The 72,089-nt window shown below is 43.8% G+C and overlaps 1 protein-coding gene across 1 annotated transcript; it reads left to right on the top strand.

The window, feature by feature from the left end:
• The first annotated feature begins 4,108 nt into the window (after positions 1-4,108).
• Positions 4,109-25,085, top strand: LOC311122573 (protein SSUH2 homolog). Its single transcript, XM_084196915.1, has 12 exons — positions 4,109-4,255; positions 12,665-12,766; positions 13,113-13,188; positions 15,978-16,107; positions 16,398-16,458; positions 19,927-20,048; positions 20,472-20,534; positions 20,628-20,710; positions 20,844-20,936; positions 21,557-21,662; positions 22,158-22,265; positions 22,775-25,085. Exons 1-12 carry the CDS (start codon positions 4,231-4,233, stop codon positions 22,913-22,915), a joined length of 1,110 nt encoding a protein of 369 aa, XP_084053041.1. The 5' UTR covers positions 4,109-4,230; the 3' UTR covers positions 22,916-25,085.
• Positions 25,086-72,089: the final 47,004 nt, after the last annotated feature.

The following is a 72,089-nucleotide window of genomic DNA, read 5'->3' on the forward strand; positions in this document are numbered from 1 at the left end:
CGGCCGAAACCGTGACACGGATAAACCTCCGGTAGTAATTTGCAAACCCCAAAAACTGCTGCACCTCTTTAACAGTGGTTGGAGTCTGCCAATTACGCACGGCTGACACCCGGTCAACCTCCATCTTCACCCCAGACGCAGACAACTGATAACCCAAAAAGGAGATCGACTCCTGGAAAAACAGAAATGTCTCTGCCTTGACATACAGGTCGTGCTCCAACAGCCTCCTCAACACTCGGCGCACCAGGGCCACATGCTCGACTCGGGTAGACGAGTACACGAGAATGTCATCTATGTACACGACCACCCCCTGCCCCTGCATGTCCCTGAAGATCTCATCCACGAATGATTGGAAAACTGAAGGAGCGTTCATCAACCCGTATGGCATGACAAGATACTCGTAATGACCCGAGGTGGTACTAAACGCTGTCTTCCATTCATCGCCCTCCCTAATGCGTACCAAGTTGTAAGCGCTCCTGAGATCTAATTTTGTGAAAAAACGCGCCCCGTGTAATGACTCCGTCATGGTCGCAATCAGAGGAAGTGGATAACTGTACTTCATCGTGATCTGATTGAGACTACGGTAATCAATGCACGGGCGTAACCCTCCATCCTTCTTCTTCACAAAAAAGAAACTCGAGGACGCAGGGGAAGTGGATGGCCGTATGTATCCTTGTCTCAGAGATTCGTCTATGTAAGTCTCCATAGCTCTCTTCTCCTCTTGAGACAGAGGATACACATGGCTCCGTGGGAGCGCAGCTCCTGCCTGGAGGTCTATCGCACAATCTCCCTGCCTATGAGGTGGTAACTGCGTCGCCCTCGACTTACTGAACACAATAGCCAAATCCTCATACTCGGGGGGAATGTGCAATGCGGGCACTTGGTTTGGACTCTCCACCGAGGTAGCCCCCACGGAAACACCTAAACATCGCCCCACACACTGGGCAGACCACTCCATCAGTCGATCAGATATAGCTGGATAATCTCCTCATGACCCCCCTGCGTACACATCCTAAGTGGTGCCGTGACCTCCCTGATCAAGCCCGAACCCAACGGACGGCTATCTAGGGCATGAACGGGGAATGGGACATCAACAGGAAGAAGGGGAATCCCTAATTCTAAACAAAAATGTCTATCAACAAAATTCCCAGCCGCGCCTGAATCTACTAGCGCCTTATGCTGGGAATGAGGTGCAACCTGTGGAAGTCGCACAGGTATACAGAAGTGCGCAACAGAGAGCTCTGGGTAAGTGGGGCGCCTACTCACCTGGAAGGATTCCCCAGTGCGGAGCCTGTCGTTTTCTCCCCTAGGAGACCCCCCCCCAGCACCTAGCCACGGTGTGTCCTCCACGGCCACAGTTGGTGCAGAGGACGGCCCCCCTCGTGCTCCGACCCCTCCTCTCTCTAGCGCCAGCACCCCCGAGCTCCATAGGGCTCGGCTCGGAGGTGCTGGAGGATGGAATGGACGGACCCCCCTCGGAACGTCCGCGGGTAGCCAGCAGGATGTCCAGCCTGATGGACATGTCCACTAACTGATCGAAAGAGAGGCTGGTATCCCTGCAGGCCAGCTCCCGACGGACGTCCTCTCGTAGACTACAGCGGTAGTGATCGATGAGGGCCCGCTCATTCCACCCTGCATCCGCCGCTAGAGTTCGGAATTCTAAAGCGAACTCCTGGGCGCTCCTCCTCCCCTGCCGGAGGTAGAACAGACGCTCCCCCGCCGCTTTCCCCTCAGGTGGATGGTCAAACACAGCCCTGAAGCGGCGGGAGAACTCAGAGTAGGTGATAGTGGAGGCGTCTATTCTCCTCCACTCGGCGTTGGCCCATTCCAACGCCTTGCCGGTAAGACAGGAGATGAGGGCGGACACGCTCTCGTGTCCCGAGGGCGCCGGGTGTACGGTGGCCAGGTATAGTTCCACCTGCAGAAGGAAGCCCTGACACCCGGCAGCGGTTTCATCACAGGCCCTCGGGAGCGAGAGCCGAATTCCCCTGGGTTCCGGAGCTTGAATGGGCTGACGGGCCGATGGTGATGGCACGGGAGGTGGAGTTGTGGGTGTCCCTCTGGTCTCCCAGCGTTGAAGGGTGTTAATCACGTCCTGAAGGGCGGTCCCGATATGAAGGATCTGATCGTTCTGCTCACGGACCCTATCCTCCAGAGACTCAGGTGCTGCTGCGGCTCCTGCTGATTCCATCCTTATGGTGTGTGATTCTGTCAGCGGGTGCTGTAGGTGGGTGTGGTGCAGGAATCAGGCGCAGGACGCAGAAACTTAGTCCAAAAGACTTTAGTGAACACTCACTCATAACACGAGCCAAAAAGCCCGGAGGCGAGAAAAGACGCACACAGGCGTAAAACAAAATGCGCACTAACATGTGCGAGAACCCTCCCTAACAGAGGAGGAAAACAACGAAGCACAGACAACCAACAGTAGCGCACGAACACGACAGCAAGTACAATCACACACAACACCTGACAAACACAACGAGAACTTATAGGACACTAATGAACGCTAACTGAAAACAGGTGTACAACATCAAGACAAAACCAAACGAACATCGAAACATACAACGGTGGCAGCTAGTACTCCGGAGACGACGACCGCCGAAGCCTGCCCGAGCAAGGAAGAGAGGCAGCCTCGGCCGAAACCGTGACAATCGTGTGGTGAATGAAGAAAAAGTCTATCAGTTCTTTTGTTTTTTGATATGGAGTCTCTCCCTACTCAAGTGCAGTTGGGGTATATTAACTAGAGAGTCAGAGCATTTATCCCAAGACCAATGCAGTGTGATCACTGTAAAGCTTTTGGTCATGTTTCAAGTGTTTGCAGAAGGGAGAAGCCGAGATGTCCAAGATGTGGAAAATATCATATCATGTGTTATAAAAGTAATGAAAATGTGACATGTTGCAATTGTGGTGGGCACCATGAAGCCACGTCTTTTGAATGCCCCACAAGGGTGAAAGAGAATGAGGTGGCCAAAGTCAGGGCTGTCCAGAGCATTTCATATGCAGCGGCTGTTAAAAGGGTTGAGGGTTTGAATGGTGCACCTGAAGAGTCCATGGTTGTGGAAAGGCCTTCACTGTGAATTGTTTTGCTCTCATGAAAAGGGTGCCATTGAAAGGTGTGATTACTGGGGTGGCGGTAAATGTGAAAGCTGACCAACTGAAGGGGAAGATTCCCGGTGTTTGTGATGCTCGTCGTTTGGTGCGATGCAGACAGGGTGGCATGAGTGGAGAAACAGAAGAGTCGTTGTCTGTTCTTTTGAGTTTTGACGTTGAGTCTTTGCCCGACAAAGTGATGTTAGGATATATAAGTTATCCGGTACAAGCTTTTGTGCCGAATACATTACGTTGTTACAGGTGTCAAGCTTATGGGCATGTGGCAGCAATGTGTAGGAGGGAGGTTCCAAGGTGTGAGAAGTGTGCAGAAGGGCATGAGACAAAGGAGCGTGTAGCATTGGGGAAAGTAGTGGTATGTGTTAATTGTGGGGGTGCCGATGGGGCTGGGGATCCGAAATGTCCGGTGCGAGAGAGGCAGGTTGAGGTTTCCAGGGTTGGAGTAGTGCAGAAGTTGTCATATGCTGAAGCATTGAAGTAAGTAGAGGAAGATGGGTCATGGGGGAGGGATCCTGAGAGGAATGGTGTGAGTAGTAGATCTGTACCAGTACAGAGGGGTAAACCAACAAGTGATAAACTGTATGTTTCAGTAAGATTTGATTTTTGGCATTTATAGCAATGGTTATCAACTGTACTGCAGGGATGGAACGTAGGTCGCAGAAAATAGAGGTTGTGGTGGCAGCTGCAGAGAGGTAATTGGGTGTGCGAGACTTGACATCAGAAGAGTTACAGGGTGTGTTAAGTGGTGGTGTCCCATTCTTTCAGGCTGTTGGCCTGAAGTAGGAATAAATATATTTAAATAGTGGAGTATGGTAGTTAATATTATTATTATTATTTTTATTTTTTTGTGAGTGTAGTGTTAGATGATAGGGTTTTATTTTTTATTTTTTAAAGCGAAGGGAGTTATACTCCAGTCTAGTAGGTAAAAAAATGTAAAAATGTAGTAGGTGGCGGTAATGCAACATTTATTGGATGCCAACCGCCGTTAAACCTCATCGAAGAAGAAGAAGTTGGTGGTAATATAAGGAGGGTCGACAGTCTGGCGGGAGTGATTGAGTGAGCCGCTACAAGTCTATCATCTCGTTCATTTCTTATGATTAGTGGGGGTGTCTGCCAGAAACGATGTTTCATCCTCACGAGGGCCAAGGTAAGTTTTTAAAATGTATAGAAAATGTAGTATTTATAACAGAAAAATGCTTTGGGCGAGTAGGACGCGTGCGGGTTGACTATTATTAAAGCACACACTGCAGACCAGAGTTAGAGGAACGGCCATATTTCAAAGGCTAGGAAAAGTAACCATGTATTTATTTAACAGTGCCTAGACAACCAGTCTATTTCTATAGAAATACGTCAGCTGTTGTAGACTACTCCATAGTGCTGAGAGATTAGTGCTTTTTGAGGTCGGTTCCGTTTTAGATGATTAAAAAAAGATAAAATGGTTTTCGATTTCAGTTTCGTTTTGATTCTATTTTATGAAAAGTAGGCCTGCATTATGTGGGTTGAATGCTGCAACCCTGATGAAGACAGCTTGTCTGTCGAAACGTTGGTTATTAGGTTATGAAATGATTGCCACTGAGCTCAGAGGGTGCGGCCCTCCCTTTCTGTTTCAAGTGTTTTACTCAGTTAGCCAGCACCTCGCCTAAACAGGTGTGCGTTTCTTTCGCCTCCATATGGAATGCTGTAACAAACAGAATAAAACAACTAATACAAGTGGTAGTGACTCCATTACTGCTATAAACTAGGTGGTTCGAGCCCTGAATGCTGATTGGCTGAAAGCCGTGGTATATCAGACATTTTACCACACGTATGACAAAACATTTATTTTCACTGCTCTAATTACGTTGGTAACCAGGTTATAATAGCAATAAGGCACCTCGGGGGTTTGTGATACAGTATATGGCCAATATACCACGGCTAAGGGCTGTGTCCAGGTACTCCGCGTTTTGTCGTGCATAGGAACAGCCCTTAGCCGTGGTATATTGGCCATATATAATGTTTTATTTGATTACTTTATTTAATTCCAAGTCATCATCTCATCTCTATTGAGCTGCTGCCTATGTTGTCTGACAAAATCACTATTTTACTATCAATCACTTAGATCATGTATTTTCAGGTAGAGATACCTCATGAAGTAACTGCTCTTTATCCCTCTTGATCGTGCATTATTCTGTGTCTTCTCCATGTCTGCCCCTCACTAACCTAACCAGTGGAGGCTGGTGGGAGGAGCTATAGGAGGATGGGCTCATTGTAATGGCTGGAATGGACTAAATAGAATGATATCAAACATGGAAACCACATTTGACTCCTTTCCATTGATTCCATTCCAGCCATTAAAATTAGCCCGTCCTCCTATAGCTCCTCCCACCAGCCTCCACTGAACCTAACCTAGCAGTCAGCAGACAGCCCTGAATGTCGAGCCCTGCAAGTCTCTTTAGCTAATCAACCCCTGTACACGTGTCAAAGAAATCTCCACCTACTGGAGAAGACAGATTTTGGGCCCGGTAATCCCCCTTGCTTCACCTCTTCTTCTCTGGGTGACTCACAAATGTCAGTTAATGACTGTAGCTCTCGCCTTGGGCCAACCAGTGTAATTTTGTAAATGACATATTTCTATGGCAAGACGAATCATTCACCTACGTTTCGTCAGGTGAATGATGCGTCTCTTCTTCTCTGGTTGTGATTCACAAATGTCAGTTAATGACTGTAGCTCTCGCCTTGGGCCAACCAGTGTAATTTTGTAAATGACATATTTCTATGGCAAGACGCATCATTCACCTACGTTTCGTCAAGATCGGGCCAGTGCTGTCTGAGATATTGCGTGTGACTAACGTATGATCCACAGTCCCCTCCCTGATTTCATGGTGGGGGACAATAAGAGGAAACTAAATAATGGCTGTGTTTTCTCCCTACTGAACACACCCCTGGTATTCCTTTCCACCATAAACAGGTTTCCACAGGCCCTTTCCACGGTACAGTATTATATCACTAGCAGGGATTCTGGGGGAAAAGAACAGCTGCAGCCCTACGGCTCACGATCCCGCAAGTTGTTTTTAGATCTATGCATACCTAAACCATACAGCGCCTTCTGAAAGTATTCACACCACTTTACTTTTCCCACATTTTTGTTGTGTTACAGCCTGAATTTAAAGTTGATTAAATATCGATTATTTTCTGTAACTGGCATACACACAATACCCCATAATGCCAAAGTGGAATTATGTTTTTTTTGAAATTTTTACAAATGAAAAGCTGAAACATCTTGAGTCAATAAGTATTCAACCCCTTTGTTATGGCAAGCCTGAATAAGTTCAGGAGTAAACATTTGCTTAACAAGTCACATAATAAGTTGCGTGGACTCTGTGTGCAATAATAGTGTTTAACATTATATTTGAATGACTACCTCATCTCTGTATCCTACACATACAATTATCTGTAAGGTCCCTCAGTCGAGCAGTGAATTTCAAACATTGATTCAACCACAAAGACCAGGGAGGTTTTCTAATGCCTCACAAAGGACACCTATTGGTAGATGGGTAAAAATAAGAAAAGCAGACATTGAATATCCCTTTGAGCATATTGAAGTTATTTATTACACTTTGGATGGTGTATCAATACACCAGTCACTACAAAGATACAGGCGTCCTTCCTAACTCAGTTGCCGGAGAGGAAGGAAACTGCTCAGGGATTTCGTCATTCTTTTTATTTAACCTTTATTTAACCAGGTGGCGTCTGTGTATATTTGTAAACGACAGCTGGTGCACGAAATGTAATACTAAGGAAGTCTCTAAGTTTTGCTAGCCTGAGGTAGCGTATCTCATGATAAGCTGTAGACCACACTATTTGCCAAGAGTTTTCTTCTATATTTTTCGTAGTTGTCTATTTACCACCATAAACCGATGCTGGCACTAAGATTGCACTCAATGAGCTGTATAAGGTCATAAGCAAACAGGAAAACGATCATCCAGATGCAGCGCTCCTAGTGGCCGGGGACTTTAATGCAGGGAAACTTACATCCGTTCTTCCTAATTTCTACCAGCATGTTGAACGCGCAGCCAGAGGGAAAAAAAACTATAGACCACCTTTAATCCACACACAGAGACGCGTACAAAGCTCTCCCTCGCCCTCCATTTGGCAAATCTGATCACAATTCTATCCTCCTGATTCCTGCTTATAAGCAAACACTAAAGAAGGACGCACCAGTGACTCGGTTAATAAGGAAGTGGTCAGATGACGCAGATGCTAAGCTACAGGACTGCGTTGCTAGCACATATGTTCCGGGATTCTTCCGATGGCATTGAGGAGTACACCACATCAGTCACTGGCTTCATCAATAAGTGCATCGATGACGTCGTCCCCACAGTGGCCGTACGTACATACCCCAACCAGAAGCCATGGATTACAAGCAACATCCGCACTGAGCTAAAGGGTAGAGCTGCCGCTTTCAAGGAGCGGGACTCTAACCCGGACGCTTATAAGAAATCCTGCTATGCCCTCCGACGAACCATCAAACAGGCAGAGTCAATACAGGACTAAGATTGAATCGTGCTCCGACGCTCGTCGGATGTGGCAGGGCTTGCAAACTATTACAGACTACAAAGGGAAGCACAGCCGTGAGCTGCCCAGTGACATGAGCCTACCAGACGAGCTAAATCACTTCTATGCTCGCTTCGAAGCAAGCAACACTGAAGCATGCATGTGAGCATCAGCTGTTCCGGATGACTATGTGATCACGCTCTCCGTAGCCGATGTGAGTAAGTCTTTTAAGCAGGTCAACATTACCAGGACGTGTACTCCGAGCATGCTCTGACTAACTGGCACGTGTCTTCACTGACATTTTCAACATGTCCCTGACTGCGTCTGTAATATCAACATGTTTCAAGCAGACCACCATAGTCCCTGTGCCCAAGAACACTAAGATAACCTGCCTAAATGACTACCAACCTGTAGCACTCACGTCTGTAGCCATGAAGTGCTTTGAAAGGCTGGTCATGGCTCACATCAACATCATTATCCCAGAAACCTTAGATCCACTCCAATTTCCATATCGCCCCAACAGATCCACAGATGATGCAATCTCTATTGCACTCCACACTGCCCTTTCCCACCTGGACAAGTGGAATACCTACAAGAGAATGCTATTCATTAACTACAGCTCAGCGTTCAACACCATCGTGCCCTCAAAGCTCATCACTAAGCTAAGGACCCTGGGACTAAACGCCTCCCTCTGCAACTGGATCCTGGACTTCCTGACGGGCCACCCCTAGATGGTAAGGATAGGTAACAACACATCTGCCATGCTGATCCTCAACACGGGGGCCCCTCAGGGGTGCGTGCTCAGTCCCCTCCTCTACTCCCTGTTCACCCATGACTGCATGGCCAGGCATGACTCCAACACCATCATTAAGTTTGCCAACGGCACAACAGTGGTAGGCCTGATCACCGACAACGATGAGACAGCCTATGTGGAGGAGGTCAGAGACCTGGCCATGTGGTGCCAGGATAAGAACCTCTTCCTCAATGTGATCAAGACAAAGGAGATGATTGTGGACTACAGGGAAAAAAAAGAGGACTGAGCACGCCCCCATTCTCATCGACGGGGCTATAGTGGAACAGGTTGAGAGCTTCAAGTTCCTTGGTGTCCACATCACCAACAAACTATCATGGTCCAAACACACCAAGACAGTCGTGAAGAGGGCACGACATTGCCTATTCCCCCTCAGGAGACTGAAAAGATTTGGCATGGGTCCTCAGAACCTTAAAAAGTTCTACAGCTGCACCATCGAGAACATCCTGACTGGTTGCATCACCGCCTGGTATGGCAACTGTTCGGCCTCCGACCGCAAGGCACTACAGAGGGTAGTGTGTATGGCCCAGTACATCACTGGGGCCAAGCTTCCTGCCATCCAGGACCTCTATACCAGGCGGTGTCAGAGGAAGGCCCTAAACATTTTCAAAGACTCCAGCCACCCTAGTCGTAGACTGTTCTCTCTGCTACCGCACGGCAAGCAGTACCGGAGTGCCAAGCCTAGGTCCAAAAGGCTTCTTAACAGCTTCTACCCCCAAGCCATAAGCCATTTGCATTGCCCACCCCACCCAACCCCCTCTTTTACGCTGCTGCTACTCTGTTTATTATCTATGAATAGTCACTTTAACTCTACCCACATGTACATATTACCTTGACTAACCGGGTAAAAGAGCACATTGACTCAGTACCGGTACCCCCTGTATATAGCCTCTCTACTGTTATTTTATTTTACTGCTACTCTTAAATTATTTGTTGTTTTTAATTTTTTACTTAACACTTTTTTTCTTAACTGCATTGTTGGTTAAGGGCTTGTAAGTAAGCATTTGACTGTAAGGTCTACACCTATTTTTATTCGGTGCATGTGGCAAATAAAATTTGATTTGAATTCACCTTTCAGCATGACAATAACCTAAAACACAAGGCCTAATCTACACTGGAGTTGCTTAGGGGTGTGAATACTTATGTAAATTATTTTCTGTATTTCATTTTCAATAAATTTGCAAAAATTTCTAAAAACATGTTTTCACTTTGTCATTAAAGGGTATTGTGTGTAGATGGGTGAGAAAAAAAACTTTGATTTAATCCATTTTGAATTCAGGCTGTAACGCAACAAAATGTGAAATAAGTCAAGGGGTATGAATAATTTCTGAAGGCACTGTATACAGTATCTGTAGCATATATCTATAGCATATCATACAGATGTAGGACCCAGTAGGAGCAGTCCTCCAAAGGAATGAGTGGAATTCTACAGTAGTTCAATTGAAAGGTTTCAAGGACAAAATTACATGTATTTATTTTTTTTTTTTAAAGTATGTTGTTGTAGTGGGGACAGTAACATTAGTACTTTCTGAAAATGATACTTTAAGGATTTAAATATATATATATATATATATTTCATTTTTTATTTGTGTGTTCAGGTCACATAATATAATTTTAAAAGTATGCATTAATTGTGTCTGTAATAGAATAAACGTGTCAAAAACTAGACATCAATAAATGCATTTCTATAGCTTCCTAAATATTTTTTACAATGGTTGGAGTACCAAGATGGCTGAGCGGTGGCTTCATTACAGCGCCCCCTGTCAGTCATCCAGGGTTTATACACGTCACTGGTTGCAACCTGTGGTTATTTTTAATGCCGAACCCACAAGTCCTCCAATTTAGGTAGTGTTAAATACCTACAACCAGAAATAAGGGTTACTGTACGTTCGTATGTTAGCCACACGCGATATTTACATTTTAGTCATTTAGCAGACGCTCTTATCCAGATTAAGTGCATAATTTTTTTATTTTATTTTTATTTTCATACTGGCCCCCCATGGGAATCGAACCCACAACCCTGGCGTTGCAAACGCCATGCTCTACCAACTGAGCTACATCCCTGCCGGCCATTCCCTCCCCTACCCTGGGCCAATTGTGCGCCGCCCCATGGGTCTCCCGGTCGCGGCCGGCTACGACAGAGCCTGGATTCAAACCAGGATCTCTAGTGGCACAGCTAGCACTGTGATGCAGTGCCTTAGACCACTGTGCCACTCGGGAGGTATATCAGACACCACTGGCCCAATTTTGACGAAACTTTGGTGAAGCTGTCATCAAGGCAAAGGGTGGCTATTTGAAGAATCTCAAATATAAAATATATTTTGATTTGTTTAACACTTTTTTTGGTTACTACATGATTCCATATGTGTTATTTCATAGTTTTGATGTCTTCACTATTATTCTACAATGTAGAAAATAGTAAAATGTAAAGAAAAACCCTTGAATGAGTAGGTGTGTCCAAACTTTTGATTGATACTGTATATCACCAGTAGTACATTTACTGTTAATTCCTATAATTTCTAATCTACAATGTTTGTTACTTTAGTTAGGCTATGGTCACTTATTTTAATACATTCAATAATATTATTCCAGTCTTCCCGTTCTAATTGTCGGAGTGGACACATTAATTGCAGAGTGCACAACCTACACTTGTGAGAAACACGTTTTGGCTTATTTCATTCCATTTACGAGTTTTGTCAATTTATTCATTGTCTTTTGTTTGGAGCGCTCCAGTCAATGTTGAGTAAGGACACACACGCATAGAAGCAGGCCTATAGGCTACCTGGCCTACGCGCAAATGTAGGCATATAAATGTGCCCATTTGGGGATCTGATAGTATTTCTGATTGGCTTAACGCACCACCGCGAATTACTACTCATAGTAATGTTTTCTTCACCTCAAACAGCAAGCAAACGAAGTCTGTTCCTACATCCATTGTGAATTATATAATAGTTCCTCAATGTATTTGAAAAATCTTTCCAGCTCTCTCCCTTTCAATAACCACTCAGCGTGACAGGGAAAAATGTCATGCTCTGATCTAGTGGAAACGTCATAAAATAGGCGTACCTGATTACTTCTTATCAGTGCTTGACCTGGACTGAAATAGGTTCCGGTACTCATTTTGGGTGCTGGTACTGTTTTATTACTTAGGTGAGGAGCTCCACAATACTTTTGAGCTAATATTCTATAAGCGGAACAGGAGCTCAAGCGGTAGAACATTTTAGGTGCTGGTACTCAGCTCCGGTGAGCTCCTGCCCAAGTCGAGCACTGCTTATTATCCCTTGCGCAAATAGCCTACAGCTGTGTCTGTCCCGAGCTCACTGGCGCTGAAAACTCTCAGGGCCCAGAATATTTTATAAAATGTTTGTATTTGTTGGCTTTATGTAGGCTATTTTTACATAGTTGGCAATAAAGTTACTTTTTAGGTTTGTATAATTTTCATTTAGATAGATAGCATTTTGATTAACCACCTGACAATGTTTTGATATGAAGACGTTATTATAAATTAAATTAAACAGTTTAACGGAAATTTGCATATGAAAATCATAACTGGCACGCAGATCTGTAGAAATGGTAAGATAAATTGGCATTCCACATGAGAAAGGTTGCCGACTCCTCATGTAGCCTATTACCGGCAACTTCAAGAGAGTAATGGCAGAATCTGCGAAAGCCAGCAGGAGCGGGAGGAGAATAGTTGGGTCAGGTTTTCTTCTTCTGGTTATCTAGATCTCTGACGCCCTCTTGAGGCTTTTGTCTTATTTCATCAAACCGTAAGCTTAAAGCATCAGACAAGCTCAATGCATATCGTTTAATTTATTAAAACACATAGGGGGTGTTTTATATATATATATATATATATGGAAAAATAAACATTTAAAAATTTAGACCAATCGAAGAACAGACTAGTTTCGGTCGACCAAGATTTTTTTGGGGGTCGGGGACAGCCCTACTTATCACTCTACATACAGTTAATGAAGACTTCTGATAATGCATTGGACTGGTGGGACTGTTGTCCCAGGATTACAGTTGATGTGCTTTGTTACAGTATGTGTCTTTTTACGCTGCCTACTTAACTAAAACTAAAGCCTTCTTTCAATTAAGTACTGTTGACTCCTCACTCCTGATAAATGCACGAACTGTTGTGAATGAATTTAATGGTTGCCAAAACACAGGACAAAAAAACCAAACTAAGGCTGGTTTTCTCTCTTTCAGCCCTCTATGCCCCTGCAGTGCCCGCCCCAGGCTCCATGGCTCCCCCAGCTACCATGTTTGGCAACGTACCAGGGTACGAGGGCACTTTGGCTGGCGGAGGAGGTAGGAGTCGTCGTCATCATCAGAACCCTCTAAAGATACTCAATATCATCATCATCATCATGGCTATTTATAATGTCTTAAGATTCTTGAAAACATTTGGGGTGTAATTATGAATTTTCTTGTGATGTCCGACACGTTTTCAGTCTCGTATTATGATGTTATGTCTATTGACAGTTTAGAGATGAGCAAAATGTAAAAAAAAATCCTACCTTATGAAGTCATCAAGTAGGATCCCTGAGATCATTCATACCAGGGAGAAAACAGATCAAGAAGTATCAGTATGCTCCAGTTTCATATTCATTGATGAAGTATGTATGAACAGCCTAATGCCTTTGTGTCTCTATAGGTGGATATCTCCCCCCACCGATGCCCTTACACCCGACCCGGGATCCAGAGCCTGCACCTGTACCACAAGACTGGAAGTATGGACCCATCAATAACATTACGACATGGATATTAAGTTTAGATTGATGTTCCACACACGCGAGCACCCGCCCACCCCCACCCACACCCACACACAGAGTAATGGATTGCTATATTCATTGTTGAATGTGGAGGTAATGTATTGTAAGCTATTTAGCAGAAGCTTTTATCCAAAGCGACTTACAGTAGGGTACAGTGAGTTCATACATGTGTGATTCCTGCGGGAATCTAACCCTGGGATTTCTTGCACCACGGTGTAGAGTGATATTGGCCCTAGGTGCTTTGTGATTTCCCTACTAGTGGTAAAGGATTGTGGGGAGGGGAAGCTGATCCTGGATCTGTACCTAGGGGAAACTTCACCCCGGAGCGTGCCATATACAGTGAGGGGAAAAAAGTATTTGATCCCCTGCTGATTTTCTATGTTTGCCCACTGACAAAGACATGATCAGTCTATAATTTTAATGGTAGGTTTATTTGAACAGTGAGAGACAGAATAACAACAAAAAAATCCAGAAAAACACATGTCAAAAATGTTATAAATTGATTTGCATTTTAATGAGGGAAATAAGTATTTGACCCCTCTGCAAAACATGACTTATTACTTGGTGGCAAAACCCTTGTTGGCAATCACGGAGGTCAGACGTTTCTTGTAGTTGGCCACCAGGTTTGCACACATCTCAGGAGGGATTTTGTTCCACTCCTCTTTGCAGATCTTCTCCAAGTCATTAAGGTTTCGAGGCTGACGTTTGGCAACTCAAACCTTCAGCTCCCTTCACAGATTTTCTATGGGATTAAGGTCTGGAGACTGGCTAGGCCACTCCAGGACCTTAATGTGCTTCTTCTTGAGCCACTCCTTTGTTTCCTTGGCCGTGTGTTTTGGGTCATTGTCATGCTGGAATACCCATCCACGACCCATTTTCAATGCCCTGGCTGAGGGAAGGAGGTTCTCACCCAAGATTTGACGGTACATGGCCCCGTCCATCGTCCCTTTGATGCGGTGAAGTTGTCCTGTCCCCTTAGCAGAAAAACACCCCCAAAGCATAATGTTTCCACCTCCATGTTTGACGGTGGCGATGGTGTCTTGGGGTCATAGGCAGCATTCCTCCTCCTCCAAACACAGCGAGTTGAGTTGATGCCAAAGAGCTCGATTTTGGTCTCATCTGACCACAACACTTTCACCCAGTTCTCCTCTGAATCATTCAGATGTTCATTGGCAAACTTCAGACGGCCCTGTATATGTGCTTTCTTGAGCAGGGGGACCTTGCGGGCGCTGCAGGATTTCAGTCCTTCACGGCGTAGTGTGTTACCAATTGTTTTCTTGGTGACTATGGTCCCAGCTGCCTTGAGATCATTGACAAGATCCACCCGTGTAGTTCTGGGCTGATTCCTCACCGTTCTCATGATCATTGCAACTCCACGAGGTGAGATCTTGCATGGAGCCCCAGGCCGAGGGAGAAGACAGTTCTTTTTTGTTTCTTCCATTTGCGAATAATTGCACCAACTGTTGTCACCTTCTCACCAAGCTGCTTGGCGATGGTCTTGTAGCCCATTCCAGCCTTGTGTAGGTCTACAATCTTGTCCCTGACATCCTTGGAGAGCTCTTTGGTCTTGGCCATGGTGGAGAGTTTGGAATCTGATTGATTGATTGCTCCCTTTAAGAGTGTGCTCCTAATCTCAGCTCGTTACCTGTATAAAAGACACCTGGGAGCTAGAAATCATTCTGATTGAGAGGGGGTCAAATACTTATTTCCCTCATTAAAATGCAAATCAATTTATATTTTTGACATGCGTTTTTCTGGATTTTTTTTTGTTGTTGTTCTGTCTCTCACTGTTCAAATAAACCTACCATAAAAATTATAGACTGATCATTTCTTTGTCAGTGGGCAAACGTACAAAATCAGCAGGGGATCAAATACTTTTTACCCTCACTGTAGGACTATCCTTGTGAAACCAGACAGAATGCTATGCTCTCGCTTCGTTTGTGAGATCATTCTGGTTTAACAAGGCTAACATAATTTTGGAACAATTCTCTCAGGCCTGGCAGTGAAGTTTCCCATAGGTACAGATCTAGAATCAGCTTCCGCCCTCTAATCCTAACCTTGAACATTAGTGGGGAAAATGCTAAAATGACCCAAGATCATTCTCTTAGACAATGTTGAGTGTTTTGCTTTGTCGTCATGGCCTACTAGTCTAGATGATCATGTCCTTGTTCATTGATTGAATCTATAGAGGACAGGGCACCATTAAGGGCTTTCTAGACACGGAAGTGGCAGTGGATTGATTTTCAATAGAGCTAGGCGGGGGGGGGGCGGAATTCTATCCAGGCGGATAGAATTCTTGACCAGTACCTGAGGGCCCTACAACATGAGGTCTTGTCTTGACTAACTTGACCAGTACCTCAGGGCCCTACAACATGAGGTCTTGACTTGTCTTGACTAACTTGACCAGTACCTGAGGGCCTTACAACATGAGGTATTGTCTTGACTAACTTGACCAGTACCTCAGGGCCCTACAACATGAGGTCTTGTCTTGACTTAGTCTACTTGACTGATTCTTAGTTTTTGCTGCTAGTGGAGCAAAGGGGCTCAACAGTAGCCTGGTCCCAGATATGTTTGTGCTTTTGCTTACTCCATTGTCAAACTGTTGTGCATAGCAATTCTATAAGGAGTTGTCAAGAGAGCAGAAACAGGCACTCAGGCTAGAGCAAAGGGTCTCAACAATGCATTACCAGCGAACCCTGTTCTGAGGTGTCGTCTTGATGTGGGTTATTTTCTCTCACATTGTCTAGCATCCCCTCCCTCACTGAAGATGTGGCGCGGGAGCGTTTTATAATGTACGCGTCTGGTTACTGCTGCTATAGCAATGCCCCTGCCAAGGATGGAGTGATCACTAACATGCAGGCGTTTAACACCTATCGGGTAACAGACGAATCCCATCTTCTCTCTTTTTTTCTCAAAACATGAATGATGGACAGTACAGTACATGTGTTTATTATAATGATTTAATTTGTTTGTCAGAATTAAGTACATAATACATTTAGAAACACATTAAATTGTAATTTTGTGTTTATTTTTCATGCTTAAAGAGGACAATATGTCCGGTGGAGCTACTGGTATGCTCTCATAGCTAAACAACAACAACAACAACACAATAATAGGGAAAATAAAATGCTGCCTGGTTGTGCTTATTGTGTTTTCACTGTCCACAGTACCGCCTGGAGACATTCACGGAGTCCAGATCTACAGATTGGACCACCAAGCCTTATGCAGGTAAACTACACTACCCATAATGCTCCCTACCAGTTCTTGGTTCATCCCCAGACCTTGGTTCTTTCAGATACTTTGAGAGCGTTTTGATTGAGTTGCCTGGAGTGTCAGATGGGCGGGGTTGGCACTTCTGGGACTATGCTATTGATACCGTCGTGCCAGGCAAGCTCAGTCAAGTGCAGGGAAAACTATTTGAAAGAAAAACGATATTATTTGAACCCAGGTCTGCTTATAGTCATTACCATCAGTCCTTATATTATTTCACATTTACATTTACGTAATTTAGCAGACGCTCTTATCCAGAGCGACTTACAAATTGGTGCATTCACCTTCTAGCCAGTGGGATAACCACTTTACAATATGTTTTTTTTTTTTTTTTTCTTTGGGGTGGGGTAAGGGGGGGTAGAAGGATTACTTTATCCTATCCCAGGTATTCCTTAAAGAGGTGGGGTTTCAAGTGTCTCCGGAAGGTGGTGAGTGACTCTGCTGTCCTGGCATCGTGAGGGAGCTTGTTCCACCATTGGGGTGCCAGAGCAGCGAACAGTTTTGACTGGGCTGAGCGGGAACTGTGCTTCCGCAGAGGTAGGGGGGCCAGCAGGCCAGAGGTGGATGAACGCAATGCCCTCGTTTGTGTGTAGGGACTGATCAGAGCCTGAAGGTACGGAGGTGCCGTTCCCCTCGCAGCTCCGTAGGCAAGCACCATGGTCTTGTAGCAGATGCGAGCTTCAACTGGAAGCCAGTGGAGTGTGCGGAGGAGCGGGGTGACGTGAGAGAACTTGGGAAGGTTGAACACCAGACGGGCTGCGGCATTCTGGATGAGTTGTAGGGGTTTAACGGCACAGGCAGGGAGCCCAGCCAACAGCGAGTTGCAGTAATCCAGACGGGAGATGACAAGTGCCTGGATTAGGACCTGTGCCGCTTTCTGTGTAAGGTAGGGTCATACTCTGCAAATGTTGTAGAGCATGAATCTGCAGGATCGGGTCACCGCTTTGATGTTAGCGGAGAACGACAGGGTGTTGTCCAGGGTCACGCCAAGGTTCTTTGCACTCTGGGAGGAGGACACAATGGAGTTGTCAACCGTGATGGCGAGATCATGGAGCGGGCAGTCCTTCCCCGGGAGGAAGAGCAGCTCCGTCTTGCCGAGTTTCAGCTTGAGGTGGTGATCCGACATCCACACTGATATGTCTGCCAGACATGCAGAGATGCGATTCGCCACCTGGTTATCAGAAGGGGGAAAGGAGAAAATGTATTGTGTGTCGTCTGCGTAGCAATGTGAGGATATGACAGAGCCAAGTGACTTGGTGTATAGAGAGAATAGGAGAGGGCCTAGAACTGAGCCCTGGGGGACACCAGTGGTGAGAGCACGTGGTGCGGAGACAGATTCTCGCCATGCCACCTGGTAGGATCGACCTGTCAGGTAGGACGCAATCCAAGAGTGAGCAGCGTCGGAGATGCCCAACTCGGAGAGGGTGGAGAGGAGGATCTGATGATTCACAGTATCAAAGGCAGCAGATAGGTCTAGAAGGATAAGAGGAAAGGAGAGAGAGTTAGCTTTAGCAGTGCGGAGAGCCTCCGTGACACAGAGAAGAGCAGTCTCAGTTGAATGACCAGTCTTGAAACCTGACTGGTTTGGATCAAGAAGGTCATTCTGAGAGAGATAGCAGGAGAGTTGGCTAGAGACGGCACGCTCAAGAGTTTTGGAGAGAAAAGAAAGAAGGGATACTGGTCTGTAGTTGTTGACATCGGAGGGATCGAGTGTTGTTTTTTTGAGGAGAGGTGCAACTCTCGCTCTCTTGAAGACGGAAGGGACATAGCCAGCGGTCAAGGATGAGTTGATGAGCGGGGTGAGGTAAGGGAGAAGGTCTCCGGAAATGGTTTGGAGAAGAGAGGAGGGGATAGGGTCAAGCGGGCAGGTTGTTGGGCGGTCGGCCGTCACAAGTCGCAAGATTTCATCTGGAGAGAGAGGGGAGAAAGAAGTCAAAGCATAGGGTAGGGCAGTGTGAGCAGGACCAGCAGTGTCATTTGACTTAATAAATGAGGATCGGATGTCGTCAAACTTCTTTTCAAAATGGTTGATGAAGTAATCCACAGAGAGGCAGGAGGGAGGGGGAGGAGGATTCAGCAGGGAGGAGAAGGTGGCAAAGAGCTTCCTAGGGTTAGAGGCAGAGGCTTGAAATTTAGAGTGGTAGAAAGTGGCTTTAGCAGCAGAAACGGAGGAAGAGAATGTAGAGAGGAGGGAGTGAAAAGATGACAGGTCCGCAGGGAGTCTAGTTTTCCTCAATTTCCGCTCGGCTGCCCGGAGCCCGGAGGGAGAAGGATTTAGCAGAGGGAAGAGATGATAGGATGGAAGAGGAGAGAGTAGCGGGGGAGAGAGAGAGTGAAGGTTGCGACGGCACATTACCATCTGAGTAGGGGCAGAGTGAGTAGTGTTGGAGGAGAGCGAGAGAGAAAAGGATACAAAGTAGTGGTTGGAGACTTGGAGGGGAGGTGCAGTGAGATTAGTAGAAGAACAGCATCTAGTAAAGATGAGGTCAAGCGTATTGCCTGCCTTGTGAGTAGTGGGGGACGGTGAGAGGGTGAGGTCAAAAGAGGAAAGGAGTGGAAAGAAGGAGGCAGAGAGAAATGAGTCAAAGGCAGATATAGAGAGGTTAAAGTCACCCAGAACTGTGAGGGGTGAGCCATCCTCAGGAAAGGAACTTATCAAGGGGTCAAGCTCATTGATGAACTCCAAGGGAACCTGAAGGGCGATAAATGATAAGGATGTTAAGCTTGAATGGGCTAGTGACTGTGACAGCATGGAATTCAAATGAGGAGATAGACAGATGGGTCAGGGGCTCCACGTGGGTCGTGCGCGCAGGGACCACCAGATTAGAGTGGCAGCAGCCACGTGGTGTGAAGCGTTTGTATGGCCTGTGCAGAGAGGAGAGAACAGGGATAGACAGACACATAGTTGACAGGCTACAGAAAAGGCTACAGTAATGCAAAAGAGATCGGAATAAATGTAACTAAACATCTGGGGAAGCGAGAGAGCGGGGCCTCCCTCACTTACCTTTCACTGAAACACTCAAATATAACTCTCCCAACTTCCACTTTAGAAATTATAATTGTTGTAAACTACAGCGGTTCAATGTTTTCTAGGAATAGACTCTAACTTAGTTTATTCAGCTAGCTAACTTGGTACAGTACAGACTTCTGGATCCATTCAGGATCTCATCAGTCCTTATGGATCCATTCAGGATCTCATCAGTCCTTATGGATCCATTCAGGATCTCATCAGTCCTTATGGATCCATTCAGGATCTCATCAGTCCTTATGGATCCATTCAGGATCTCATCAGTCCTTATGGATCCATTCAGGATCTCATCAGTCCTTATGGATCCATTCAGGATCTCATCAGTCCTTATGGATCCATTCAGGATCTCATCAGTCCTTATGGCTCTGACCATAACTTGTGTTTCCTGTACCTGACAGGTGAACCAGCAGACTTCTACACGCAGACCGCCCCCCGGCCGTGGGAAATCCCAGTGACAGCTCCCTCCCTGTTCCAAAACCATGAGGAGAACATAAAAGTCCCTTACACTTCATCTAAGCAGGTGTTTGTCTGTCTGTTTGAATCACAAAGGGTTGTTTTCTATTGTCACTGTTGACAAATGATACTGTGGGTCATTGTATTCCATGTATGACTATCATTGGGCTCCCGAGTGGCGCAGCGGTCTAAGGCACTGCATCTCGGTGCTTTGAGGCGTCACTACAGACCCTGGTTCGATTCCAGGCTGTATCACAACCGGCCGATAGGGCGGCGCACAATTGACCCAGTGTCGTCTGGGTTTGGCTGGTGTAGGCCGTCATTGTAAATAAGAATGTGTTCTTAACTGACTTGCCTACCTAAATAAAGGTAAAATAAAATAAAATAAAAATTGGCCAGGAAAGGACAGATTAGTCATACTCTATTTTAGGACTAGATCAACAAGTAATCTACAAGAGAAGGTTTGATGACACTGTCTCTGTTTGTGCAGCCCTGCCACACTTGCAGTGCCTCTGGGAAGATGCCCTGCCTTGAGTGCAATGGGTCTGGAACGGTAAGCACGTACGCGCACACACACACACACACACACACACACACACACACACACACACACCTCGTTACAATTATTCATTGATTCTTCATTTAGAAAGTGTGTTGGGTCTGCAATGGATCTGGCAGTCGGGGAGCAGAGAGTCCCTGCACCCACTGCAATCAAAGAGGACGTGAGAAGTAAGTCCAGTCATTCATTTCGACATAATAATACAATGACAAAATACTCAAAGACAATCTGCCTCTTGAAGGTGTACAGGACAGACTTCTATACAGACGTATCTTATTGACTTGATGTTGCTTGTGTCTCTAGCTGCTCTAAGTGTAATGGTAAAGGGAATAAAGAATGTGAGACCTGCAAGGGAAAGAAGCAGCTGTTGACCTACATCAACCTTAAAGTCGAATGGTGAGTCGTTGGGAATTTGTATAAAAATTATAAACTCATTAAGAGATTTATAATAAAAGTAAATTTTTAAAGACATTTTTTTTATAAGATATTTTTTGTAAAATGTTAAACTTATGAACATATATTTTTTTAAATGGTAAACTTTTTTTAAAATAATTTAGTTTTTACATTTTTGTACTTATTAAGAGGTTTATAGTAAACATTTAAACTTATTAAGATTTTTTGTAAAATTGTAAACTTATTAAGATAATTGTTGTAAATATTTTAAACTTAAATTAAGATATTTTTAGTATAGTTATATACTAAGAGATTACATTTAGAGACACTGAACAGAAATCATTGAATATCCAAAGTTGATTGTACTGCAACGCGATATGAACAGTTCCTAATTTGGATTCACAATTGATCGGTTTTTGTTTTTAATTTAAGTCGAATGGTGAGTTGTTATGAGGTACACATGTTTTTGTAAATTATATATTCTTATTACGAGATGATGGTTTGGAAAGGCTGAAATGATCATAAAATGTGGTAAACAAATGGTGTACCACTGCTTTATTATTTCAGGGAGGACTATGTTGTTATTCAAGAAAGGATAATGTTGAGGATTGTTGTTATTTCAGGAAGGATAATGTTGAAGACTATGTTGTGGAGCAGAACAGTGGGCTGGAGGTTGACAATCTGAGCGACGTGACGGGAAAGACGCTCTTCAAAAACGCCCAGTACATGGTAAGGAAGGAACGCAACATGTTCTGCAGTCGATCCAGACTGAGGTGCAAAAACGCTTTGCAATGTAAAATGTTTTGCGACAAAAACAAAACATTTCTTATTGGACAAGTTCAGTCCCTGCTTTACAAGGTTAGTCCCTCCTGGAAACAATTTAACCATTCTCTTTGCTCCCCTGCTTAACTACAACTTCTGTTTTAAGAACAAAACAGAACTCGACAGCTTTTACACTCGTGGCAGAGTGTTTAGAGTAAACGGTTTTTATTTCCAAAACATTTTGCTACGGTGCAAAACGTTTGCCCTTTGTTAGGTTCCCCTTGTAAACTATGCAACACATGATGTGACATGTGAGTGTGACATTTTTGTCTTTTTTTTTCTATTGGTTAAAAAATCATTTTATGGTTTCTGACATATTACTGTAATGTTGTGTGTGTGTGTGTGTCTGTGTCTGTGTCTGTGTGTGTGTGTGTGACACCATCACCATCCTCTGTCCATCAGCTGTATCCAGTACATGGCTTCCCAGATCCAACTGTATCCCAGGCTTCAGACCGTTTGGTTAGAGAACACCAGGCTAAATACTCCCAGAACTCACGCATCCTTCAACAGGTACAATATTCGTTACGGCAGTGGTTTTTCAAACACTCTCCTCTGGGACCCGCAGCCTTTCCATGGATTTTGAACTATTCCAAAGCTAGCACACCTAATTCAACTTGTAAACTAATTATCGAGCTCTTGACTAGGTGAATCAAGTGAGCTAGTTCATGACTACAACTGAGGAGTGGTTTGAGAACCACTGTGTTACATTAACGGGTACAGACAGATTAAACAAGCGGAAGTTATAATATTTGTACACGGGATATGACAACATCTGTTAGCCCTATATTTCTTGACTTAAACCCTTTTGGGGGCGGTTTTCCGGACACTGATTAAGCCTAGTCCTGGACATTAAAAGCAAACTCGATGGAGAATCTCCATTTAAAATGCGTTTTAATCCCGGATTAGGTTACATTTGTGTGCAGGAAACCAGGAAGCCACCCCTTTGAGCCTCGTGCTGCTTATTGATGATCACCTGACTATCAACCAATAGGATCAATGGTCTTGCTCTTCTGTTTCAGCAACAAACCATCGAGTTGATCCCCATCACCAAGGTGACCTACAAGTGGAAGGGAGGCACCCATGTTTACTATATCTATGGGAACGAACACCAGGTCAAAGTTCCTAATTACCCTGCCACCTGCTGCTGCTCCATTATGTAACCAGTCAGCCAGCCAGCCAGCCAGTCACTTAACCATACCCTTTTTGGTGGATGTGTCACCAGGCCAGCCCAGTACAGCTTGCCTTGACTCGGCTTAGTTCGGCTCAGTATGAATAAAGGTTTTGTTTATCAGTTATTTAGTTATGTAGTTATGTAGTTAGTTAGTTAGTTAGTTAGAGCCTTTTCCCTCCCCAGGAGTTAAGAGGTTAAATTAGGGTAAACAAACACATTCACATAACTTGTTCTTTGATAGATTTGTCTCAGGTTGAGCCAGATCCGCAGCGTTCGTTGACCGTGAATGTGATCTCTACGAGCGTCTTCAAAATGGCCTTTTTAAGAGTCTTATCTATCGCTGTGTAAAGGACAGGTCGTTCATTGGCGTTGGGTTGAATCCCAGCCTAAATCCTAACTACTAGTTTTACAATAGTATTTCAATTGAGTACAGGCTTAACTGCAGGTATGATTGACAACAGAGACAGAATACAATATGGAATTTTGTTGAATATTTTGGGGATAGACCTTGTCTTCGAGGAATGCTCCTCAGAGCTAGATGCTGATGACAGGTTGTCCTATGCTGGGCAGCAGGCATCGATACCTGCTAGTAGCAGTGTATGGGTAAAATCATTGGGGAAGCCAAGCCAGGAAAGAAATGCCATATTACAACCTATCTGTTGTGATAATTGCGTTGTTTGCTCTGTAACCTGTTAGTTCATATGCCTTGACACCGTGATACATAGGCCTAAAGACCGAGACGACAATAAGAAGACACAGTGGCAGAATAAACTCAACCACACCTTTGTTTCATCACAAAACCGGAGAGCAACCTCTATCCGGTGAAGTCCACAAAACGTATTGCATGTAACAAACAGTTACTGATTTGAACTTTCGTAAACCGCATATTACCTAAAGATTGTTATAACTAGCATGTTCCGGTCCTGTAATATCACGATGCAACCACTTCCAGACCAGTACTTTTGTTACACTTTTCTACTTGTCTGTGTGTTTTGCCTGAGAATGCAAACTCTATGGTAATAGCTTCAGGGTAATGTTCAGACATGGTGCTTTTAGTGGCTGGATCTATATCCTGTGTCTGTGTGTGTGTGCGCGCAGTGTCTGTGTAGTAGCGGTTTGTCGTTATGGAAACACATTACCTGCATCTTCAATCAAGACTGTCTCTGCATAGTTGTAAGCGTTACTCCATAATTTGTTACACTTGGCATATGCAAACCACTGATGTCAGATCATGAATTAACGAATGCTGCTTTAATGTATGTACTGTACATTTGATTCCATGTATTGATTGCTGATTTTCAGAAGCTCAACGTAACCTCCGGTATACTATTCCACTATTCTAATGATGAGTATGTAATCACTCTCTCCTTTTTCCTTGGCCAAACTACATCCTGTGGTTGCATTCACCTTTTCAAAAGATGATGTTGTAAATTCAGCTGTATGTAGTTGTACCAAAGCTTTAGTCAATCTGGCCATTGAGTTGATTGCATGATCGTTAGGATAAGAGTGTTGAGAGAGCTTATCATAATTGTTCTGGTGACTAGAAAAGCAATTTTTATATTCTATTCGTATTCTATTCCATTCTAGAATGTTATTTACTATTCTATCAATATATTAGTATTGATATTTTAATATAGTTGATCAGAATTATTTTCATGAAACAGCCTTAAGGGCTACGTAACAAATGTTACACCGCAAACATTGCCTTTTAAATGTCAACCACTCTGTGCTACAGATTGAAGAGAGCCTTATCTTGACCATACTGTACAAACGAGCCTCCTTGTTAAATATGTTTACTGGCCAAAGGGGTAACCTTGAGATTATACATGCCGTCCTCTGATTATGCATGGGGGGGGGGGGGGGGGGGGCTACATGTCATAGTTCATGGGAGGAGGTAGGGGGGGTCACAAAAATGCTATTTCGGAATGTGGGAGGGACATGTCCCCCCCGTCCCCAGTGAAAGTTGCGCCCATACCTCCCATCAACTATGACATGTAGGCTAGTCTACAAACTGTATGAAACCCTGCATGATTAATTGATGATAAAAGCTATAAAATATTCAAATTAAAATGTTTGTCAATTTAGGCTATATAACATTCTCACATTGGCAAATTGCATGCTTCCAGAATCTAGAATAAAACATAATTGAAAACATCTACAACAAAATTGTAAGTAGGGTGTGATCTATTTTCTTTTTAGTGCGTTTGCTGTTAAATATCACAACTAAACAATGATATTCTCTCTCTCTCTCTCTCTCTCTCTCTCTCTCTCTCTCTCCTCCATAAAACATGTGTTGAGCTATGTCCTATAATCCAGCTATGATTGGGACTCATAATTGGCCTCCATTGAGTGTGGGAGCCTCTTGTCTCAACTCTATGGCTGCCTGTTTGGGTCCATGTTGCAATTTAATTACCTTTCATTTCTTAATGAAAAAACGAATGAGGCCTTTTAGACAACGATGGGCCCTGCCTGTCGGTCCAGCATCTATCTAACTATGGATGTGAGTCACCATTTTTAATCTGTAATGATGGGAACTGGAGTAGCCTAACTGGAATATCCATTTGCGGTGTGCAAGCAAATCAAATTGTATTGGTCACATACACATTTTTAGCAAATGTTATTGCGGGTGTAGCGAAATGCTTGTGTAATGCCGTATACTGCCATTAGGCCTATGATTAATGTATTGGCATTTACAGTGTTACTGCACACTTGTGAAATAGAGAAAGTGTCGGTAAGATACGGGCAATTCCACGGTAAAGATATTACGCTTTGACTCAGTTTTCTCCCTTTTAAAATGTATACCTAACAAAAAACATTGATTTCAAAGTTTAACAAGCCATAGAACTCGATGCACAAGGACTACTTTTAACAATTTCCACTGAACATTTTACAAAAACAAAAATTTAGTGGAAGAACTGTGCAGATGCAAACTTTGGTAACGGAATTACGGTAAAATCTCCCTCAAGTTTTTATGAAACCACGTTTTCCAAAAACTCTTTAAATATCTGCTCCGAATTAAGATACAAAAATGTCTGCAGAAAGAATGGGGTGTCAGCTATGACATGGCAAACTTGAGATTAAAAAAGCTATTTTGGTTTTTGAACTACAGTAAGTGGTAAGGGATTACAGTAATGGAATTACATCATGGGTCCCCTGATCTGCACTACACAGAAATGCATAATTATGGATATGAATGTCATTCTCCTCATGTTTCATAAGTATGGACATCACATCGCAGCACAGCAGAGTACACTGCAGTACAATACAGCACAGCAGGGTAGAGTTCAGTAAAGTACAATATATTGTACTGTACTATACTCTACTTTTCTTTATTGCACTGTACTCTGCTGTGCTCTACTCGCTATTGTACAGTACTGTGATATCCACATTTCCAAACTTGTGAAACGTACGTCTAATGATATGTTCAGATTTGGTTCCAGTCCGACCAAGAAGGACTGACCAAATTTCAATTACTTTTCAACGCCCATAGACGTCCGGTGTCAGTCGGAGCTCAGTGGGTAAGGATGCTGGTTACCCTAAATGGAAAGGGAGCGGGCTCATGGGTAGGTGTCCGTAAGTGCTGGGAGAGGTGACATTAACTGGAAAGAGGGAGAGGTTGTAACACTCTTGGTTTGACCACAAGACAACAGAAAGACAAAGAAAACAGTTATGGAATGAACATAACAGTATGCCAGTGGAAGGGAGGGCAGTAGCAGGTGACCCATCTGTGGTTTGTGACTATTATGATTTCCCATTGTAGTCAATTCCGTTGCAGTCATTCTGTTACAGATTTGTTGTTAATTTCATTACCAATTTGGTAACAGAATTAAGAGTTTGAATCACTTATTAATTCATAAACAAAATTGATATCAGTAAAATCACTACGTAGGTTGGTATACCTTGGGCTGTGGCAGACACAAAAGTTTGTCAGCAGGTGATTGTCGAGCAAGTAACTGCCGGTCTCACGGTAATTGACCGTTAATTAACAAACACATTTAGCATCTCCTGGCTTCCACACACAGCCTACAAGCCACTGATGCTGACCTTTGGAACATCTACATAAAAATGAATAAAAAAGTATAATAAATCCATGTAATATAGCCTACACCTTCACAATAAATCCATTATTTATTTTAGACAGGTCTAAAGAAACATGATGTGAAGAAAATGTAGTCTTATTTCAGAAGAACAGAATAGCGTACTCTGAGTTGTCCTTATGTTAGGTACTGATGTGGCTATGGCTTTGGGCTACACTAGTTCATTTAGCAGACAAGATTTGCTTCGAATTCCGTGAAATTATTTTATATTATTTTATAGTATGAAGAATACAATTTAACAAAGCTGAATCAAATAGAAAGGATATTTATTTTCTCCAAATGATTTGAGGGAGTGCGGTTAACAAAGAAATAGGTACTCCTATATGCTTCATTTAGATTTATTCATGTAATTTTAGAAATCCAATATGGATGGTGTTAAGAGATAGATGGGAGGTGTTGAATGGAGCTGAAGGATGGGACTAATAACAACAACTAATAACAACCAAGATAACTAATGTAAAGCATTCTGTGTCCATAATAAGTATATAGGTTATAGGTTGAGAGCTTTTGTGAAAAATATGGCATATAGAAGATGGACATCATGAAAATGATCGGAGGAAGTTCAGGAGTAAAAACAAACAAAATATAATTATTGTAGAATTTGACTGTGCCCATAACATGTATATAGTATGTATGGGCTGGAAGTAGAGGCCTAAGCATTGTTGTTCACTAGTTTACTCCAATTGGGGAAGGGGTGGTGGGGTTGGAAAGTAATGAAGGGAAATATAATTTTAAAAATGATATGTGTGTGTGTGTGTGTGTGTGTATGTATGTATGTATGTATGTATGTATGTATGTATATTTGCGAGAAAAAAAACGGGGGATTGGAAGTGATGCAGACAATTACATTGATGGAAGTTACAATCTATCTGAAATATTAAAGCTGATCTACCCCCTAAAAAAAAAAAAAAAAAAAAAAACTTTAGTTGTTCTACAAATGTTGGGCTATATGTTTTTATTTTTAATACATTGCATGATGTGACTAATGATATCTTGAATGGAATGAGCTCTGCTTTGATTGGGTCCATGGGCTGAACACACTACATCAGTCACTCATTCACAATTTGACAAGCACTTGATAATGCCTAGAATTTCATGCAGGCATCCCCTTTGTGTGGCCGTAATGCACCCCAAAAAAAATCCATGCCTTTTGCGGCCAGTGGCCGTTGTGCCCTTGGGCTAAATATAATAATTATAATTCCCTTCTCCCTGAGTGCTGCCTGCTCCGAAGCACCTCTCACTCACTTGGCTCTCCATGAGGTGATCAGGTCTTTCTCACAGGCTACAAGTGAAGAGAGACACATCGGGGACGCAACTGCGCGTGCCCTTATCCAATTCCGAGGTGCATATTTAAGATATTGGAAGAACTTTCCACATTTACTTTTCGTCAGCCAACAAGATGAGTGGGCCTAACGAATAGCAAAAGCACTAGCCTATGTCAATCTACTATCCCCCATAGTACAAAAGTTGATAAACTATTTGGCTATTTTTTCACATTATAAGCGCAGCAATGCACACAAGGCAGTTGGCTATAAGCACGAATGTTCCATTAGAGGGAAAACACCATTATCAAAAGTGACCGCAAATGCGATTGTGCATGTAATTTATTTACTGTGATCAAAATGTGGTTGTCCCACTTGCTATCCTAAGTTGAATGCACCAATTTGTAAGTTGCTCTGGATAAGAGAGTCTGCTAAATGACTTAAATGTAAATTATAAAGGTGCATTTTTATGGTGAAAATGATCTTGCCCAAACTTGAAACTCACTCGCTGCTTTGTATGGCAGTTAGGCTCTACACCCCTTGTAAAGCGGATTAATGTGCTTAATTTTAAGAAGTTATTTGGCCACCTCAGTTGTGATACAAACCTTATCAAAACATATAGGCCTATGGGCTAGGCTACATGAGGTGTGTGACTATGATTCGAAAAAGACGCAAAAAAAGGTATTGTTTCTTGCCTTATGCTGGGCATCATTCACAAGTGATAGGCTAATATTGTCACCCATCATACTATTCTTGATTTAATCTTGTGTTTACATATACTAGATAATGTATGTGTGAAATTTGTTTTGATTTAGAATGGACTATTATCATGCACCTGTATCGAAACAGGAGTAGTGGGAAAAAATACATGTCATCTATGCACTTAAATAGCGAATAGAGGACTCTTTTCCCCGTGGTTTATTTTCATGCCAGCCAGGTAAGCTATACTCCTGTTGTAAAGAGAAGCAATGTGCTTAATATTAATAAAGTTGAGAAATAAATATAGTAGGTCTAGCCTATAGAAAGCTAATGGCATCACTCTGTTTTCTCACTCAATTGCATAGCCTATAGAAATGTTGCGCAACATGAGCTCTCATGAAGTGTTTCATTAGATTTTCGATTACATTTGCATTGATGTCAGAGTGATAATAGAGTGCTGAGTACCAGGCAGTTAGCAAGTTTGGTAGGCTACTAATGACCATCAGCAGCATCAGAGCTTGGAGAAGCCTAATTACTGTGACTAAACGGTCATGTGGAGTTTACATTTTAGTCATTTAGCATACGCTCTTATCCAGAGCGACTTACAGTTAGTGCATACATTTTCATACTGGCCTCCCCGTGGGAAACGAACCCACAACCCTGGCGTTGCAAGCGCCATGCTCTACCAACTGAGCTACTGCCTTCATGACTCGTGACCGCCTGTGTGGCAGTAATACGGCCACCGCAACAGCCCTCGGTCTACCATTACTTGTTGCTTCTGTGAACATTCATTATCCTCCCTCGTCATGAGGGAGAGAAATTAGAAAATATCTTAAAGATATGTGGGCTTTTGGTAACTGAACAAGACAATATTTCTTAAATTTAAAGAAGGTAAACCATTTCACCAAAACATCATATACAGTGGGGGAACAAAGTATTTAGTCAGCCACCAATTGTGCAAGTTCTCCCACTTAAAAAGATGAGAGAGGCCTGTAATTTTCATCATAGGTACACGTCAACTATGACGGACAAAATGAGGAAAAAAATCCAGAAAATCACATTGTAGGATTTTTAATGAATTTATTTGCAAATTATGGTGGAAAATAAGTATTTGGTCAATAACAAAAGTTTCTCAATACTTTGTTATATACCCTTTGTTGGCAATGACACGGGTCAAACAAAGTCTTCAAGGTTTTCACACACTGTTGCTGGTATTTTGGCCCATTCCTCCATGCAGATCTCCTCTAGAGCAGTGATTTTTTGGGGGCTGTCGCTGGGCAACACGGACTTTCAACTCCCTCCAAAGATTTTCTATGGGGTTGAGATCTGGAGACTGGCTAGGCCACTCCAGGACCTTGAAATGCTTCTTACGAAGCCACTCCTTCGTTGCCCGGGCAGTGTGTTTGGGATCATTGTCATGCTGAAAGACCCAGCCACGTTTCATCTTCAATGCCCTTGCTGATGGAAGGAGGTTTTCACTCAATCTCACGATACATGGCCCCATTCATTCTTTCCTTTACAGGGATCAGTCGTCCTGGTCCCTTTGCAGAAAAACAGCCCCAAAGCATGATGTTTCCACGCCCATGCTTCACAGTAGGTATGGTGTTCTTTGGATGCAACTCAGCATTCTTTGTCCTCCAAACACGACGAGTTGAGTTTTTACCAAAACGTTCTATTTTGGTTTCATCTGAACATATGACATTCTCCCAATCCTCTTCTGGATCATCCAAATGCACTCTAGCAAACTTCAGACGGGCCTGGACATGTACTGGCTTAAGCAGGGGGACATGTCTGGCACTGAAGGATTTGAGTCCCTTGCTTTGTTACTTTGGTCCCAGCTCTCTGCAGGTCATTCACTAGGTCCCCCCGTGTGGTTCTGGGATTTTTGCTCACCGTTCTTGTGATCATTTTGACCCCACGGGGTGAGATCTTGCGTGGAGCCCCAGATCGAGGGAGATTATCAGTGGTCTTGTATGTCTTCCATTTCCTAATAATTGCTCCCACAGTTGATTTCTTCAAACCAAGCTGCTTACCTATTGTAGATTCAGTCTTCCCAGCCTGGTGCAGGTCTTCAATTTTGTTTCTGGTGTCCTTTGACAGCTCTTTGGTCTTGGCCATAGTGGAGTTTGGAGTGTGACTGTTTGAGGTTGTGGACAGGTGTCTTTTATACTGATAACAAGTTCAAACAGGTGCCATTAATACAGGTAACGAGTGGAGGACAGAGGAGCCTCTTAAAGAAGAAGTTACAGGTCTGTGAGAGCCAGAAATCTTGCTTGTTTGTAGGTGACCAAATACTTATTTTCCACCATAATTTGCAAATAAATTCATTAAAAATCCTACAATGTGATTTTCTGGATTTTTTTTCCGCATTTTGTCTGTCATAGTTGACGTGTACCTATGATGAAAATTACAGGCCTCTCTCATCTTTTTAAGTGGGAGAACTTGCACAATTGGTGGCTGACTAAATACTTTTTTTCCCCACTGTAAGTGTTGATAATAGTTGGCAGAGGTCTTTACTTCAACATTATTGTTTTTATGTATTTCTGATACCTTTTAAGACTTTTTCTGGTAAATGTTTTCTGAGACCCCTTTTTCATCTATTTATCCAGAAATCAAACCCTTTACTGATGCCTAATTTTTAAGATGGAAATGGTTGAAACTATTACTTCATTTCCCCAAAATATAGACTCTTAGCTTTCATTAGCCACCCAATTTGATATGCTCCTATGAACTTCACATTGGTGCTCATGGGTCCTTTTCGATGGAAATGCCCATATCATCCCATGTGTAGGACAGGGCACCTTACAGTTGTCAGAGCACCTTACCGATCACTGCACCTGTACACAGCCCATCTGTAATTAGCCCACCCAACTACCTCATCCCTATATTGTTATTTATTTTGCTCTTTTGCACCCCAGTATCTCTATTTGCACATAATCTCTTGCACATCTAGCATTCCAGTGTTAATACTAATTGTAATTATTTTTGCACTATAGCCTATTTATTGCCTTACCTCCATAACTTGCTACATTTGCACACACTGTATATATATTTTCTGTTGTATTTTTTGACTTTATGTTTTTTTACCCCATATGTAACTCTGTGTTGTTGTTTTTATCGCACTGCTTTGCTTTATCTTGGCCAGGTCGCAGTTGTAAATGAGAACTTGTTCTCAACTGGCTTACCTGGTTAAATAAAGGTTAAATAAAAAAATAAAAAAAGGGCCTGGTCAAAACCCGGAAAACTATCCCTGTAAGACCTTTTATTTTGGGTTGTAATGCAGGTATAATACACTACATGCCCAAAGTTATGTGGACACCTGCTCGTCAAACATCTCATTCCAAAATCATGGACATTAATATGGAGTTGGTCCCCCCCTTTGCTGCTATAACAGCCTCCACTCTTCTGGGAAGGCTTTCCACTAGATGTTGGAACATTGCCGCGGGGACTTGCTTCCATTCAGCCACAAGAGCATTTGTGAGGTCGGGCACTGATGTTAGGCGATTAGGCCTGGCTCGCAGTCGGCGTTCCAATTCATCCCAAAAGTGTTCAATGGGGTTGAGGTCAGGGCTCTGTGCAGGCCAGTCAAGTTCTTCCACACCGATCTTGACAAACTATTTCTGTATGGGCCTCGCTTTGTGCACGGGTGCCAAACTGTTGCCACAAAGTTGGGAGCACAGAATCGTCTAGAATGTCATTGTATTCTGTAGCGTTAAGATTTCCCTTCACTGGAACTAACCTTCACGCTAACCTAGCCCAAACCATTAAAAATTATTCCTCCTCCACCAAACTTTACAGTTGGCACCATGCATTCGGGCAGGTAGCATTCTCCTGGCATCTGCCAAACCCAGATTCGTCCGTCGGACTGCCAGATGGCGAATTTGACGAACTGACTTGTTGGAAAGGTGGCAACCTATGACGGTGCCACGTTGAAAGTAACTGAGCTCTTCAGTACGGGCCATTCTACTGCCAATGTTTGTCTATGGAGATTGCATTGCTGTGTGCTCGATTTTATACACCTGTCAGCAACAGGTGTGGCTGAAATAGCCAAATCCACTCATTGGAAGGGTTGTCCACATACTTCTGGCCAGGTAGTTCTGTATACGTCTACTTTTTCCTTGTATACAGCAGGCCTACCCCTTGACTTATTCCACATTTTGTTTTCAGCCTGAATTCAAAAATGAATAAAAACAAAACATCTTACCCATTTACACACAATACCACATAATGACTAAGTGAAAACATGTTTTAAGAAATTGTGATAGAAATGTTCTTGTGTGTATGTGATCGTATGTTTAGCACAATGCTGCTTTTGTAATAACCTGTCTTGGTTGGGTTCATGCTAGTGACAGGTTGACTGCACAAAGGAGGAAATCACACTATCACTCATAAGCAATTTGGCAGTATGCCCAGAACATTGCTCTGGTAACTAGAAGGAGTGCTACAATATCTCAGTTTCAAGGTAAGAAGCCTGGTGTGGTATCAGTCAGTCACATACAGGAACCAACCATGCTTATAACTTGTTTGTGTAGCAATATAAAGGGACTGAAAGGGAACCTCCCTTCAGAGTTTTCATCAAGCGTGTGTTGCGTTTGTGAACCTCTCTGCACGTTAATAAAGATTACTTCATTTACTTTGATTTTGAGTCCTTAGTGGTAAATGTCCACTACAAAATGTTTGCAAATTTATTGAAAATGAAATACAGAAATATCTAATTCACATAAGTATTCACACCCCTGAGTCAATACTTTGTAGAAGCACCTTTTGGCAGCGATTACAGCTGTGAGTCTTTCAGGGCAAGTTTCTAAGAGCTTTGCACACCTGGATTGTGCAACATTTGCCCATTATTCTTCTCAAAATTCTTCAAGCTCTGTCAAATTGGTTGTTGATCATTGCTAGACAACCATTTTCAGGTCTTGCCGTAGACTTTCAAGTTACAGTCAACTGTAACTCGGACACTCAGGAACAGTCTCTGTCTTCCTGGTAAGCAACTCCGGTGTAGATTTACATTTACATAATTTAGCAGACACTCTTATCCAGAGCGACTTACAAATTGGTGCATTCACCTTCTAGCCAGTGGGATAACCACTTTTTTTTTTTTTTTTGGGGGGGTGGGGTAAGGGGGGGTAGAAGGATTACTTTATCCTATCCCAGGTATTCCTTAAAGAGGTGGGGTTTCAAGTGTCTCCGGAAGGTGGTGAGTGACTCCGCTGTCCTGGCGTCGTGAGGGAGCTTGTTCCACCATTGGGGTGCCAGAGCAGCGAACAGTTTTGACTGGGCTGAGCGGGAACTGTGCTTCCGCAGAGGTAGGGGGGCCAGCAGGCCAGAGGTGGATGAACGCAATGCCCTCGTTTGTGTGTAGGGACTGATCAGAGCCTGAAGGTACGGAGGTGCTGTTCCCCTCACAGCTCCGTAGGCAAGCACGATGGTCTTGTAGCAGATGCGAGCTTCAACTGGAAGCCAGTGGAGTGTGCGGAGGAGCGGGGTGACGTGAGAGAACTTGGGAAGGTTGAACACCAGACAGGCTGCGGCATTCTGGATGAGTTGTAGGGGTTTAATGGCACAGGCAGGGAGCCCAGCCAACAGCGAGTTGCAGTAATCCAGACGGGAGATGACAAGTGCCTGGATTAGGACCTGTGCCGCATCCTGTGTAAGGCAGGGTCGTACTCCGAATGTTGTAGAGCATGAACCTACAGGATCGGGTCACCGCCTTGATGTTAGCGGAGAACGACAGGGTGTTGTCCAGGGTCACACCAAGGCTCTTCGCACTCTGGGAGGAGGACACAACGGAGTTGTCAACCGTGATGTGGCAGTGTTACTTTAGTGCCTTGTTGCAAACAGGATGCATGTTTTGGAATATTTTTATTCTGTTCTGTCTTCCTTCTTTTCACTCTGTCAATTAGGTTAGTATTGTGGAGTTACTACAATGTTGTTGATCCATCCTCAGTTTTCTCCTATCACAGGCATTAAACTCTGTTTTAAAGTCACCATTGGCCTCATGGTGAAATCCCTGAGTGGTTTCCTTTCCTCTCCGGCAACTGAATTAGGAAGGGCGTCTGTATCTTTAGTGACTGGGTGTATTAATACACCATCCAAAGCTTAATTAATAACTTCAAAATGTTCAAAGGGATATTCAATGTCTGCTTTTATATTTTTACCCATCTACCAATAGGTGCCCTTCTTTGTGAGGCATTGGAAAACCTCCCTGGTCTTTGTGGTTGTATCTGTGTTTTGAAATTCACTGCTCGACTGAGGGACCTTACAGATAATTGTATGTGTGGGGTACAGAGATGAAGTAGTCATTCAAAAATCACGTTAAATACTATTATTGCGCACAGAGTGAGTCCATGCAACTTATTATGTGACTTTTAAGCACATTTTTACTCCTGAACTTATTTAGGCTTACCATAACAAAGGGGTTGAATACTTACTGACTGAAGACATTTCAGCTTTTTAATTTTTAATTAAAATGTAAACCATTTCTAAAAACATAAATCCACTTTGACATAATGGGGTATTGTGTGTAGGCCAGTGACACCAAAATCTAAATTCAAACCCTTTTAAATTAAGTCTGTACAACACAACAAAATGTGGAAAATGTCAAGGGCTGTGAATACTTTCCTCTTGGTTTCATGCTGCAGTATACGGGTTCTGCTTTTCAGATGACCCATCCATGTCTATTCTATTGGATTATCTTTCACTTAACTTAATGCAAGCCTCACCCTACAGTAGTACTCTCTGTCTCGGTGATGTATTTTAGGCACATTGTATGAATGCTAATCAAGCTTTACTCCCCAACCTTCTCCTGCTGCCATCCGTTATCACAGTGTTTTTGATCTAGGGCCAAAGCATGGCACCAGCAACACCAAGGTTATGGGTTCAATTCCCTCAGGGATGACACGTACACATACTAAAAATGTTTTTGCCCTTACTGTATTGTAAGTTGCGTAGGATAAAGGCCTCTGCTAACTGACATATATATTACAGTATATATTATCTTAAACCCAGATCTTATAACAGTGCAGGGAAACCTACTTCTCATAGGTATTTATATTTTAGTCATTTAACAGACACTCTTATCCAGAGCGACTTACAGGAGAAATTAGGGTTAAGTGCCTTGCTCAAGGGCACGTCGACAGATTTATTTCACCTAGTCAACTCAGGGATTCGAACCAGCAACCTTTTGGTTACTGGCCCAACCAGTAAGGAATGGGAAAGCACCCATAGGAATACACCTGTGTCCCAAATTGCACCCTATTCCTTACACAGCACATTACTTTTAACCAGGGCCTATACAGCTCTGTTCAAAACTAGTGCACTACATCGGTAACAGGTGGTGCTGTGTAGTGCACTACATCGGTAACAGGCGGTGCTGTGTAGTGCACTACATCGGTAACAGGCGGTGCTGTTTAGTGCACTACATCGGTAACAGGTGGTGCTGTGTAGTGCACTACATTGGTAACAGGCGGTGCTGTGTAGTGCACTACATCGGTAACAGGCGGTGCTGTGTAGTGCACTACATCGGTAATAGGCGGTGCTGTTTAGTGCACTACATCGGTAACAGGCGGTGCTGTGTAGTGCACTACATCGGTAACAGGCGGTGCTGTGTAGTGCACTACATCGGTAACAGGCGGTGCTGTGTAGTGCACTACATCGGTAACAGGCGGTGCTGTGTAGTGCACTACATCGGTAACAGGCGGTGCTGTGTAGTGCACTACATCGGTAACAGTAATAATAATAATATAAATAATATGCCATTTAGCAGACGCTTTTATCCAAAGCGACTTACAGTCATGCGTGCATACATATTTGTGTATGGGTGGTCCCGGGGATCGAACCCACTACCTTGGCGTTACAAGCGCCGAGCTCTACCAGCTGTGCTCTACCAGCGGTGCTGTGTAGTGCACTACATCGGTAACAGGCGGTGCTGTGTAGTGCACGTGATCAATAGAATGAAAAGGGAATTCTGGTGCACAAAGACAAAGCTACCACTTGATTACAGGTTCCTGAGTGGCACCATGTTGATGGTGTCTGGGCCCTACAGGTTCCCTGAGTGGCACCATGTTGATGGTGTCTGGGCCCTACAGGTTCATGAGTGGCACCATGTTGATGGTGTCTGGGCCCTACAGGTTCCCTGAGTGGCACCATGTTGATGGTGTCTGGGCCCTACAGGTTCATGAGTGGCACCATGTTGATGGTGTCTGGGTCCTACAGGTTCCTGAGTGGCACCATGTTGATGGTGTCTGGGCCCTACAGGTTCCTGAGTGGCACCATGTTGATGGTGTCTGGGTCCTACAGGTTCCTGAGTGGCACCATGTTGATGGTGTCTGGGTCCTACAGGTTCCTGAGTGGCACCATGTTGATGGTGTCTGGGCCCTACAGGTTCCTGAGTGGCACCATGTTGATTGAGTCTGGGTCCTACAGGTTACGTAGGACCCAGAAACAACTATTAAACTATTGAACTATGAAACTATGAAACTATTCAACTACATTGAGTATACCAAACATTAGGAACACCCTCCTAATATTGAGTTGCACCCCCGCTTTTGCCCTCAGAACATCCTCAATTTGTCGGGACATGGACTCTACAAGGTGTTGAAAGCGTTCCAGAAGGACGCTGGCCCATGTTGACTCCAAAGCTTCCCACAGTTGTGTCAAGTTGGCTGGATGTCCTTTGGGTGGTGGACCATTCTTGATACACACGGGAAACTGTTGAGCGGGAAAAACCCAGCAGTGTTGCAGTTCTTGTCACAAACCAGTGCGCCTGGCACCTACTACCATACCCCGTTCAAAGGCACTTAAATATTTTGACTTGCCCATTCACCCTCTCTGAATGGCACACATACACAATCCATCTCAATTGCTCAAGGCTTAAGCATCCTTCTTTAACCAGTCTCCTCCCCTTCATCTACACTGATTGAAGTGGATTTAACAAGTGACATCAATAAGGGATCATATCTTTCACCTGGTCAGTCTATGTCATGGAAAGAGCAGGTGTTAATGTTTTGTATCCTCAGCATATAACCTGATCAGGGCTTGTATTCAGAAAGCGTCCCAGAGTATGTGTCACACCCTGATCTGTTTCACCTGTCTTTGTGATTGTCTCCACCCCCCTCCAGGTGTCTCCCATCTTCCCCATTATCCCCAGTGTATTTATACCTGTGTTGTCTGTTAGTCTGGGCATGGACTCTACTTGTCTGTTACCAGTTCGTTTTGTCTCGTCAAGCCTACCAGCGGTCTTCCCCTTGCGCCTGGCTTTATCAAGTTCTAGTTTTGACCATTCTGCCTGCCTGCCGTTCTGTACCTTGTCACACCACCCTGGATTATTGACCTCTGCCTCCCCTGACCCTGAGACTGCCTGCCGCTCTGTACCTTTTGGACTCTGATCTGGATTACTGACCTCTGCCTGCCCTTGACCTGTCGTTTGCCTGCCCCCTGTTTTTGTAATAAACGTTTGTTACTTCGACACTGTCTGCATCTGGGTCTTCTCCCGAAATGTGATAGTATGAGTCCTCTTCTAGGGTCAGTTTTGCCTTTTAGATTATAGTGAATGGACCAGGGGGACCTGATCCTAGATCAACACTCTTACAACGAGATGCTTTATGAATACCAGTTGCAGGGTTTGATGTAGTAGCCACCTGCGTGTGGTTTTGGGTGCTTGGTAGAGCTCTGCTACCCGACTCGGACCTGATATACATTATACACCGGGTTAGGACCTGCCCCACCTGCCACGGACATGGCAACAAGACCTGCCCCACCTGCCACGGACATGGCAACAAGACCTGCCCCACCTGCCACGGACATGGCAACAAGACCTTCCCCACCTGCCATGGCAACAAGACCTTCCCCACCTGCCATGGCAACAAGACCTTCCCCACCTGCCATGGCAACAAGACCTTCCCCACCTGCCATGGCAACAAGACCTGCCCCACCTGCCATGGCAACACGACCTGCCCCACCTGCCATGGAAACACGACCTTCCCCACCTGCCATGGCAACAAGACCTTCCCCACCTGCCATGGCAACAAGACCTGCCCCAAATGCCATGGACATGGCAACAAGACCTTCCCCCTACGCCATGGACATGGCAACAAGACCTGCCCCACCTGCCATGGACATGGCAACAAGACCTGCCCCACCTGCCATGGACATGGCAACAAGACCTGCCCCACCTGCCATGGACATGGCAACAAGACCTGCCCCACCTGTCATGGCAACAAGACCTGCCCCACCTGTCATGGACATGGCAACAAGACCTGCCCCACCTGCCATGGACATGGCAACAAGACCTGCCCCACCTGCCATGGACATGGCAACAAGACCTGCCCCACCTGCCATGGCAATAAGACCTGCCCCACCTGCCATGGCAATAAGACTTTCCCCACCTGCCATGGCAACAAGACCTTCCCCACCTGCCATGGACATGGCAACAAGACCTTCCCCACCTGCCATGGCAACATGACCTTCCCCACCTGCCATGGCAACAAGACCTGCCCCACCTGCCAGGGCATCACGAACCTCATGCACTATATTCAGCTCACCATCACATGTTAACTGAGCTGGACTGAGCTCTGCTCTACTCTACTCGACTGTTCTGACCAGTCTATAGAAAGTCATCTGAATGTAGTGAATCAGATGTCACATGATACTAGTATGTTGTGGTTTGAGGCACTCCTTTTGTGATCTAGGTTCTCAGACCATGTTGTTAATCCAACTGTGTACAAAAGAAGTCACAAGACCAGCTGAATAAACAGGACTTGGAAGTGAAGGCTATTGTCCAGTAAACTGCACTGTGCTGTTGTAGCTAGTAATACTGTCAACACTAACATCCTGTGTCTCCTCTTATCCCTATAGGAAGAACCATGTGTTTGTACCGGACTGACTGTCCTGAGTTACCCCTGAAGAAGTTTCTGAAGGTATCCGGGGATGCGTTCTTTGTGGATGAAAATAGTCAGGTACATTTTTTATTTTAGCCTGGTTCCAGATCTGTGTGTTCTTTAGCTAACTCCTGAAGTTGTCATGGTAGTCAGAAGAGTTGGTTCAAGTACATCATATCTGAGACCAGACCAGACTACAAATCTCTCACCTCTGATCATAATGATGAGGATGGCATGTATATATATATCTGATATACCATGCCTGTCAGCCAATCAGCATTCAGGGCTTGAACCACCCAGTTTATAAAATGGCATATATTATATTAGGATGTTTGTAGAACTCTAATTACAGATTACCTCTCCCTCAGGTGTCAGAGAAATTGGTTAAAGCTAAACCATGTTACAAATCTGTCAATCTGGGATTACATATCAGTAGTATATTAGTAAAGTACAAATTTTACCGGCCCATTCCCTCAGGTGTACCCCATCATGGGTTTCCCTGACCAGGAGATCTGGGATGCCTCCGGGAAGGCGTCTCAGGAATACCACAGCAGGTTCTCACCAAAACAAGTTCCCTGTCGCATTTTACATACTCATCCTACAACAGGTGAGCCTTCTCTCAGCCCTGCTAGTGCCCTGTCCCAATACTCCTGAACCGCATCCTTCCTCCTCTGTCAGTTGCATCCTGCAGCAGGTCTGTCTAGGTCTCTAGAGCTTTCCACACTACTGAGCCGTGCCAAGCCGAGCTGTACTGAGATAGTCTGGTTATTAATCCATTTTAGCCCATGATGAAAGTGTAAAGGGTATCTCAGCCCAGACTCATGTTCTTACATTACTGAACTGACTCCTCCCTCCTGCGATGCCCCACCTGAAGCCTATGGTATTGTGTCAATACCAGTGGAGGCTGGTGGGGGGAGCTATAGGAGGATGGGCTCATTGTAATGACTGGACTGGACTAGAATTTACATTTTTTACATTTTAGTCATTTAGCAGACGCTCGTATCCAGAGGGACTTAGTTAGTGAGTGCATACATTTTTCATACTGGCCCCCCATGGGAATCAAACCCACAACCCTGACATTGCAAGCACCATGCTCTACCAACTGAGCTACAGATGGAAAGGATTCCAACGTGTGGTTTCCATATGTTTGATGCGTTTGATACCGTTCCATTTATTCCATTCCAGCCATTACAATGAGCCCATCCTCCTATAGCTCCTCCCACCAGCCTCCATTGGTCAAAACTCTTAATCTGCATCCTTCCCTCCTCCCTTCCTTTAAAAATGCAATTGCCTTTAACGGCCACTAGAGGTCAGCCCTCTCATAACAGAGTCTTTCTGCATTGAGGAGGTTTGACTCCAACAGGGATTTGGTAATGTGTAGTAATATCAATTCAAATGTGTCCATTCCTTCACAGCATTAAACCATTGAATGGGTCCCCATCACTCATGACTTCTATACCTACAATGGAAAAAAAGGTTTTCACTCCTAAATATCCCTCCGCCTGTGTTAGATTGTAAAGCAAACAAGTTGAATTGAAAGTATATTCATCACACATTTGAATTGAAAGTATATGCTATACTATAGCAATGATATCCAAAGTCTATGAAACTGGATAATGGAATGTTTGTATTTCTAATTTTGTCATGTTTGTCTGTGTAACTGAGTTCTCTCCTGTTTGCAATCATTCTATTTTTAAATAGAATGAGAAATAGAATAATTCTGATTCTATGGATATAATCGAGTCAATCTGTTTCTATGGTTCTAAGCTCAGAGGAGAAGGAGACTTTTTGCCAGTGTGGAGCTAGTGTGTGTTTCTAATTGTAATCAATTAAATGGTTTAATATGAATCTGAGTTTATTTGATTACATCCACCTCAGTCACAACTCGCATGCTGAATTTACCAAAAACATTTTCTATAACCTGTATTTTTATAATCAAAAAACGGTCTCTTTGATTTTGAATATTTGTATTTTTGATCATTTGGAACTGGAAGGGTGGGAACATGCTGAAAAAAAAGGTCAGGGTTATTTAATGTGGAGAAAATTAATTACTTGTCTAGGCCCGTTATTATATTACCCAACCAATACTTTATCATAGTGGCTAGATACACCTGCACAAACACAATAATGTTCCCACCCGATGTGCGTCATCAGTGTAATGAGCAGATCTTGGATTGGCGACAGCGTGCGAGGGAGCTGGGAAGCGCAGCGAAGGAGGATGGAGAGAGAGAGTACCTTTCGGAGGAGTGGCCTTCGCAGTCCCAGCCCAACATGCGGAGTTTGTTTATAACATGTGGAAGGGGACAATGTGGAGACATCTCACGTCGCTACGCTTTCTCAAACCCTGCGGCAGATCGTTTCACTCTGTCACTGTATCAGGAGCCCGTCTACGTTAGATTTGGACTGGAATAACTAATCTTCAGAAATCACTTTAAAGAAAAAAAGAGTCTGGTGAGTTTACTTTATTACATTAACTTTGATTTTTGATACGGCTCTTACAATTTCGTGAGGCAGGCTCTGGTAATATTGTGGCGAGGTAAAATTTGTAAAGGACATGATTTATGGGATTATGCTATAAATATATTCTAGATCAATCAATAGCCTACCAAAAATATTTTTCTCTGTTTATAAACTTGTAAACATTAGCCGAATATATTCTAGTCTGTGTGTGACTGAGATTCAGGGAGAAGCTCATTGTCTACATTGAGAAATTGAGTGTGTAGATTTTCATGGAATATCAATTTGTAATGGAAGATATTGAAGATCCAAGCTTAAAACACAGTGTATGTTTAGGAGCAGTAGCATATAGAATACAATGAAACACCCTTAACAATATATCTGGTCCTGTTTGATGTGAGTAAGGTCCAGTGATTGTCTATATAGCATCCTGTTATGGTAGTTGTCTCCTCTGAACAAACTGTCTGTCAGACTGTTGTTTCCTCCTGTGACCTGTGACTGTCTACATTGTGCCTTTCCTCCTGTGACTGTCTACATTGTGCCTTTCCTCCTGTGACCTGTGACTGTCAACATTATGCCATTCCTCCTGTGACCTGTGACTGTCTACATTGTGCCTTTCCTCCTGTGACCTGTGACTGTCTACATTGTGCCTTTCCTCCTGTGACCTGTGACTGTCTACATTGTGCCTTTCCGCCTGTGACCTGTGACTGTCTACATTGTGCCTTTCCTCCTGTGACCTGTGACTGTCTACATTGTGCCTTTCCTCCTGTGACCTGTGACTGTCTACATTGTGCCTTTCCTCCTGTGACTGTCTACATTGTGCCTTTCCTCCTGTGACCTGTGACTGTCTACATTGTGCCTTTCTTTCTGTGACCTGTGACTGTCTACATTGTGCCTTTCTTCCTGTGACCTGTGACTGTCTACATTGTGCCTTTTCTCCTGAGACCTGTGACTGTCTACATTGTGCCTTTCCTCCTGTGACCTGTGACTGTCTACATTGTGCCTTTCCTCCTGTGACTGTCTACATTGTGCCTTTCTTCCTGTGACCTGTGACTGTCTACATTGTGCCTTTCCTCCTGTGACCTGTGACTGTCAACATTATGCCATTCCTCCTGTGACCTGTGACTGTCTACATTGTGCCTTTCCTCCTGTGACCTGTGACTGTCTACATTGTGCCTTTCCTCCTGTGACCTGTGACTGTCTACATTGTGCCTTTCCTCCTGTGACCTGTGACTGTCTACATTGTGCCTTTCCTTCTGTGACCTGTGACTGTGTACATAGTGCCTTTCCTCCTGTGACCTGTGACTGTCTACATTGTGCCTTTCTGCCTGTGACCTGTGACTGTCTACATTGTGCCTTTTCTCCTGTGACCTGTGACTGTCTACATTGTGCCTTTCCTCCTGTGACCGTCTACATTGTGCCTTTCCTCCTGTGACCTGTGACTGTCTACATTGTGCCTTTCCGCCTGTGACCTGTGACTGTCTACATTGTGCCTTTCTGCCTGTGACCTGTGACTGTCTACATTGTGCCTTTCTGCCTGTGACTGTCTACATTGTGCCTTTCTGCCTGTGACTGTCTACATTGTGCCTTTCCTCCTGTGACCTGTGACTGTCTACATTGTGCCTTTCCTCCTGTGACCTGTGACTGTCTACACTGTGCCTTTCCTCCTGTGACCTGTAGATGCTTGGAGAGTTTGAGTATGCTGTTGTTGACACATGTTAAACCTCTGATGTAGAGAGCTGCCACTGTCCTCTTTCAGTGGGTGCTCCAGTGCAGTCTTCACACTTCACAGTGCTTATCAGGCTGGTGCCCTGCTCCAACAGTAACTGAGCTGCCTCAGCCACAGGCTAACAAACAATAGCTAACGTGGGATACTATGAACATTGATTGATTTTATCCTCCTGTACTTGTAGTCCTGTTATCTATACATTCCAAGTCATTGTTTGAAATTGAAACGCATTTCTGAGTTGATATTGAGTATCAAAATAATAAAAATATAATATGATTTTGTCCATTTTGTGAGAAACAGAAATGCGTCCTCTGCATATGTCAAAATAGTACAACAGAATAGATCTGTTCTCATGTTTACAACCTCTATTCAAGTGTGTTGATGACTTCATGATGGAATTATCACTGTATATAATTTCCAAGACTGTCTGTTTGACATAAAGAGACAGATGTTTAAAGTACCGTACAGTGCCATATATTCATCAGTGTTGTAATTCCCATGAGCTAGCTACAAAGCCTTCTGCCTGTTGGAACATCCTCTATAACTTACACAACACATGTCCCAATATGCTTTGTATTTACCATGAACAAGCACACACACACACACACACACACACACACACACACACACACACACACACACACACAATAAGCTTTGTATCTACCATGAACATGCGCTGTTCTTGGGAGCATCCCAATCTCACGGTGGTAATGCCGTGGTTCAAACCCCATGGTCTGTTTTTCATTCTGTAGGCTAGCGTTATGCATATTTTTTTATTTAACCTTTATTTAACCAGGTAAGCCAGTTGAGAACAAGTTCTCATTTACAACTGCGACCTGGCCAAGATAAAGCAAAGCAGTGCGATAAAAACAACAACATAGAGTTACATATGGGGTAAAACAAAACATAAAGTCAAAAATACCACAGAAAAATATATATACAGTGTGTGCAAATGTAGCAAGTTATGGAGGTAAGGAAATAAATAGGCTGTAGTGCAAAATAATTACAATTAGTATTAACACTGGAATGATAGATGTGCAAGAGATGATGTGCAAATAGAGATACTGGGGTGCAAATGAGGTAAGAATATGGGGATGAGGTAGTTTGGTGGGCTAATTTCAGATGGGCTGTGTACAGGTGCAGTGATCGGTAAGGTGCTCTGACAACTGATGCTTAAAGTTAGTGAGGGAGATAAGAGTCTCCAGCTTCAGAGATTTTTGCAGTTCGTTCCAGTCATTGGCAGCAGAGAACTGGAAGGAATGGCAGCCAAAGGAGGCGCTTTGGGGATGACCAGTGAGATATACCTGCTGGAGCGCATACTACGGGTGGGTGTTGCTATGGTGACCAATGAGGCGGGGATTTGCCTAGCAGTGATTTATAGATGGCCTGGAGCCAGTGGGTTTGGCAACGAATATGTAGTGAGGACCAGCCAACAAGAGCGTACAGGTCACAGTGGTGGGTAGTATATGGGGCTTTGGTGACAAAATGGATGGCACTGTGATAGACTACATCCAATTTGCTGAGTAGAGTGTTGGAGGCTATTTTGTAAATGACATCGCCGAAGTCAAGGATCGGTAGGATAGTCAGTTTTACGAGGGCATGTTTGGCAGCATGAGTGAAGGAGGCTTTGTTGCGAAATAGGAAGTCGATTCTAGATTTAACTTTGGATTGGAGATGCTTAATGTGAGTCTGGAAGGAGAGTTTACAGTCTAACCAGACACCTAGGTATTTGTAGTTGTCCTGGAGTTTGTCCTGACTGTGTGACCTAACCAAGGAAAACTCTGGGTTCTAGTTAGCTCTGGTGTGAATACTATACTATATACTATATACTCTACTATATACAATTCTATACTATACTCTATACTATGTGATAATAATAATAATAATAATAATAATAATAATAATAATAATAATATATATATATATATATATATATATATATATATATATATATATATATATATATATATATATATATATATATATATATAATTATATACTATACAATATTACCTCCCGAGCATCGCAGTGCTAGCTGCGCCACTAGAGATCCTGGTTCGAATCCAGGCTCTGTCGTAGCCGACAGCGACCGGGAGACGCATGGGGCGGCGCACAATTGGCCCAGCGTCATCCAGGGTAGGGGAGGGAATGGCTGGCAGGGATGTAGCTCAGTTGGTAGAGCATGGCGTTTGCAATGCCAGGGTTGTGGGTTCGATTCCCACGGCGGGCCAGTATGAAAAAATAAAAAAATAATGTATGCACTCACTAACTGTAAGTCGCTCTGGATAAGAGCGTCTGCTAAATGACTAAAATGTAAATATGCTATAATATACTATACTATATACTGTTTACTATACTATATACTATACGATATATACAATATAATATACTATACTCTATACTATATAATATACTATACGATATATTCTACTATACGATATACTATACCAGCATAATATATACTATGCTATATACTATGTATTATGCTATATACTATACTATATACTGTATAATATACTATATGATATGCTATACTATATACTATACTATATTCTATACTATATACTATATAATATATGCTATACTATACTATATACTATAGTCCTCCGTGTCCATGGTCTTCTTTCTCTCATTCTCCTCTTCCTCCTCCTCTACCTCCTCTTCTCTGTCTCTGACGTGTAGTCTCATCATGATAATAGAGGCTATAGCCAGATCTGAGCTAGTCAAAGGCAATAACTACTTGTAGGGGCCTGAGTTGTAACATGAGTTGCAACATGTACAGTAGAACACCATTCCCTCGTCAACAGAAAGACTGATATTTATTCATTTAAAACTGCCACTTTTAAAAGCTGATCTGTCCTGATCCAATAAGCAATGTTACATGTTACTAAGAGGTCTCCAGTGTATTAGAACCGGAACCTGGTGACCCGAACCTGGTGACGTGTCCTCTTCCTCTCCAGGTCCAGTTTATTGTTGTTAATCATCAGAGTTTACCGAAGGGGACTGTGCCAGGGCTCAGGGGTTACAGGCTGGGCTGAGGCTGGGCTGAGAGGGGCTGGAGGTGTGTCCAGAACACCACAGTATTACCTGTATTGGGGACTGCTTTTGACTAGAGTCCAGTGGCCCCTGGTCCCTGTAGTGCTCGATGCAGCCTGAGGCTGAGCCGGACTTACACTGGGCTGAGAGAGGTCTGTGACTAGAGGCCAAGCACAGTGGGTGGCGCGGTTTTGTTCCTCAAATTAACCCAGAGGTCCCATGCGCATCTCATGGGACCAGCTCTCTGATCTTACCTTCCCTATATCAATCCCAGCACTCTACCCCTCCACCCCTCCCCAGGCCCCAGCTACCTCCCTCTGGGTTGCTGCTACTCCGTCAGGGACTAGGTAGAGCTCTGGGTCTGGTTCTCTTCACAACAGGGTACAGCTCTGGGTCTGGTTCTCCTCACAACAGGGTACAGCTCTGGGTCTGGTTCTCCTCACAGCAGACCGACAGAGCTGCAGTGGGAAGGGAGGGGAAGGCTGAGTAGAGAGAGGGGGGGGGGGGGGGAGAGAGAGAGAGAGAGGGGCAGAGAGAGAGGGATGGGTAGAGAGAGAGAGAGGTGGGGAGAGAGAGGCGGAGAGAGAGAGGGATGGGGAGAGAGGGGGAGAGAGAGAGAGAGAGAGAGAGAGGGATGGGGGAGAGAGATATAGAGATGGGAGCGAGAGAGAGAGATGGGGGCGAGAGAGAGAGGGATGGGGGAGAGAGCGAGAGAGAGAGAGAGAGATGGGGGCGAGAGAGAGAGAGATGGGAGGGGGATGGAGGGAGAGAGGGACAGAGAGAGAATTAGAGAGAAAGGGATGGGGGATGGGGGAGGAAGAGAGAGGGAGGGATGAGTATTACATGTTGTGCTCTCTTTCTATTTCAGGTCCTACAATCAGAGTACAACTCTAACTGAAATAGAATCAGTAAAACACATTTAATTTGTAACATTGTCTATAAAACGTATCATTTTACCTCTTTTGTCTATAAAACGTATCATTTTACCTCTTTGGAAGCATCAGCATGACAAGGAGATGGGGATAAGGTTGAAGTGAAATAGTGCTTACTGTCTAAACACTGCAAGACCATGGCACTGTGGGTCTGTAGGAAAGACAGAGGCTGTAAAACACAGGGGAAGTAGATGCTGCTGGGTGGTTTATAGTTCAGACCGGGTCCTGGACCCCTTCTCATTGTTCTCGTTGAGTCAGGCGGGTAGGTATAGACCATCCCTTATTACTGCTGCCTGAGGATGGAGAGAGCATGAGAGAGGAGAAAGAGAATGAGAGAGTGAAAAATGGAGGGGGGAGATAAACTGAGAGACTGTGGGTCTCAAGTGCCACTGTCTTCACTTCGATGAGGAAAGCTAGAAAGTGTGTTTCTTTCCTTAAACATCTCAGTCATACATCTTGATTAAGAACAAGCCATTGCAACATTTATATAACAAGGCAAGTCAGTTAAGAGCAAATTCTTATTTACAATGATGGCCTACTTGTAAAGCCCCCCCCCCCACCTGGCCAAACCCTTCCCTAACCCGGACGACGCTTGGCCAAGTCCCTATGGGACCCCCAGCCGGATGTGATACAGCCTGGGATCGAACCCGGGTCTGTAGTGACGCCTCAGACCGCTGCGCCAAACCCCATTTCTCCTGCGGTGTCCTCTGGTTCCCTTTTTGTTTTCCTGATTATTTACTAGGAACCTCTACAATCACAAACTACGTTGGATTTGTATTAATAATCAAATTATCGATTCATTATAGTTATTAGCGCTATTGGGATAAAATCCAAACTGAATTGATTATGTTATTAGCATTACTGGGAGAACACTCCCATTCAACTGGAAAGTAAGTGTGTTTCTGTTTCAGTCAGAAGTGGTTTCCCGGCTATAGGTATGACAGAGTTCTATATCCTCCTGTTTAAATTATTCATCAAATTAATTGATTGATTATTTGTATTAGTGTAATTGGGAGAACACCCTAATTCAGCTGCATAGTATGTTTGTTTAAGTATCAATGAGATGGGATTGCAGCCCAACACTCCCAGCTGTGTCTGTGACAGCACGTTGAAGGATAGAGTTCCATGTCCTCCTCCAACTCAGATTGGTTACAGTATACTTTATGTAGAGCGATTAGCTGACTAACATATACATTCCTCTTCATTTCCCCTCTGGGTTATTAGGGCATGTTTATATAAATCATGTGATTATACAGTTGTGATATAAACCAGAGCAGCTAACATGTTAATAACGTAATACAAACCTCACCACCCACCTATACATATGATGCATCTTAATTTGATCATTCTGTTGTTGCAGGAATTTTCCTGCACAGCAGGAAATGCAAACTTCTAAAGTTTGTAATTTCCACTTAAAAATGTATCAACCCCTACAAATTTTTTTTCCATTAATTATAATCCACATAATATTTCACATTTCCTGTTGCTGCAGGATTATTTCCCTGCTGTGAGAAACTGGGTCAAATTAAGATATGGCATCTGTAGTACTACTCCCTGTATCCTGTTCCCTTTGGGTGGGGCTCGGGTGGGGTGGGGTGTGGGGACGTTCTGTCCACTGGTTATCGCTGGACATAGAGATGGGAAGTTGGACTTTCTCAGGAGGGGTGTGGTTTGCTGTGTGTGTGTGTGTGTGTGTGTGTGTGTGTGTGTGTGTGTGTGTGTGAACACAGCTTGTATTGGGAAGGTGAAATAACATTAGCAAGTGCATGTTACATGGCAGTCCAGTCAAGGCTTTGTGAAATAGGGCCATTGTGGTTATTGGGATGTTACACCCACTGTTTCTTTTTTCTTCCTTCCTCCCCTGCTGTTTCCTTTGTGTTTGTGTTTGTGTGTGTGTGTGTGTGTGTGTGTGTGTGTGTGTGTGTGTGTGTGTGTGTGTGTGTGTGTGTGTGTGTGTGTGAGAGAGAGAGAGAGAGACACAGAGAGCGAGAGAGAGAGACACAGAGAGAGAGAGAGAGACAGAGAGAGACAGAGACAGAGAGAGACAGAGACCACCCAGAATGTCACTAGTGTCCTCTCTCTAGACAGTGCATGAGTAGAGCAGTAGGCCTGTTCCTTCCAGTGATACAACAGAAGCAATGCAAAGAGTAGCTGGGTCATGTTAGAGCATTCTCTTCCGCTGCTCTTCCCACACAGCAGACACACTGACTGGGATTTTATGATGCAACTGTTAAAACATAATGATGCACACCAGAGCTTGACTTGGGCAGGAGCTCACCGGAATTGAGTACCGGCACCTGCTTGAGCTCCTGCACCACTTATAGAATATTACCTCCAAAGTATTGAGGAGCTCCTGCACCACTTATAGAATATTAGCTCCAAAGTATTGAGGAGTTTCTGTTCTTATAGAATATTAGCTCCAAAGTATTGAGGAGTTTCTGTTCTTATAGAATATTAGCTCCAAAGTATTGAGGAGTTTCTGTTCTTATAGAATATTAGCTCCAAAGTATTGAGGAGTTTCTGTTCTTATAGAATATTAGCTCCAAAGTATTGAGGAGTTTCTGTTCTTATAGAATATTAGCTCCAAAGTATTGAGGAGTTTCTGTTCTTATAGAATATTAGCTCCAAAGTATTGAGGAGTTTCTGTTCTTATAGAATATTAGCTCCAAAGTATTGAGGAGTTTCTGTTCTTATAGAATATTAGCTCCAAAGTATTGAGGAGTTTCTGTTCTTATAGAATATTAGCTCCAAAGTATTGAGGAGTTTCTGTTCTTATAGAATATTAGCTCAGAAGTATTGAGGAGTTTCTGTTCTTATAGAATATTAGCTCAGAAGTATTGAGGAGTTTCTGTTCTTATAGAATATTAGCTCAGAAGTATTGAGGAGTTTCTGTTCTTATAGAATATTAGCTCAGAAGTATTGAGGAGTTTCTGTTCTTATAGAATATTAGCTCAGAAGTATTGAGGAGTTTCTGTTCTTATAGAATATTAGCTCAGAAGTATTGAGGAGTTTCTGTTCTTATAGAATATTAGCTCAGAAGTATTGAGGAGTTTCTGTTCTTATAGAATATTAGCTCAGAAGTATTGAGGAGTTTCTGTTCTTATAGAATATTAGCTCAGAAGTATTGAGGAGTTTCTGTTCTTATAGAATATTAGCTCCAAAGTATTGAGGAGTTTCTGTTCTTATAGAATATTAGCTCAGAAGTATTGAGGAGTTTCTGTTCTTATAGAATATTAGCTCCAAAGTATTGAGGAGTTTCTGTTCTTATAGAATATTAGCTCCAAAGTATTGAGGAGTTCCTGCACCTAAATATAAACATTTACATGTTAGTCCTTTAGCAGACACTCTTATCCAGAGCAACTTACAGTTAGTGAGTGCATACATTTTCATACTGGCCCCACGTGGGAATCGAACCCACAACCCTGCCGTTGCAAGCGCCATGCTCTACCAACTGAGCTACAGGACCTGTACCCAAAATTAATACTCCAGCACTGATGCACATGCAGGGTTAGATGGAAGGCAGGCAGGGATGTTAATGTAAATAGAAAAGTTGAAACTGTGATTCCTGCAAAAGGCAACAGGTCAAAGGCCTCTTAGACAGGGAACATTGTTTTGTGTTATCATTAGTCTGTGACTTGAAGTGACTAGATATAAACAAATGAATGTATCTTTGGGAATGTGTTGATTGAGACTAATATGGTATTGTTTTTACTCCATGTTGGGTGTGTCACATAGCTTTTGCTATTTAAACTAACTTGTCAGTGGTCGCCTTCACAGCTTTAGTCTAAACTGGGTTGTCAGCAGTGATATCCCTCATAGGTTTTATGTTGTCATTCTCAGCTGCCAGTTGTGGGCCTGGTCTGTTATGTCCCGGTGTCGACAGACACGGATCAGTATGTCCATGTTGAGGCGATGACTGTGATCTGGTCTGTCTGTTGTTCAGTCCATGTCCAGGGGACGACAGATACGGATCAGTCTGTCCATGTTGAGGCGATGACTGTGATCTGGTCTGTCTGTTGTTCAGTCCATGTCCAGGGGACGACAGATACGGATCAGTCTGTCCATGTTGAGGCGATGACTGTGATCTGGTCTGTCTGTTGTTGAGTCCATGTCCAGGTGACGACAGATACGGATCAGTCTGTCACCCAGTTCACAGACAGGGGTTTGGAGCTACTAACTGACTACTGACAGGAGAAGCGTTCATCTCTCTTTCTCTCTCTCTGATTCTACTGCTTGCATCAGTTACCTGATGTGGAATAGAGTTCTATGTAGTCATGGCTCTATGTAGTACTGTGCACCTCTCATAGTCTGTTCTGGACTTGGGGACTGTGAAGAGACCTCTGGTGGCATGTGTGTCCGAGCTGTGTGCTAGTATTTTAAACAGACAGATTGGTACATTCAGCTTGTCAACACCTCTTACAAAAACAAGTAATCTCTCTTCCACTTTGAGCCATGAGAGATTGACATGCATGTCCATGTACTTTTAAGATGTAGAAGCACGGTGGCTAGGAAAAACTCCCTAGAATGGCAGGAACCTAGGAAGAAACCTAGAGAGGAACCAGGCTTTGAGGGGTGGCCAGTCCTCTTCTGGCTGTGCCAGGTGGAGATTATAAGAGTACATCGTTCTTCAAGATGTTCAAACATTCATAGATGACCAGTAGGGTTAAATAATAATCACAGTGGTTCTAGAGGGTGCAACAGGTCAGCACCTCAGGAGTAAATGTCAGTTGGCTTTTCATAGCCGAGCATTTCATAGCCGAGCATTCAGAGGTTGAGAGGTTGAGAGGTTGAGAGGTCGAGAGGGAGAGAGGTCGAGAGGGAGAGAGGTCGAGAGGGAGAGAGGTCGAGAGGGAGAGAGGTCGAGAGGGAGAGAGGTCGAGAGGGAGAGAGGTCGAGAGGGAGAGAGGTCGAGAGGGAGAGAGGTCGAGAGAGAGAGAGAGAGATCGACAGAGAGAGAGAGGCGAAAACAGCAGGTCTGGGACAAGGTAGCACATCTGGTGAACAGGTCAGGGTTCCATAGCCGCAGGCAAAACAGCAGAAACTGAATCAGCAGCACGACCAGGTGGACTGGGGACAGCTAGGAGTCATCAGGCCAGGTAGTCCTGAGGCATGGTCCTAGGGCCCAGGTCCTCCGAGAGAGAGATGGGGGAATTAGAATCTCTCTCATCTATTGTTCTCTCTTTCTCTCTCTCTCGCTCTCTCTCTCTCTCTGTCATCTCCCTGGTGTCCTGTGACATCTTGTTAGGTATTTTTAGTTTTGGGGTGTTCTGTGGTAATTGTGTCTATAATTACCCCTCTGTTCAACAGCTGGGTTAGGGTGAGGGTTCTAGGTAATGTGTCTATAATTACAGCTGGGTTAGGGTGAGGGTTCTAGGTAATGTGTCTATAATTACAGCTGGGTTAGGGTGAGGGTTCTAGGTAATGTGTCTATAATTACAGCTGGGTTAGGGTGAGGGTTCTAGGTAATGTGTCTATAATTACAGCTGGGTTAGGGTGAGGGTTCTAGGTAATGTGTCTATAATTACAGCTGGGTTAGGGTGAGGGTTCTAGGTAATGTGTCTATAATTACAGATGGGTTAGGGTGAGGGTTCTAGGTAATGTGTCTATAATTACAGCTGGATTAGGGTGAGGGTTCTAGGTAATGTGTCTATAATTACAGCTGGGTTAGGCTGAGGGTTCTAGGTAATGTGTCTATAATTACAGCTGGGTTAGGGTGAGGGTTCTAGGTAATGTGTCTATAATTACAGCTGGGTTAGGGTGAGGGTTCTAGGTAATGTGTCTATAATTACAGCTGGGTTAGGGTGAGGGTTCTAGGTAATGTGTCTATAATTACAGCTGGGTTAGGGTGAGGGTTCTAGGTAATGTGTCTATAATTACAGCTGGGTTAGGGTGAGGGTTCTAGGTAATGTGTCTATAATTACAGCTGGGTTAGGGTGAGGGTTCTAGGTAATGTGTCTATAATTACAGCTGGGTTAGGGTGAGGGTTCTAGGTAATGTGTCTATAATTACAGCTGGGTTAGGCTGAGGGTTCTAGGTAATGTGTCTATAATTACAGCTGGGTTAGGCTGAGGGTTCTAGGTAATGTGTCTATAACTACAGCTGGGTTAGGGTGAGGGTTCTAGCCTCCAGAAAAGGTCCACACTTGAAATGCTGTTGGTCTTAATGTGTTGTTGATCACCTAAAAGGAAAGTGTATTACTATCAGGTGTTCTGTTTACCAAAGGCCTTGGTGCTAGAACGCCTGCCAGATCAAATATTCTCTTTCATTTGACAGATAACGTATTGTTTATCATGTCTGGTATGTTATCTGCAGAGTTGGGAGCACACTATATTCAAGTCCACAGAGTTGGGAGCACAGACTGTATTCAAGTCCACATGTCAAAGTGTTATGTTGTTACCGAAAAATAAGGAAAGCAAAAACAGGTTCAGAGACAGAAATTAAGTGTATAATCTTGAGTGTTATGGAGAGAGTAGCAATCTGGAGAGAGTAGCGATCTGGAGAGAGTAGTAATCTGGAGAGAGTAGCAATCTGGAGAAAGTAGCAATCTGGAGAAAGTAGCAATCTGGAGAGAGTAGCAATCTGGAGAGAGTAGTAATCTGGAGAGAGTAGCAATCTGGAGAAAGTAGCAATCTGGAGAAAGTAGCAATCTGGAGAGAGTAGCAATCTGGAGAGAGTAGCAATCTGGAGAGAGTAGTAATCTGGAGAGAGTAGTAATCTGGAGAGAGTAGCAATCTGGAGAGAGTAGCAATCTGGAGAGAGTAGTAATCTGGAGAGAGTAGTAATCTGGAGAGAGTAGCAATCTGGAGAGAGCAGTCATGAGAGAGTAGTAATCTGGAGAGAGTAGTAATCTGGAGAGAGTAGCAATCTGGAGAGAGTAGTAATCTGGAGAGAGTAGCAATCTGGAGAGAGTAGTAATCTGGAGAGAGTAGTAATCTGGAGAGAGTAGTAATCTGGAGAGAGTAGCAATCTGGAGAGAGTAGTAATCTGGAGAGAGTAGCAATCTGGAGAGAGCAGTCATGAGAGAGTGGCAATCTGGAGAGAGTAGCAATCTGGAGAGAGCAGTCATGAGAGAGTGACAATCTGGAGAGAGTAGTAATCTGGAGAGGATCTGTATTTCTGATTCTTTGGTTCCACTTGATTTGTTTAGCATCTATAGACCATCTATAGGGGACTATTTAGACCATAGAGTATTTTAAACCAAAGCTGTGTTGTTGATACCACCACAACTAGTTTCACGTTCCTACACATAGAGAAACTAAAGCCTTGTTCACACTGCAGGCCTTAATGCTCAAATCAGTTTAGTTTTTCAAATCTGTTTTGGAATACTGACTGTTCAAACAGCAAGTTACAAGTGACCAAATCTGATTTCTGTGTGTTCAGACAGCAGTCATTTGCTGACATGGCTACGCTAGTTGTCATAGTAATGACGATTTGTAAGTCGCTCTGGATAAGAGCGTCTGCTAAATGACGTAAATGTAAATGTAATGTAAATGTGTGTGTGTGCAGTGGTGTATGCTGATTGGTGCTCGTGCTTCCTATCACTCAGAAGTTATGTAGCAAGCTAAGGTGACAACAACGCCTGCCATAGACGTTTCCCAGTTGCTTTAAATGTTAAAAATCATAGATTAAGAACACTTTTAAAGTCTCGAAGGATTAGATGATCCAACTTTCAAAACGAGTCCTTTTTGGCTAGCGGTCATCTAGTTAGCTAGGTAGCTGTTTAGCTTTCTAGCACATTCACTGATTTGTTTGTAAACAATTAACAAGCTAGTTGGCTAGCACCACGTGTTCTTGTCAGACTGTCAACAGAGTAGCTAGCAAGCAACAAGATATGCCAAATAACAGTCTAAAAACAGCTTGAGGGCAAATAAATCAGATTTGACCGTTCAGACACAAGTCGCATTGCCAGGAATCAGATTTGTATCTGACTTCAAACCACCATACGAAGGTGGTCCTGTAAGTTACATTACAGCATAACGTTCTGACAATGTCATGTGTGAAATACCCCCCCCCCCCCCCCCCCCCACACACACACACACACACACACACACCCTGCCACTCAGTCTGAACTAAAAGAGGCCGAGGCGGCAGCTCTGAGGAACAATGGCTAACAAAAATAAATGCATTCGTGTCAACCACATTGTCCTGCTGTAATTCAAACAAACGTCTCCGGATGGGGAATCATAACGGAGTATTTTTGTAGCTCTCTGACCATGACATCACATGGCAGGGTCAGACTTCAGCAACACGTAACAGAACGGCAGCAAGTCTGGAGCGTGTTTTTTTTCTCTTGATGGGAGCATTATCTGCCTGTGTGTTTTTGTATTTTTTTTTTAGTAATTTAGCAGACGCTCTTCTCCAGAGCGACTTACAGTACCGAGTGCATACATTTTCATACTTTTCTTTTCATACTGGTCCCCCGTGGGAATCGAACCCACAACCCTGGCGTTGTAAGCGCAAATGCTCTACCAACTGAGCTACACGGGACTACTATGTGGTTGTGTTGTGCTGTGTAGTTGTGTTGTGTGGTATGGCATTGTGTTGTGTTATGCTGTGTTGTGTTGTCTTGTCTTGTGTTGTGTTGTGTTGTGTTGAATGGCGTTGTGTTGGCTTGTGTTGTGTTGTCTTGTCTTGTCTTGTGTTGTCTTGTGTTGTGTTGTGCTGCATTGAGATTGTGATGCTCTCTGTTGCTGCGCTGTGTCCTGTCTTATTGTGTTATGCTGTGTAGTCACTCACGCCCTCTCCCCATGTCTTCCTGGGGTTGGCGCCAGACGCCAGCTTCACCCAGATACACCACGCTAGGGGAAGGAAGACGCCAGCTTCACCAAGATACACCACGCTAGGGGAAGGAAGCTCACCGGCCGCCATTTGGCAGGAACACTACATTATTATTGACAGTTCATGAGGATAAGAAGTAATTCATTAACATAACAGAATAAAAACAATGGCTTATTGAGGTGTGTCCCAAATGGCACCCTATTCCCTTTATAGGGCACTACTTTTGGCCAGGGTCCATAGGGACTGGTCAAAAGTAGTGCCCTATGTAGGGAATAGGGTGCCACTTCAGACACAGTCTGTTGGCATGCTACTTCACATACTACAACACTTAAACATCTGTTGAGGGAGTGTGTGTGTGTGGGTGTGTGTGTGTGTGATTACAGTGTAAGGGACTGGTGTCAGTGCGTGACAGGAAGCAGGCTCTGTGATAACCATGGGGCTGCAGCTCAGTGTCAGGGCCTCAGGGCCCAAGATAGGCTACATGACTGTGTGTGTGTGTGTTTTAGTGTGTGTGTGTGTGTGTGGACGTGTTTAACTATACTTGTGGGGACCAGAAGTCCCCACAAGAATAATAAACAAACAGAAATGTGTTGGTCCCCACATTTTGTTGGTCCCCACAAGGTCAAATGCTATTTCTAGGGGGTTTAGGGTTAAGGTTAGAATTTGTGTTAGGGTTAGAATTACGTTAAGGGTTAGGGTTAGGAGCTAGGGTTAGGTTTAGGGTTAGGGGTTAGGGAAAATAGGATTTTGAATGGGACTGAATTGTGTGTCCCCACAAGGTTAGTTGTACGTGATTGTGTGTGTGTGTGTGTGTGTGTGTGTGTGTGTGTGTGTGTGTCAGGGCCGGACATAAGCTACTTGACTGAGCGTGTGCCCCTCATTCAGCAGGTTGTTGTCAGCTACATCCCACACATTGCCTCTCCTCTCCACGCGACGAACAAAGCCGTGCCCTGTTACTGTAACACCAACAAATCACTGTGATTACTTCTCTAGCCAGGAGTACATCAGATACTTCTCAGGAGTACATCAGATACTTCTCTAGCCAGTAGTACATCAGATACTTCTCAGGAGTACATCAGATACTTCTCTAGCCAGTAGTACATCAGATACTTCTCTAGCCAGTAGTACATCAGATACTTCTCTAGCCAGGAGTACATCAGATACTTCTCAGGAGTACATCAGATACTTCTCTAGCCAGGAGTACATCAGATACTTCTCAGGAGTACATCAGATACTTCTCAGGAGTACATCAGATACTTCTCTAGCCAGTAGTACATCAGATACTTATCTAGCCAGTAGTACATCAGATACTTCTCTAGCCAGGAGTACATCAGATACTTCTCAGGAGTACATCAGATACTTCTCTAGCCAGGAGTACATCAGATACTTCTCAGGAGTACATCAGATACTTCTCAGGAGTACATCAGATACTTCTCTAGCCAGTAGTACATCAGATACTTCTCTAGCCAGGAGTACATCAGATACTTCTCAGGAGTACATCAGATACTTCTCTAGCCAGTAGTACATCAGATACTTCTCTAGCCAGGAGTACATCAGATACTTCTCAGGAGTACATCAGATACTTCTCTAGCCAGGAGTACACCAGATACTTCTCAGGAGTACATCAGATACTTCTCTAGCCAGTAGTACATCAGATACTTCTCTAGCCAGGAGTACATCAGATACTTCTCTAGCCAGTAGTACATCAGATACTTCTCAGGAGTACATCAGATACTTCTCTAGCCAGTAGTACATCAGATACTTCTCTAGCCAGTAGTACATCAGATACTTCTCTAGCCAGTAGTACATCAGATACTTCTCTAGCCAGTAGTACATCAGATACTTATCTAGCCAGTAGTACATCAGATACTTCTCTAGCCAGTAGTACATCAGATACTTATCTAGCCAGTAGTACATCAGATACTTCTCTAGCCAGTAGTACATCAGATACTTCTCTAGCCAGTAGTACATCAGATACTTCTGAGTAGTACATCAGATACTTCTCTAGCCAGTAGCACATCAAATACTTCTCAGGAGTACATCAGATACTTCTCTAGCCAGTAGTATATCAGATACTTCTCAGGAGTACATCAGATACTTCTCTAGCCAGTAGTATATCAGATACTTCTCAGGAGTACATCAGATACTTTTCAGGAGTACATCAGATACTTCTCAGGAGTACATCAGATACTTTTCAGGAGTACATCAGATACTTCTCAGGAGTACATCAGATACTTCTCTAGCCAGTAGTATATCAGATACTTCTCAGGAGTACATCAGATACTGCTCTAGCCAGTAGTACATCAAATACTTCTCAGGAGTACATCAGATACTTTTCAGGAGTACATCAGATACTTCTCAGGAGTACATCAGATACTTCTGTAGCTAGTAGTACATCAGATACTTCTCAGGAGTACATCAGATACTTCTCTAGCCAGTAGTACATCAGATACTTCTGTAGCCAGTAGTACATCATATTTCTTTATTTTAAGTCGGACGAGAAGGATTTACGGAAGATACTGGACCAGGCCCAAATCCCTGTCATTCTCATGAAGAGAGGACGCCGATACAGGGGACGCAGGTCCGGGTGCCTTGTGATAATCTGTCGGCGAGTGGGTAACCCGCTTCTACCCTCCGTCCTATTGGCCAACGTGCAATCATTGGAGAATGAACTGGATGAGCTCCGTTCAAGACTATCCTACCAACGGGACATTAAAAACTGCATTATCTTATGTTTCACCGAGTCGTGGCTGAACAACGACATGGATAATATACAGTTGGCTGGGTTTTCCGTGCATCGGCAGGACAGAACAGCTGCCTCTGGTAATACAAGGGTTGGCGGTAAGGTTTTGCTCATGATAAGCTGTAGACCACACTATTTACCAAGTTTATGTCTATATTTTTTGTGGGTGTCTATTTACCACCACAAACCGATGCTGGCACTAAGACCGCACTCAACGAGCTGTATAAGGCCATAAGCAAACAAGAAAATGCTCATCCAGAGGCGGCACTCCTAGTGGCCGGGGACTTTAATGCAGGGAAACTGAAATCCATTTTTACCTAATTTCTACCAGCATGTCATGTGCAACTAGAGGAAAAAGAAACTCTAGACCACCTTTACTCCACACACAGAGACGGGTACAAAGCTCTCCCTCGCTTAATATGGAAGTGGTCAGATGATGCAGATGCTAAGCTACAGGACTGTATTGCTAGCACAGACTGGAATATGTTCCGTGACTCATCTGATGGCATTGAGGAGTATACCATATCAGTCACCGGCTTCACCAATAAGTGCATCGATGATGTCGTCCCTACAGTGACCGTACGTACACACCCCAACCAGAAGCCATGGATTACACTGAGCTAAAGGGTAGAGCTGCCACTTTTAAGGAGCGGGACTCTAACCCGGACGCTTATAAGAAATCCGGCTATGCCCTCAGAAGAACCATAAAACAGGCAAAGCGTCAATACAGGACTAAGATTGAATCCTACTACGCCGGCTCCGACGCACGTCGGATGTGGCAGGGCTTGCAAACTATTACGGACCACAAAGGGAAGCCCAGCCGCGAGCTGCCCAGTGACACGAGCCTACCAGACGAGCTAAATGACTTCTATGCGCGCTTTGAGGCAAGCAACACTGAAGCATGCATGAGAGCACCAGCTGTTCCGGACAACTGTGTGATCATGCTCGCAGTAGCCGATGAGAGTAAGACCATTAAACAGGTCAACATTAATTTACATTTTAGTCATTTAGCAGACGCTCTTATCCAGAGCGACTTACAGTTAGTGAGTGCATACTTTTTTAAATATTTTTTATATTTTATACTGGCCCCCGTGGGAATTGAACCAACAACCCTGGCGTTGCAAGCGTCATGCTCTACCAACTGAGCTACACGGGGCCCGTACTCCAATTTGCATACCGCCCCAACAGATCCACATATGATGCAATCTCTATTGCACTCCACACTGCTCTTTCCCACCTGGACAAAAGGAACACCTACGTGAGAATGCTGTTCATTGACTACAGCTCAGCGTTCAACACCATAGTGCCCTCAAACCTCATCACTAAGCTAAGGACCCTGGGACTAAACACCTCCTTCTGCAACTGGATCCTGGACTTCCTGTCGGGCCGCCCCCAGGTGGTAAGGGTAGGCAACAACACATCTACCACGCTGATCCTCAACACGGGGGGCCCCTCAGGGGTGCGTGCTTAGCCCCCTCCTGTACTCCCTGTTCACCCACGACTGAGTGGTCAAGCACGACTCAAACACCACCATTAAGTTTGCAGACGACACAACGGTGGTAGGCCTGATCACCAACAACGATGAGACAGCCTATAGGGAGGAGGTCAGAGACCTGGCAGTGTGGTGCCAGGACAACAACCTCTCCCTCAATGTGATCAAGACAAAGAAGATGATCGTGGACTACAGGAAAAGGAGGGCAGAGCACGCTCCCATTCTCATCGACGGGGCTGTAGTGGAGCAGGTTGTGAGCTTCAAGTTCCTTGGTGTCCACATCACCAACAAACTATCGTGCTCCAAACACACCAAGACAGTTGTGAAGAGGGCATGACAATGCCTATTCCCCCTCAGGAGACTGAAAAGATTTGGCATGGGTCCTCAGATCTGCAAAAAGTTATACAGCTGCACCATCGAGAGCATCCTGACTGGTTGCATCACCGCCTGGTATGTCAACTGCTCGTCCTCCGACCGCAAGTCGCTACAGAGGGTAGTGCGTACGGCCCAGTACATCACTGGGGCCAAGCTTCCTGCCACCCATTACCTCTATACCAGGCGGTGTCAGAGGAAGGCCCTAAAAATTGCCAAAGACTCCAGCCACCCTAGTCATAGACTGTACTCTCTGCTACCGCACGGCAAGCGATACCGGAGCACCAAGTCTAGGTCCAAAAGGCTTCTGAACAGCTTCTACCCCATAGCCATAAAACTGTAAGGTCTACACCTGTTGTATTCGGCGCATGTCTACACCTGTTGTTGTAGCGGGTGATGTTGGACGGAGTCAGACGCAGGAGAGGAAATCACGGAATAAATGGTTTAATCAATGAGTGGGGACAAACGGCGCACTGGGGAGATAAGGCAGATGGGTGAATAACCCAGAGATACACAATAGAATCCAGCTCCACCGATCTATAAGGCAGGTGAATAACCCAGAGATACACAATAGAATCCGGCTTCACTGATCTATAAGGCAGGTGAATAACCCAGAGATACACAATAGAATCCAGCTCCACCGATCTATAAGGCAGGTGAATAACCCAGAGACACACAATAGAATCCAGCTCCACCGATCTAAAAGGCAGGTGAATAACCCAGAGATACACAATAGAATCCAGCTCCACCGAGCTAGAAGGCAGGTGAATAACCCAGAGATACACAATAGAATCCAGCTCCACCGAGCTAGAAGGCAGGTGAATAACCCAGAGATACACAATAGAATCCAGCTCCACCGATCCATAAGGCAGGTGAATAACCCAGAGATACACAATAGAATCCAGCTCCACCGATCTATAAGGCAGGTGAATAACCCAGAGATACACAATAGAATCCAGCTCCACCGATCTATAAGGCAGGTGAATAACCCAGAGATACACAATAGAATCCAGCTCCACCGAGCTAGAAGGCAGGTGAATAACCCAGAGATACACAATAGAATCCAGCTCCACCGAGCTATAAGGCAGGTGAATAACCCAGAGATACACAATAGAATCCAGCTCCACCGAGCTAGAAGGCAGGTGAATAACCCAGAGATACACAATAGAATCCAGCTCCACCGAGCTATACTCTCCTCCACAATAAACAATCACACACAACGACAAGGGGGGGCAGAGGGAACACTTATACATGAACTGATGAGAGGATATGAACCAGGTGTGTGTAATAAACAAGACAAAACAAATGGAATGAAGATATGAGGAGCGGCAGTGGCTAGAAGGCCGGTGACGACGAACGCCGAAGCCTGCCCAAACAAGGAGAGGAGGCAGCTTCGGAGTAGGTTGTGACATTTGTATTCGGCGCATGTGACAAATACAATTTGATTTGATTTGATACATTTTGTGTCTTGAGATATCACAAGGCTTGTTTGCTATAGTGTCGGAGACTAACGTTAACACTCCTTGTTAAAGAAGTAATCTGGATAGACCCACGACGACCATCTCTTTATTCCTCATGTGGTAATACTCTATAAACATCTGCCTGGTGACATCACCCATGTAAGTTCAGCCCAATCTGAGTCAGAGACAGCTCCTCAGGGTCTGGAATCCAACATGGTTTACAAACTAACGTTGCTGCTTCTTATTCTGAAAAATGTCTGGAAACATGGAGGGGTCTGATAGCAGTAGAGTGAGTGAGAGAGAGTGAGAGAGTGAGAGAGTGAGAGAGAGTGAGAGAGTGAGAGAGTGAGAGAGAGAGAGAGAGAGAGAGAGAGAGAGAGAGAGAGAGAGAGAGAGAGAGAGAGAGAGAGAGAGAGAGAGAGAGAGAGAGAGAGAGAGAGAGAGAGAGAGAGAGAGAGAGAGAGAGAGAGAGAGAGAGAGAGAGAGAGAGAGAGAGAGAGAGAGAGAGAGAGAGAGAGAGAGAGAGAGAGAGAGAGAGAGAACTGATCTGAGGCCTTAGGGGGCAGCCGGACCCTCGTTTCATCCTGTATAAAGTGAGTTTATCTGACCGTGACGAAAAGGAGCTACTGTCTAAATACAGCAGGGTTTGATTGACTAGTGCCATGTCTTTTTCTGTGTGGGTGGTGACGTTAGTTTGTACCGCAAGGTGGGCTTGATGGAGTTTTTATGTGTGGGAGGCTGACCAGACCAGGCCTGTAGCAGATCCCTGATCCTTGTGTGTCAGTGAGAGCTCTACGGGGACTGTTGCTCCCTCTGTTAAACCTCTGTGTTGTTTCCCCACTAAACTGTCGTCAGACCAAAGACCCTGATAAATCACTGGGAGATTATGAAGAAGTATGCATCAGGAAGGGAGATATTCACGTTGAGAGAGAGAGAGTGAGAGAGAGAGAGAGAGAGAGAGAGAGAGAGAGAGAGAGAGAGAGAGAGAGACAGTGTTGTAGTGCACATCATTACAACACTGTATATAGACATAATATGACATTTGAAATGTCTTTATTCTTTTGGAACTTTTGTGAGTGCAATGTTTACTGTTACTTTTGTATTGTTTATTTTACTTTTGTTTATTATCTATTTAACTTGCTTTGGCAATGTTAACATACAGTGGGGGAAAAAAGTATTTAGTCAGCCACCAATTGTGCAAGTTCTCCCACTTAAAAAGATGAGAGAGGCCTGTAATTTTCATCATAGGTACACGTCAACTATGACAGACAAATTCAGAGAAAAAAATCCAGAAAATCCCATTGTAGGATTTTTAATGAATTTATTTGCAAATTATGGTGGAAAATAAGTATTTGGTCAATAACAAAAGTTTCTCAATACTTTGTTATATACCCTTTGTTGGCAATGACACAGGTCAAACGTTTTCTGTAAGTCTTCACAAGGTTTTCACACACTGTTGCTGATATTTTGGCCCATTCCTCCACGCAGATCTCCTCTAGAGCAGTGATGTTTTGGGGCTGTCGCTGGGCAACACGGACTTTCAACTCCCTCCAAAGATTTTCTATGGGGTTGAGATCTGGAGACTGGCTAGGCCACTCCAGGACCTTGAAATGCTTCTTACGAAGCCACTCCTTCGTTGCCCGGGCGGTGTGTTTGGGATCATTGTCATGCTGAAAGACCCAGCCACGTTTCATCTTCAATGCCCTTGCTGATGGAAGGAGGTTTTCACTCAAAATCTCACGATACATGGCCCCATTCATTCTTTCCTTTACACGGATCAGTCGTCCTGGTCCCTTTGCAGAAAAACAGCCCCAAAGCATGATGTTTCCACCCCCATGCTTCACAGTAGGTATGGTGTTCTTTGGATGCAACTCAGCATTCTTTGTCCTCCAAACACGACGAGTTGAGTTTTTACCAAAAAGTTATATTTTGGTTTCATCTGACCATATGACATTCTCCCAATCCTCTTCTGGATCATCCAAATGCACTCTAGCAAACTTCAGACGGGCCTGGACATGTACTGGCTTAAGCAGGGGGACACGTCTGGCACTGCAGGATAGCACAGCGGCGTAGTGTGTTACTGATGGTAGGCTTTGTTACTTTGGTCCCAGCTCTCTGCAGGTCATTCACTAGGGCCCCCCGTGTGGTTCTGGGATTTTTGCTCACCGTTCTTGTGATCATTTTGACTCCACGGGGTGAGATCTTGCGTGGAGCCCCAGATCGAGGGAGATTATCAGTGGTCTTGTATGTCTTCCATTTCCTAATAATTGCTCCCACAGTTGATTTCTTCAAACCAAGCTGCATACCTATTGCAGATTCAGTCTTCCCAGCCTGGTGCAGGTCTACAATGTTCTTTCTGGTGTCCTTTGACAGCTCTTTGGTCTTGGCCATAGTGGAGTTTGGAGTGTGACTGTTTGAGGTTGTGGACAGGTGTCTTTTATACTGATAACAAGTTCAAACAGGTACCATTAATACAGGTAACGAGTGGAGGACAGAGAAGCCTCTTAAAGAAGAAGTTACAGGTCTGTGAGAGCCAGAAATCTTGCTTGTTTGTAGGTGACCAAATACTTATTTTCCACCATAATTTGCAAATAAATTCATTAAAAATCCTACAATGTGATTTTCTGGATTTTTTTTCCTCAATTTGTCTGTCATAGTTGACGTGTACCTATGATGAAAATTACAGGCCTCTCTCATCTTTTTAAGTGGAAGAACTTGCACAATTGGTGGCTGACTAAATACTTTTTTCCCCCACTGTAATTAACTTATCCTCTGCAGCAGAGGTAACTCTGGGTCTTCCATTCCTGTGGCGGTCCTCATGAGAGCCAGTTTCATCGTAGCACTTGATGGTTTTTGCAACTGCACTTGAAGTTCTTGAAATCTTCCGTATTGACTGACCGTCATGTCTTAAAGTAATGATGGACTGTTGTTTCTCTTTGCTTATTTGAGCTGTTCTTGCCATAATATGGACTTGGTCTTTTACCAAATAGGGCTATCTTCTGTATATACTTAGATAGATCGGTGAAGCTGGATTCTATTGTGTATCTCCCTTTAAATACCGTGTACCTTTTAGTTAGAATTTTGTCAACAGACTTGAGAGATATTAGGGATCAATGAAAGAAAGAAATCTAAATACAGTATATGCATATTTGTCTCGGTTTCAGCTCCGTAACGATTTAATTCGCCTACATGTCTTTTTTTAAAAGGAGCAACTGTTACTAATGATCCTCAGCAACAACCACACGGCCGTGACGCCTTTACACAGGAAGCTAATGAAGGTAAACAAAACAATGTAATTAAATGGAATGAAAATGTCAGCTATACCAACTGAAGGGAACTAACAGTAAATTGGCAGTTGGATATGTATGGTTATTAGGCTTACTGACGGTCGATACTGATACTGGCTAATATTTAGCATGATAGAAATCGGAAACAAAGAAAGTCTATAATGAAGACATTAGAGAGTATCCATCCCTGCAAGTTAAAATGCTGTACAATTTAAACTCTGCATAATGGCACAGTCTTTCATAAACTTTACTGTGGGAAAGTTGATATGTTGATATGCTTCAGTTTGCTGCCATGTGATTGGTTTCATATATGTCTACAGCGATTATAAGGTAAAATAGATCTAAAATAAGTATAATTTATATTTATAATTCCCTTATCCAAACAGATCACTCATTTACCTAGCTCTTATCGATAGCTCTTATCAAGTTGTAAATTACAGTGCATGGAGAATGCTGTTATTTCTTTCGGGTGGGAAAGAATATGCTTTTTCCACTTGGAACCGGGACGTTCGCTCGACTTTGTTCATGTTTTCCTCACACGTAAAGATGGTGGAATTATGAGGGGAATTAAGCCAGAATACGGTGTATCTGTAGACACACCTCCGCCACACCCTTCATTTATTTGATGTCCACCCAAAATGATTAGCGGGTGAAAAACATGCTATGCTCATGCTTCAGTTCCAAGGTCAGAATAAAGGTAGAGAGAAAAGTGCGTAGAAAGGGAATTCCGTGCCATTTACCCAGGCTTAACTCGGGTCGGAATCGGACCCCTAGATAGTAGTCTGAGGAAATAAACTATAACGAATTGATCCCCTGCCCTCCAGTTCTCTTCATCTCTTTTTAAGTTCCTCAATCAACAGACAAAAAAACCTCTCCAAAGTCCCTTAATGAACCACAATACAGACAGAGTGGTATTACCCTCTGTCATTATGGTTGATCAAATACACACACACACCACACACACATATCATTATGGTTGATCCCAGTCTGGGGTTTAAAGCCCCCCAACCCCGAGGGTACAGTTAAGGACAAACAGATCGCTCTCTGGAAATGCTTTGGATAATTCCAGGAAAGTATCTTGCCTTATAATTAGGTTTCTGTACAGGCTACAAAGTGGTCCAGACTCTTTCCTCTGAAAGAAAGGAGAGAATATATTGAAGAGTTTAAAGTACACTAATGTCTACAGTGCACTGATGTCTACAGTGCACAAGACGCATGTGAAAGCCATACCACTTCACACAAAGTGCCACATCATCCCCCCACAGTGACCTCTACGAACAAACAGGAATCCCCTGCTTCATTCTGTCAGCCTTTGGTTTACCCACCAAAGCGTCTTATATAAAGAGCAGGAGGGGAGGATGCCTATGCAATTACAGAGAAAGAAGCAGAAATCTCTGGGAATGGAGAACTTTTTATTTTACGTGTGAATTTACCTTGACCGGGTTTGAAAATGTCAGCCGTTTCAAGGTAAGGATGGAAGGAAAGGTTACAAGGTGAGAAGAGGATGGCGTTGGAATTAATCCCAAGTAACTCATTTTAATTAAAGTTTTAATTAAACATTTTAAGAACACAAGACAATATTATCCCACGAACTTGTCAATAGTCATAATGTAAGGAACCCTCCGGCCCCAAATTAGAACACGTTCACAGAAAGAATATCTGATCTCAATAAATTCACTTTAGAGAAGAGTCAAGCCAAATGTGTGGTGTGAGAGAGAGAGAGAGAGAGAGAGAGAGAGAGAGAGAGAGAGAGAGAGAGAGAGAGTACTGATCTGAGGCCTTAGGGGGCAGCCGGACCCTCGTTTCATCTTGTATAAGTGATTCCTGATATGAGGCCTTACGCTTCGATCCCACCTATAGCGTTCTTGCATTTTGGTACACCAGAAGTAGATTCATTTCCAATGGAATGCTGCGTTTGCCTTGCGGCATTGCTTTGCAGAGGCAGTTGCAGTGCGTTCTGTGTGGTGCATAAACTGGATTTATCGAACGTATGCGTCAAGCTGTATGCGTAGACGGCTTGACAGAAATGGTAGCAGAAGGTGAATGTTGAACATTTGTTACACACATATCCAGATGATGCGTAACATTTTGCGCAATGACGATGTCGGTGTGATCAAGGCGTTAGGGGGCACCCGGGACACAGAGTTTCTCTCTGTGTGACATTATGAGAATGTAGTTTATGGGTGCTGAGACATCCTAGATATGTGGAATGTAATCTCAGTCCCGGAGACCACCAGGGACGATGGAGAGATAATCTCAGTCCCGGAGACCACCAGGGACGATGGAGAGATAATCTCAGTCCCGGAGACCACCAGGGACGATGGAGAGATAATCTCAGTCCCGGAGACCACCAGGGACGATGGAGAGATAATCTCAGTCCCGGAGACCACCAGGGACGATGGAGAGATAATCTCAGTCCCGGAGACCACCAGGGACGATGGACAGATAACCATAGACCTCAGTCTGTACACTCTGTATCATCTAACCCTCTAAGGAGGGTTAATAGTGGCTTACCAACCTGTCCATTGGAAATCATTAATTATGCCACTGCTTGGCTGAATATTTGATTTGTATTTTCTGGGATGTGCATTACTTTTCGGGGCTTAGGGGAGATTGGGGTAAATTGAGACATTTCTTACATATTTCAGGATGTTGTGTATCCCTGGAAATAATCAGAATTAATGTAAACATGATCGTTTTGAAAATATAGCTTGTCCACAAAATGTGGTCTCTTGGCACAACTTACCCCGGGTAGGAGGGTAATTACCCAGGCCCTGTTGTTAGCTAATATCCCAGCGATTATACCTTTACCCAGGCCCTGTTGTTAGCTAATATCCCAGCGATTATACCTTTACCCAGGCCCTGTTGTTAGCTAATATCCCAGCGATTATACCTTTACCCAGGCCCTGTTGTTAGCTAATATCCCAGCATTATACCTTTACCCAGGCCCTGTTGTTAGCTAATATCCCAGCGATTATACCTTGGGAGAAAACACTTCAATTTGCTCAACTTGCCATTGGCTCAACCATTGGCTCAATTTACCCCATGGCCATTGGCTCAATTTATTCCAAGGCAAACATTTTGACTATATTAGCCCACACAGCTACAAGGGTGCACTTTCATGCTATGTTTAGGACCTCATATTGAAGCTTATAGAGACCAACTGATGTATAGAACAATCTTAAAATGATCTACTTTGGTTTAGATACAAGTATCATGAAACCTCTAACGCAATAAACTCAATTGACTTGGTGAAAATCTAATTTCTTTTTAACCTAACTTGCTTACCACTTTTTCCATGTTGGGCAACAGGTGGATTTAACAATAACAGGTGAATTCTACTTAGACTAAACAAGACACGGACACAACAAAGCTTGTAGCCTTTAATAAATCAGTGTGAACAAGTGCACACAGTAAAATAGTTAATAAAGTTTGAGAGGGTTTTTGGCTCCCTGTCTGTAACCTTTCTACTTAGAGGAAGAACGTGGCTGAGACACGCGTGGAGGTCAAACAATTCAATTCAATCCAATAAATCTTTATTTTCCCTGGAGTGGAGACAAGGAAGACACCATGGTGGGTTTATAGGATACGGTCTTGTGTGGGGTTCTTCTCCTGCAGGTTGGGAAACCTATTGTCCATCAGGCGCTATGTACTGTCTTACGGGAATGGTGGTAGGGGGAGGGGGGGGGGGATAGGTAGGTCAGGTAGTCACATACACCACTGGATAGAAGGTCACACTGTTTGTTTTCAACAAGAATACAATCTGAAGACTGTTGTCTGCTAGACGCTTAGAGGAAATGAGGTGGAATTCTTTCTCTCTCGGTGTGTGTGTGTGTGTGTGTGTGTGTGTGTGTGTGTGTGTGTGTGTGTGTGTGTGTGTGTGTGTGTGTGTGTATTTTAGTACCTCCAGTCCTCTAGTTTCCTGTTCCTTCGTACGGGAGGAAGAATAAGAATTCCTATATTTGGGAAGACATTGGAGGAGATTGGAGCATTGGAATCTGAATGCTCCCGAGACTACCAAATGTCCATTCTCACATTCTTCTTGCCCTGCTGTACAAATGTATTGTGTTACTCACAGTTCCTGAACCACACCAATGCGTGTGGTTTGTATCATGTTCAGCCAAGCACATTCAAACTGACCCATTGTCCAAGAGTAGAGGAATTCAGTTCAGATAATTGTTTCCCTCAGAACTTGTTATATATCAGACTCCCATGTTTTTCTGTTCCACTTCACCTTCCATGACGTAATTTCATACTAGAGATATCCCCTGCTTTAAACTCACAGACTGACCACACTGTATGTACAGCAGTCAGCACGACTAGAAACTAGAGTAGTCAGTAGGACTAGAAACTACAGTAGTCAGTAGGACTAGAAACTAGAGTAGTCAGTAGGACTAGAAACTAGAGTAGTCAGTAAGACTAGAAACTACAGTAGTCAGTAGGACTAGAGACTACAGTAGTCAGTAGGACTAGAAACTAGAGTAGTCAGTAGGACTAGAAACTAGAGTAGTCAGTAAGACTAGAAACTACAGTAGTCAGTAGGACTAGAGACTACAGTAGTCAGTAGGACTAGAAACTACAGTAGTCAGTAGGACTAGAGACTACAGTAGTCAGTAAGGCTAGAAACTACAGTAGCCAGTACGACTAGAGACTACAGTAGTCAGTAGGACTAGAGACTACAGTAGTCACCCGGTCTAGAAACTAGAGTAGTCAGTAGGCCTAGAAACTACAGTAGTCAGTAGGACTAGAAACTACAGTAGTCAGTAGGACTAGAAACTACAGTAGTCAGTATGCCTAGAAACTACAGTAGTCACCAGGCCTAGAAACTAGAGTAGTCAGTAGGCCTAGAAACTACAGTAGTCAGTAGGACTAGAAACTACAGTAGTCAGTAGGCCTAGAAACTACAGTAGTCAGTAGGACTAGAAACTACAGTAGTCAGTATGCCTAGAAACTACAGTAGTCAGTATGCCTAGAAACTACAGTAGTCAGTAGGACTAGAAACTACAGTAGTCAGTATGCCTAGAAACTACAGTAGTCAGTATGCCTAGAAACTACAGTAGTCAGTAGGACTAGAAACTACAGTAGTCAGTAGGACTAGAGACTACAGTAGTCAGTAGGACTAGAAACTACAGTAGTCAGTAGGACTAGAAACTACAGTAGTCAGTAGGACTAGAAACTACAGTAGTCAGTAGGACTAGAAACTACAGTAGTCAGTAGGGCTAGAGACTACAGTAGTCAGTAGGACTAGAGACTACAGTAGTCAGTATGCCTAGAAACTACAGTAGTCAGTATGCCTAGAAACTACAGTAGTCAGTATGCCTAGAAACTACAGTAGTCAGTAGGACTAGAAACTACAGTAGTCAGTATGCCTAGAAACTACAGTAGTCAGTATGCCTAGAAACTACAGTAGTCAGTAGGACTAGAAACTACAGTAGTCAGTAGGACTAGAGACTACAGTAGTCAGTAGGACTAGAAACTACAGTAGTCAGTAGGACTAGAAACTACAGTAATCAGTAGGACTAGAAACTACAGTAGTCAGTATGCCTAGAAACTACAGTAGTCAGTAGGACTAGAAACTACAGTAGTCAGTAGGACTAGAAACTACAGTAGTCAGTAGGACTAGAAACTACAGTAGTCTGTAGGAATAGAGACTACAGTAGTCAGTAGGACTAGAAACTACAGTAGTCAGTAGGACTAGAAACTACAGTAGTCAGTAGGACTAGAAACTACAGTAGTCAGTAGGCTTAGAAACTACAGTAGTCAGTAGGACTAGAAACTACAGTAGTCAGTATGCCTAGTGTGACGTCACGAGAGGCTACACAGCTTTCAGCGGGGTTGCTCAAGTAGTGCAAGGAGACAAGGTTCAAACAAAACAAGGATTTTATTATAGGTCTTGGGAAATTAACGAAAATATAACAAAATTCTGTTCTCTTGTGGCTCTT

This window comes from Coregonus lavaretus (genome assembly GCF_964263955.1).
Source record: "Coregonus lavaretus genome assembly, contig: HAP1_SCAFFOLD_570, whole genome shotgun sequence".
NCBI lineage: Eukaryota > Metazoa > Chordata > Actinopteri > Salmoniformes > Salmonidae > Coregonus > Coregonus lavaretus.

Coding starts and splice junctions, on each gene's coding strand:
- LOC311122573 (XM_084196915.1), top strand. CDS start 4,231: ATGTTTCATCCTCACGAGGGCCAAG. Junction 20,535..20,627: donor AGTGCAATGGGTCTGGAACG/GTAAGCACGTAC, acceptor TTCTTCATTTAG/AAAGTGTGTTGGGTCTGCAA. Junction 20,937..21,556: donor ATCAACCTTAAAGTCGAATG/GTGAGTCGTTGG, acceptor TTGTTATTTCAG/GAAGGATAATGTTGAAGACT.